We start from the raw sequence: 72,089 nt of genomic DNA, 5'->3' as shown, positions 1-72,089 counted from the left end.
GTAATATGTTTATTTCCCATTACATTTTTGGGCCTTTTTCTGTGAACTGTTAAACAGTGTTGGTGTATTTACATGAATTAAAAAAAATTCTGGCAATTAGTCTCTGACCACCTGAACATAACCTATGCTCATTTAAGCTGTAGTAGAAGAGCTGGTTATAGCATCACTCTAATATCAAATCATCAATATTGGATATTTTTAAAAAACAAAATATCTCAACAATGTTAACATGATTGCATGTTTTTAAGTGCTACCAAAAAAATTCTTTCAGTGTTACTACTGGTAACATTTTTTAACAGGGGTAACACCATGGCATGCCAGGAATGATGACACACATTTTTCTAGACTGTATTGCACACACTCACACAAATGACAGGAAGTCAACTGCACACAATACTCTTCCTACAGCTTACAGAAATTGAAGCTCACTTTTTCAGTATCTGCTTGACATGGGATAATCCAGGGGCATGTAAGAGTGCAGACATTATGGAAGTGAGGATATCCAAAATGTGTGATAGCAGCATTTAAAAGAAGCTATAAGATGGTTTGTGTTGGTAAAAGTGCAGGGTTAGATTGGTGAAATATGCTGATCTGTCAAAGCCATTAAGGCCACCCACAGATTATTCCAAAAGCAGGTTTAGTAGAATCTGAGCTTTTTAACCCTAAGAGTAGGCAATCTCTATGTTTTTCATTCTAGGTCAGTTGACTCAGTTCTTACCTGGGTAGTGGCATGCTTTCTTAAATAAACCCAGTTTCTTTGACTGGACTTGTTCTAGTGTTAAATATTAAATATTAAAGTCGAATATGATTACAAATTACAAATACTAACAAGTTTAAGTATTTCAAATCACTCAAACATTCATTGGATCTTAGAAGACTATCTTCAATATTCCTTTTTGGGGCAAAAAATTGATTAATTTGTGGAGATCAGCCATCAGAATGAAAAATGTAATGTGTGATGTGTTTGATTTTTATAGTCATAGGTTCATAAAATAATAATAAGAAGAAATGCTTTATTTATCCCATATTCGAAAAATTCTTAATCTGATGGGGGAACATGAATTAACAGTATACTGAAGAGGGAAAAAATGATTAAATGCTTTAACTACCTTCTTCATTAGCATGACTGAATGCAACAGCATTACATAGTAGCTTTAACTGGCAGACTAAGTTGAAATTAACTGAATTTAGTATTTCAGGTTTAGTAATAAATGATTAAAAAAAGAAAATGGATAAAAAACTAAATATATGTTTACTTTCAGCTTTGTTTTTATGCTGATGTTGGAAGTTTTTGTTGGGCTAATAAATACCAGTGCTGCAATTCTACATTCCTGGATGTATTTATTGCCACGGTGTGTTTTGTAAAGTTAAGAAAGTAATATTTAAGCTGAGCCTAATGTTGCCTTAAACCTAAAATAATGATTTCCAATTTGCTATCTGTGATTTCAGCTTTTCATCTATCTTGGACTTTAACTTAACAGAAGACTTCAACTTAAGTTCTATAAAATATACTGAATTAAATGTTTCACAACAGAAAGTCTGTCAAAGGAATCCTCTTAAACTTCATTTGCAAAAGCCTTGAGTGTCTGCCATAATAATGCTTTATATTCTGGTCTGATTTCAGTTATCAGTTTTCATTTTCCACCTCTAAAATGGAAGGTGTGATTGTTGGGACAATGAAATTTGCTGCTTGAATTAAAAGTGGCAAAAGGTGAGCACAGACTCAGCTTTATACCTACAGCTCACATATCCGCTCTCTGATTTGTCCAGTTGACTGTATACGTTAGTGAAGATACATAAGGTGAGCTTGTATCAGCAGATTTAATATTGTTGTCTTGTTCTTCCTTCTTTTATTCTTATTGTATCATACTTTGCTAACCTACTGATTACTAAATAATGTTAGGTATTTCAAATAACTATCGTTAGCCATAGGTTGGCACTAATCAAATACAAATACTTTGTTGTTTTACTGTTAAAGGTGTCTGTTCTTTATTTGAGTATATGTTTTCTGACAAATATTTACTTTTTCTTTTTGCTCCCTATTTATTTACATACATTTATTTACTCTTTACTTTTTCAAAGCAGGCTCGTTAATTTAGGTTACTTTAACACATTTGGGAGAAGTTTTTATTTTCCATCACTGCACACCTTCAAACATCAAATCTGTTTATTGGTGTATTCATCACCAGGTCTTGTTATTATATATGAAGAGATAAAATAAGAAAAAACATGATGAATGGTATATTTATAGCCCTATATTAAGGGGTTAAAGTAATGATCCGGTGCTGTTTTTGGTGCAGATGTAAATAAGTTGTGGCCGCTTTTGTATTTTCCAGGAAGACAAAAGTATAACACATAAATTCCCTCAGAGAAATATGTATGAAAGACACGAGAGAAGAGAAAGAAAACCAGTTATATTTAATAAGAAAGGACTGCTCAATAGCATTTTGGTAAAGTGGAAATTTAAATGTCATATGTAATATCCTTATTTTTATGACATGAAGTTATGTCCTTTCATATTGTGAAATGTCCTGAACAGCAAACTAAGGGACACTAACTTTGTATTATTCAAATACTTGGCAGTTTAGTGCAGGATAAACATGTTAGCTTATCATATTGTGTTGGTTTGGTGTACAGTGGCTGTGGTTTTCATGGTCAGAGTTAGGTAACATCAATTGTAGCAGATGTCAATTTGAATTTGAGATAATGGTGATTAGAATCACGGAATTATACCTTAATATCAACTGTCTAGTACAAAAACAGTATAAATGGTATATTGTCAGTGTAGGGAATGGATGTCAGCCAAGATAGCTTGTGAAACATCTGCTTGCAAATTGTTAAAATCAGTTATGTAAATCCACAAAGAGCAAGAAACTGCAGTATTTACACAAAGAAAATCTACTGGAGCTCACAACAGAAATGACTGAAGTGTTATTCTTTTCCCCACACTCAGCTAGTATCTTAGGATGCCCCCACCTGGTAAAGGGGAAAAAAAAGTTTGTATTACCATGTCTACTATTATTTTATTATTATTATATTAACATAGCACAAGGTTCACATAACATTGTCAAGAGTCACATAACAAAATAGGTACATTAGTAGAAACATCTTACTTTTTACTTCCTTACTTTGAGTACATTTCAGAGTATTTGTTAATACGAATATTTATACTTCTATGTAAGTAAAAAGAATCTAACTTTTTTCATCCTATGTTGCTAGCTAGGTTAATCCTGAAATAGCTGAGTATTAATACAACTGTAACTTGACTCCACTCATGCAAGCTGAGATTACTAACACGAATGAAACTTATAAAGTAGCAATTTCTGAAAGACTCTGAAAAGAAGAGAAAATGAGAATGAGAGCGCATAATTCTTAAGGGGAATTTACAACTGGTCTGTGGGCCACTGTTGCTGGTGCTGTTGTTGGTCTTTCAGCCATGCAAAGAGCTGAAGTGAAACTGTAAAAAAAAGAAGTAGAAAGGTGTCCACTGTCTGTGCTTTTCATGCTGGTTTTTTTTTTTTTTTGCCAAAGAGAAATGAAATTCATAAAGTCCTTATTAAAAATGTTTTTAAAGCTCAGCAGGCTGAAACAAATTACAATAATTCAAAGACAGAGTATATATGAAAGAGATTCAAGTGACTGCCCAATCAAGATACCTCCAGATAATCATCAGGCATCCAAAGAATGTGGAGGCTTGTTTCACATTGTCTATTTTCAATGCTCCTGAGTCCACTCTCAGCAGAACACTTCACACCAATGGCATGTGTGGTGGTCCTTCAAGGAGAAAACTATCCAAGGTAACACAAAGGCCTGTTAAGGAGTACTTCATCAAGCCAGAGGGAACAATATCTGGTGAAAGAAAGAAAGAAAGAAAGAAAGAAAGAAAGAAAGAAAGAAAAGAAAGAAAGAAAGAAAGAAAGAAAGAAAGAAAGAAAGAAAGAAAGAAAGAAAGAAAGAAAGAAAGAAAGAAAGAAAGAAAGAAAGAAAGAAAGAAAGAAAGAAAGCAATCAAGCTTTGGACAACAAGAAAACTGCATTTCAGCATAGGAACTTTGTAAAATATTATGCTGTTATTATGAAAACTCAGGCCTTTTTTTTTGCTAGATTTGGGAAAAGCATCTATCTTTCACTGATAACACAGGATAACATTAGTTCTACCAATGTTGTTAAAAAAGTAAAAAAAAAAAAAAAAATTAAGAGAATACTGTCCTCAATTCAACTGAAATATGGCGGGCTGAAGCAATGCACTGAAACTCGCCAGTATAGGCTCAACTTTCTTCAAGCTGAGATTCAAGACTGATTTGCAGTTATTGAACAAATAACAGCATATCATGTTCCCCTCACAAATATTCAGTTTATTTATTTATTTATTTAACTGGATTCTCGTTTGCTACTTGTAGGACTTTTGTCAAAACTGGATGTTTCTTTAGGTCAGGGGTGTCAAACTCAAATTCACAGTGGGCCAAAATTCAAAACTGGAACAAGGTCGCGGGCTAACATTAATATTTATTGGAAAAAAATCTTCCTCCAGATTTAAGAATGAATCTCTTCTTATGGACTCAAACAAGTTTTGCTGGAAAACTGAATATGGAACAAGCGAAGCTTAATACTAAACAATATATATATTAGCTGTATAATACCAGTAGGCCAGCTCTAATAATAATTTGGTATGGCTTCGCGGGCCAAATGTAATTAGGCTGCGGGCCAAATTTGGCCCGCGGGCCAGAGTTTGACACCTATGCTTTAGGTTATAATTATTCAGTAGTATTATGGTTGTACAGCTATCTCAGTAGCTCATTTAAAACTATATTTATTAACTCATAAATCTATTAATCACACATTTGGAAAATTATCTTGTTGTGGCCAGAAATGAGAAGCTAAGAGAACAGTAAGGTGGTGTTGTCTTTTATTTTAAGGCAAGAGGGTTATTTTATTTGGAGCTTTGGAAGACAGTGGTGGTCTATGACTATGAAATTTAACACAAAGAATACATTTTTCTTGTGACAAATGTAAAAGTGAGTGTAGACCTTTTGTGGAGTAAAACATTGTGATAAAAATCTATAGAATAAAGTATAATCTACAATGCAATGTGAACAGAAATATTTGAATAAAGTTTAGATTTTGACAATTTTAACACCACATGTATTGGTAGATATATTCTTAATTTCAAATGAAACATTTTTTTTTCATCTGAAAAAAAAGTGTTTACTTACTTCTAAGTAATATGGATAGGCTTTATTCATAATTTATAAAGGCTACTGCTCTTTTCTCTCAACAGTAAGTTTGTTTTGATTTATCATTTTAATACACTTTGTATTACATTTTAAAAGTACTTGAAATATTTTGAGGCTAACTGTTGGCTATATGCTGAAAAATTAATCTAAGATGGAAATAGCAAAAACTGCAGCTCTGTAGTTCCTATAGTGGTCACTTAGTAACACTAAGCACGATGAACATATAGAAACAAGACTTTCAAAATAAAACCGGAAACATGATGAGACGCGGACATGACACGAATGTGATAATATGAACCACGCAGACATGAAACACATGAAGAGGGTGGGGGACTTTAACACAGGGGATGAAGACACAAGGGAAAGCTGATAGATAATAAACTATAACAAGGCAATGTAGGCAAAACTAGAAATGAGCTTGGAATACTAAATGAGACCTAAATATAAACAATGAATATCAAAATATAAGAAAACTCAAAAACACTGGGTCCAACGAGCCAGGACCGATACTAGGGATGGGTACCAGACCGAAAAGCAGCGCACATTTCGGTGCTAATTTTCGGTGCTTTTTTTTTCCTGAGATGTCATACACTTTGGATTCTAGCCAATCATTTTACCTTTCCAAGGATAGAAGGCAGGCCCAAGTTCATACGTTATTTTAGAGCAGAGCAACAGATTAAAAATGCCCAAGGCAAAGCGATCAAAAGTCTGGCTGTACTTCACAGCAAAAGGTGCAAACTCAGCAGTCTCCAACAAGTGCTTTAAGGTGATACTGTGCAAAGGAGGTAAGACCTCGAATCTGATGAAACACCTGGAGACGCATAGCGTTTTTTTAAAAGCCGAGAAATGCACCGTATTTGATAGCTCGCTGCGAGACCTCACACAGAGCACATCTACTGCGGGTGTGGTAAATCTCCATTAGCAAGTTAGAGCGGATCGCCCCGTGCGTGGGGCTGGACGGTACTTATCATTTTGCAGAAAAAAAGAGACTGCTAAAAATAAAAACATAAGAGGTTTTTGGACAAAGTTTGTGCTCTCCATTCCTTAAGCACTGGTTTGAGCACCGACACAGTTTCAAAAGTACCGATTTGACACCGGTATCGGATAAAACCTAAACGATACCCATCCCTAACCGAGACATGGCTATAAAAAATTCTCTGAATATGGGAAAAGTATGTATCACTTCTCTCTCATAATGAAGACTGGACGTGGCTCAGGTGATATTTAGCACTAATTATCAGATATATTCCATATGTCTGATCTCCTCATAAGGTTTATGGAGAGAGCTTGCTATCCAGATTTCCTTGTTTAAGTTGATATTCTCTAGTCAGATTAAAAAATGGCAACTTTTGGATCCAAAAAATACAAAACAGCAAAAAAATTAAGGCACAAATTGGCACTAATCCTTGTAAATACTTTCCAGTAATTATTTGGAAAACATATACATCTTCTGTGTTACTTTTTTTCTGGGTATTTATTGAAATATTTTGGAGACACTTAAACTGCAATAAGACCACTTGGACTTAACTTCACCATAAACTTACCACAGTTGAGTTGCTGGATTGCTCCCTGGGTTTAAGAATGGATGCAGTGGATTTTGGAAAGGATTGACCCCCTAAGGTGATGAGGTGGTTGCTGATCCTATTGGTGCTCTGTCACACAGCTCAGTGCCTCTGTTAGTGCTGTAACTGCTCCAACCTGTTGTTTTACTGTCTCAAATACCTGCAGAGGTGGGATGTGTAGTCACATTTTTTCAGGATCTTCATTGTCATTTGTTCATCAGATCATAACAAATTACTTTTTTAATTTTTAAAAAAAAATTAGTGTAATTAGACCTGCTGTTTTCAACTGTTTTTATAGTGTTGAATAGATTTAAATAGAGAAATTGTGTGGGAAGTACATTTCCTTAACTGATTAATCTCAAATGTATGTCAAAAATATAGATCACTGTCAGATACACAGTGTATGAGATTGATGGGATGCTGATGAATACATGCATTTTATTGGTGTTGTGATGTTCTTTTTAAAGATAGTATTTTTTTTTTTTGTGTTAATGGAGTTTTTGTTAATGTTTTTCCTATATAAGACATTATATGGCAACTAACAAGAATAATAAAGTAACCTATAGGTCATCACCAGCTTTCACACTCTCATGCACGCCCTCCTACACAAGCAGCAACACTTAAACTAATTATACAAAAGCAACAGTGCTTGTAGTAGGCGGTGAAAAAAGATCTTGTGTATGCAATCAAACCACCTTTGCATCCTTACAAAGAGCTCTATGCATTCCCAAAAGATTTATCAATGTCATAAATATTGGTTCTGACAAAGAAATTACTCTCTTACTCTATGAGTATGTCAGCACTACTGGCAGTGATGGTGGCCATTTGCATGAAGTTGACTGACTGGCTGAACAGAGCTTCTGTTAATAGTTCAGGTTAAAACAAAAGCTTCACCACCTTTTTCAGATTGCAGTATATCTTTTCATAATGAAATAACGTTAAATAGAGTTGCTTGTTAGCACAGTGTTAATGTACATATACTAGACATGCACTGTATACCTTACTTCATGTCTTTAGGGCTTTAACAGTGTCCAAAACAGCACGTTGCTGTCTTACTCGCTCCTCACCAATATCTGGCAATCTGAGGCCTATGTGACACTCACCTTGAGTGCTGAATCACATATCCCTGGGGCTGGCTGACTCTGCCTGATGAATTTTCTTGGGAAAGAAAGGAGGGGTTATCTCAGAGGTCACCCTAATGTGAGCGACATTCATCAAACCTCGCTCCAGAGGAAGCGCCTGAAATTGGAAAACGGAAAAGGCAGTGATTCTTGGACGGTTGCAGGCAAGCAGGGGCACAGAACAGGGGAGAAGGGAACAAAACAAACAAAAGGCTTTAATGCAGAGCTGGATGATAGCTAATGGATTGGCGATATGGAAACTGGGCAGTGCATGTTTACATGTTGTAATCTGGAGTCAACACATTCATCACAGTTGTCTGACTATTTTCTTCTACCCCACTATGTTTTCATTTAAGTTGGCCTCCCATACGCCTAAATATTAGGAACACTTAACCTGAGTGAGTTAATGTGCTGCCTCATAATTTAGAAAGTTTCCCCCAGGTATGAATCTAAGTGTGAATAATGAGGAGATCTATCAGATCATCAGAAGAATGACGTTCAGATTTTAGAAAGTTTCCGTCTCAAGTTACTGAATATACCACAAGACCCTGTCAAAAAAGATAAATCAAACCAAAAAAAATCTTGTACAGTGGGGCAAAAAAGTATTTAGTCAGCCACCGATTGTGCAAGTTCCCCCACTTAAAATGATGACAGAGGTCAGTAATTTGCCCCAGAGGTACACTTCAACTGTGAGAGACAGAATGTGAAAAAAAAATCCATGAATCCACATGGTAGGATTTGTAAAGAATTTATTCGTAAATCAGGGTGGAAAATAAGTATTTGGTCACCTCAAACAAGGAAAATCTCTGGCTCTCACAGACCTGTAACGTCTTCTGTAAGAAGCTTTTCTGTCCCCCACTCGTTACCTGTATGAATGGCACCTGTTTGAACTCATCATCTATAATAATAATGGATTGGATTTATATAGCGCTTTTCAAGGCACCCAAAGCGCTTTGCAATTCCACTATTCATTCACTCTCACATTCACACACTGGTGGAGGCAGCTACAGTTGTAGCCAGAGCTGCCCTGGGGTAGACTGACAGAAGCGAGGCTGCCATATCGCGCCATCAGCCCCTCTGGCCATCACCAGTAGGCAAGTAGGGTAAAGTGTCTTGCCCAAGGACACAACGACCAGGACAGAGAGCCCAGGGATCGAACCGGCGACCTTCCGGTTACAAATGCCATTCCCAACCCCCTGAGCCACGGTCATCTGTATAAAAGACACCTATCCACAGCCTCAAACAGTCAGACTCCAAACTCCGCCATGGCCAAGACCAAAGAGCTTTCGAAGGACACCAGGAAAAGTATTGTAGACCTGCACCAGACTGGGAAGAGTGAATCTACAATAGGCAAGCAGCTTGGTGTGAAAAAATCAACTGTGGGAGCAATCATCAGAAAATGGAAGACATACAAGACCACTGATAATCTCCCTCGATCTGGGGCTCCACGCAAGATCTCATCCCGTGGGGTCAAAATGATCATGAGAACGGTGAGCAAAGATCCCAGAACCACACGGGGGACCTGGTGAATGACCTGCAGAGAGCTGGGACCAGAGTAACAAAGGTCACCATCAGTAACACACTACAACGGCAGGGAATCAAATCCCGCAGTGCCAGTGCATGTCCAGGCCCGTCTGAAGTTTGCCAGAGAGCACATGGATGATACAGCAGAGGATTGGGAGAATGTCATGTGGTCAGATGAAACCAAAGTAGAACTTTTTGGTATAAACTCAACTCGTCGTGTTTGGAGGAAGAAGAATACTGAGTTGCATCCCAAGAACACCATACCTACTGTGAAGCATGGGGGTGGAAACATCACGCTATGGGGCTGTTTTTCTGCCAAGGGGACAGGACGACTGATCCGTGTTAAGGACAGAATGAATGGGGCCATGTATCGTGAGATTTTGAGCCAAAACCTCCTTCCATCAGTGAGAACTTTGAAAATGAAACGAGGCTGGGTCTTCCAACATGACAATGATCCAAAACACACCGCCCGGGCAACAAAGGAGTGGCTCCGTAAGAAGCATTTGAAAGTCCTGGAGTGGCCTAGCCAGTCTCCAGACCTCAACCCCATAGAAAATCTGTGGCGGGAGTTGAAAGTCCGTGTTGCTCGGCGACAGCCCCAAAGCATCACTGCTCTCGAGAAGATCTGCATGGAGGAATGGGCCAAAATACCAGCTACTGTGTGTGCAAACCTGGTAAAGACCTATAGTAAACGTTTGACCTCTGTTATTGCCAACAAAGGTTATGTTACAAAGTATTGAGTTGTATTTTTGTTATTGACCAAATACTTATTTTTCACCCTGATTTACGAATAAATTCTTTACAAATCCTACCATGTGGATTCATGGATTTTTTTTTTCACATTCTGTCTCTCACAGTTGAAGTGTACCTCTGGTGCAAATTACTGACCTCTGTCATCATTTTAAGTGGGGGAACTTGCACAATCGGTGGCTGACTAAATACTTTTTTGCCCCACTGTATATAGCACCAAATCACAATAATAGCTGCGTTAAGGCAGTCTATATTGTAAGTTAATAGAATTCAATAACTGAGAGAAAACCCCAACCATCAGACGGCCCCTTATCAGTGACAGTAGGAAGGCATAATCTCCTTTTAACAGGAACATTTTTCAAGCAAAACCAGGCCAAGACTGGGCAGCTACCTGCCAGTCTAACCAGTGGCCAATGAATTCTTATATCTATGCAGACTGAAAATAGAAAAAAAAGGGATATGTACAGTAGAATCTAGGAAGAGATATACAATACACAACAGTGACATAGTATTGCAGAAAAACTGTGAAAAATACAAATCAAGTTCAAGAGTTGAAAGATGATGTTTAAGGTGTATTCCACGCCACCAAAGTCTTACAAAGGAGGGTTATGCTTTCTCCTTGTTTTATATGATCAATTCTTTATCTTCGCCAGATTCACTACTTGGAAAGTATGAAAGAAATTCGGGCATTATACCTTTGTAAAACAGGTGGCTTTGACAAGTCAGCCGTGGGCAAGTCAGAAGCAGCAACAGTGCGTTAGGGTCTGTGTTCACCAACAGCTGTTTTCATTTTCTATATGAATACTATGTAGTTTTGCACTGACAGGTCTCAAACTCTATAACATAAATAAAAAAAACACCCTTAGCGGAAGCTTTTTTTAACATATAAGACAAAAGTACAGCAACCTAGTAAATTCAGAGCACCCTGAAAATAACTTCACAGTCTTGTATTTTCAACAAAAAGTGACGCAAAACATAAAATCTTTATAAGGGAGTAAAGTATTTCTGGCTCCATGAACATATTAAGGTGATTTTTTTCAACTGGACATAGGTCAACATAAATGTTCCTGATGGATTGCTTGAGATAAAAACAAAAGAGCAAATGTGTTTATAGGCACTCTAGGCGATGTTGCAAAAAAAGAGATGAAAGGTTTCCACATTGTCTACCAACTATTGCCTGTGGAAGATTCCACCGATCAATATGTAGCTTCTCTCTAAATGTCTTAAGGTTTAAATGATTTCTTGGACAGTGTGCATATCTTTTCTTCATTTTTATGTAACTATGACAGTGATAAAGTCAAGATAAGTCTGCAATCCTTGCCATATATGCAAGTCTGGACAGCATGGTTGCATGTGGCATGGGTAGTAGTTAGGCACTCATACTGTGTCCATGTTACCATCTCATTGGTGTCAAGAGATGCTGTTCAATACTGGAGCTGGCCTCCTGCATCTCCCTGCTTTTACGTGACCAGTGTTTAGCTCTCATACTCCTTTTACTCACAGCAAAACCTGCTCTCACATTTCCACTACCAGTAGATGTGAAGCATCTTTTTCTGGTTAAAGTCTTTGTCCATGTAGGCTGAAACCCAATGGCATTCATTATAAATCCACAGATGCATCTTCTTTCTCAGTTATTTTATTTCAGAAGATGGTTTTAAACTCATATGTGTGTGCTGTTGGGACTGTATGCAAATAAAGTTGTTCACAAGTGTTTCTTAGTCTGACCTAGGTGTTGCTAAGTATTCATTCTGTCATAGTGCCATCAGATAAGTGGAAAGCAATCCATGTCTCAGAAGGAATTATGTTACATTTAACAAAAGAGCAAGATCCAAGAGAAAAAGATGTATTTTAGGCAATTTTTGCAGACGATATGGTTCTTTTTGCCAAATGGAGTAATGACCATCTTGCCTCAGGGAAGGAAGTGCTCAGTGCCCAAAAGCACAACAGCGGAGACTTGAGTTTAGGGCTGAGACATAGCCTGCAGGAATTTAGGTGAAATTTCATCTGTGCTCACATTGCATCTTTTAATGCAGCATCAGAACAGTGGATGTGAAAAGCTAGAAGCTCAGCATTTTGCTCTAAATGTAATATTCAATGTAGTTAGCTTAAAAGTTTAGGAATAAAAATAATGGTTCATTTGGATTATGTTGCTTATGTGTGATAAAAGCTGTGAATTCATAGGAACTGGTGATTCAGTCAGCATTAAAATTAATGGCCAAAAAATGAATATTCAGGTGTTTAATTTAATGATATAATTCCTTTAACACGGCAAAGATCAAATCTATACATTATAGTATTTGTTTACTTGTTTTTGTCACTGTATAGCCTCTTTCTATTATTCTATATATCTATATAGAATAGAATAGAATAGAATAGAATTCAACTTTATTGTCATTGCACATGCACAGGTACAGGGCAACGAAATGCAGTTTGCATCCATCCAGAAGTGCTTTAGTGATATAGATATATTACAATATATATTAGCAATAATATAGATATGTGAGTATATTACAGAAATGGGTCTATTATGGTATGTTATAATGTACACGGTATGAAGTATGTTGTGAATATTCTATAACTATAAGTATGTACAGGCTGTAGTGAGTACAAGCTATGTACAGGATATGAACAGGATATAAATATGAAAAACTATACAGAATATGAAATAAATAACTTTACAGAATCTGGGATATACAGCTATACAGAAATGGGAACTATGCAAGTTGTAAACAGTTGTAGGATTAAAGATTATCGAATGTACAGAATGATTATTTACACAGAGCTATACAGTAGTGCAGTTAAGATAAGTGAGATATAATTCCTACAGATTCCTACATATATAACAATAATTCATAGATATTAATATATTTTTCGGTTCTGTGTATGTTAATCTTGTTTTTGTTATTTTCATAAACCCTTTCTCATCTTCTTTAGTCTTCAACATCTATTGATACTGTTATATAAAAATAAAATTTTTGACAACATATTTGAAGGCTATGTACAATGCCATTAGCTTGTTATGTTTGAAGTGACAATGTTTTTTTTTTTTTTTTTGGACTTTGGCATACAAGGCTGAAGAAAAAAAATGATAGAGAACAGGGGTGAGATTAAAAACCATGTTCAGCTGAGGCTTAAAAGAGCAGCCCTGTTGGCCAAACATCCCTCTCTCATGTTTTTCCAAAGATGGTTCCTTTGGGGCTAAATGTGGGAAGTAGGTCATCCTTTTTTGGAGCAGCCATTTTCTGTTGGTACAACATTAATATTTGATGTACATAATGTCCCGTATGGATAGAGGGAATTTTCAACTGGAGGGATGGGTTTATAAAAGTCAGTGTAAACACAGTAATGAGTGAGTACTAGTGTACCAAATGTATTCTTTTTTTTTCCAATATGAAGCAATATATAAAATACTGAAACCAAGAGTTGTGATCATTTTTAGAAAATGTAAACCCATCCTGAATTTATACACACACACACACACACACACACACACGCACGCACGCATTACCAGTCAAAAGTTTGGACAAACCTTCTCATTTAATGTTTTTTCTTTATTTTCATGACCACTTACATTGTAGATTCTCACTGAAGGCATCAGAACTATGAGCGAACACATATGGACTTACGTAGTTAAAAAAAAGAAAGTGTGAAATAACTCAAAACATATGTTAGATTCTTCAAAATAGCCACTCTTTGCTTTGATTACTGCTTTACACACTCTTAGCATTCTCTCTATGAGCTACATGAGGTAGTCACTTGAAATGTTTTTCCAACAGTCTTGAAGGAGTTCCCAGAGATGCTGAGCACTTGTTGGCCATTTTGCATTCACTCTGTGGTCCATCTCATCCCAAACCATCTCGACTGGGTTTAGGTCAGGTGACTGCAGAGGCCAGCCCATCCGGCACAGCACTCCATCACTCTTCTTCTTAGTCAAATAGCCCTTACATAGCCTGGGGACATTGTCATGTCAAAAAATAAATGATGGTCCAACTAAATGCAAACCCCCACACCATCACACCTCCTCCTCCATGCTTCACTCTGAGTACCATACATGTAGAGATCATCCATTCACCTTTTTTGCATTGCATGAATACACAATTGGTGGAAGCAAAGATCTTAAATTTGGACTCATGAGACCTAAGCACACTTTTCCACTGCTCTAATGTCCATTCAACTGACCGTCAGTTCTTAAAGTAATGATGGTGTGTCGTTTGTCTTTACTTAGCTAATTCATTCTTACCATAACATGAATTCTAACAGTTGTCAAATAGGGCTGTCAGCTGTGTACCAACCTAACTTATGCACAACACAACTGATGGTCCCAACCCAATTAGGAAGGCAAGAAATTCCACAAATGAACCCTGACAAGGCACACCTGTGAAGAGAAAACCACTTCAGGTGACTACATCATGAAACTCATTGAGAGAAGGCCAAGGGTTTGCAGTGCTACTTCCTACTTTGAAGAATCTAAAATATAAGACATATTTAGAGTTATTCATCAGGTTTTTTTCTTAGCTACATAATTCCATATATCTTGCTTCATATATCTGATGTCTTCAGTTTGTATCTACAATGTAGAAAGTAGTAAAAATAAAGACAAACCATTAAGTGAGGAGGTGTGTCCAAACTAGTGACTGATAGTGTACATATATTTATGCATATTGTGTCTCGACACAGGAGAGACAGAGAGCTTGCTCTGTCTCCTCTAGGGATAAATCCAGTCATCGCCCTTTTTCAGCCACTATCCGGCCCTTGCACAAGATCACATATAGCTGTTGATTTAGTTAGTGGACTCACTGCAGCTGAAGGGAACACAGTCATTCTCGCCATTGGAGATAGATTTTCAAAGCTAAAAGATTCTCAACGGGTAATCTCTAAGTATCATGTTTTCGTGCCTGATGATATTGTTTTAGATTGCAGCCCACAATTCATCTCCCAGGTCTAGGGAACCTTTTGTAAGGCTTTAGGTGCTGAAGTTAATCTCACATCAGGTTATCACGCTCAAAGCAGTGGGCAGACAGTTCATGCTAATGAGTAGCTTCAAGCTGTTGTGTTTCAGCTACAAATCAGAGCACCTGGAGTTTACAGCTATTCTGGATTGAGCATTCTCACAATGCCATGACCTCCTCAGCTTCTGCCTTAACCCTTTTCAAGCCATCCCTGGAGTATCAGCCTCCTGTTCTGCTCACAGGAAGAGGAGATAATTTCCTCATGAATCTACACCACTGTGGCCAAGATCTCCAATATCTTGTTTACTGTGAGGTTTATGGTCCTGAAACACATTTTTAATCACTTACCTAGTAATTCTGGACTCTAATCTGGTGGGAGAACTCCACCTGAATCCCAGGTACAGTAGATCATGGGATCTTGTGCCTTCTTTCTCTGTCTGTCCTTCAGTTACATAAAAAGCTAGACAAAATTTCTTTTTGCCACCAAATTTTTAGAATGTACTTCCTGGTAACTAGTCTAGGCTCAGTCAAAAACAAAATTGTTAGTGAGCCATTTCTCTGAAATATTTTGCATCTTGTCTACCTGCCCCCAGTACCCAGTTTGTATGTCTGTTCTGGTTCCGGCCTGCTGCTCACTTACTGTTCTTTGGAGTTTCCCCCTCCTAGCATACACCCTTGGTTATATCTTTACCCTGACTGCCCACTTTCTACTGTTCTCCTGAGGAAGAAGAATATCAAAATCATATCCTAATATCTGTTTATCCTCCATGGCGACTGTGTACCTCCACAGCTGCCTATACCATAGACTACCTGTCTGTATATCTGCTTAAGTTAGGATATTATTTGCTTAAATAAACAGTTTTGTGTTTACTTTTGGGTCTTGTGATCTAGATCTTGTCAGAGACAAAGTTAAATTTAAAAAAAATGTACAGCTGCTGTAGCACATACTCCCTCTTTTCTCTTCCTACTATCTTTTTTTTCTGAAATTGTAATGTTTTTCACTAGTGGTAAATGTAATTTTAGCTGAATGCTATAAACCTTATTTGGCTGTCTGAAATGTTGTAATAGCAATATTTGAAAAGAAAGAAAAAAAGAAAAGAAAAAGGAAGTCTAGCAAGAGTAATCTAGAATATAAGATCTCTTAATACAATACTGTGATCATTTTGTAATAAGCTGACTGGGTAATATTAAAATGCGATCATCAAGAGCAGCTTGTGCATCTTCAATAGAGTTTCAATGTACAATGCTGTGTAAAGTTGTGTATAATGAGACAGCAGTTGCATCAAAGCATCTTCCACAGAAAAATGTCTGGGTCTTGCAAGCTTAAACTACAGCAAAACCGGTTTACATTCATATCACTCTCCCCCCACCTGCTAAGCTGACTCTCAGCAATGTTTCACTGAATATTCATTAAGTCCTGAGCATGTCTCCACTCTGCTACCCCTCTTTTCCCCACCACTCCTGTCCCTTTCGGCAGAAAGCCTAAAGGGACATTTCTGGATATATGTTCAAAAAAATCTTTGGTTATGTTGTAAATGTTGATTCAAATGTAATTGCTGATGTTATCACATCGACCTATCATATCTTTAAAATACCAACTTCCTGAGAGTTAATTTTGACAATATGTTTATTGCCAAGAATAAGTAAAGCTCTATTCAGATTTGCAATGCTGACAAATAATTTTAAAACCTTTATTTGGAGGAGGAAATAACATGACAGTAAACAATTTCTGTTGTTTCACAATTTCTGTTGTTTCACATTCACTTTCTCAGGTTTAGACTGCAGAGTTGATGTTACAGAGGAATATGTTTGGTTAGCATATTCACTTTTAAATAATCTCATCCAGATTTGAAGGAAATTTCCCCACAACGAGTCTATTCTTCCTTCCACAGATATTCTTCGCAGCCAGCTGGTGCCTATTTAATTAACAGGTGTTTTACAGTTTTTCTCAATCACTTTTGTGCAATTTGCACATCAGATATGTCATTCTCACTACTCTTAATGCAGTTCTCAAATCAGTAACACATTTCTTCACCTGCATTAGGGTTTTCTCATTGTTTTTTTGTTTTTTTTTGTTCTTTTGCACATTGTTGTTTTTGTCAGTCGCAATTCTAGATCTCTCACTTTCCTTCAATTAAATTACTTTACAATTTTTTTTCAAATATGTATGAAACAGCGAGGCAGTAACAAACTATCAGCCTTAGAAATGAAACTGTCCTTCAATGGAAAGCTGTCACAATTCTTTTTAGAATAGATTCAACAAGGTGCCGGAAACATTTGTCAAGCATTTTGCTTCATATTGACTTGATAGCATCATGCAGTTGCTGCAGATTTGCCAGCTGCTCATCCAAATTTCCCTTTCAACCACATTTGAAACATGCTCTAGATCTGGTGACTGTGGAGGCTGTTTTAGAAATGTGAAATGAAGTGTCGGTTTCCTGTTCTTTGCAGACAGCACTGGCCCCCGGTCTCAGGCTGCTGTACCCCATCTTCTTCAAGGTCAGATGTGTTGTGCTTTCAGAGATGCTCTTCTGCATACTTTTTTGAGAACGGCATACCTAATAAATTGGCTGCTGAATGTATGAAGCATGACTTTGCCGGACTATGCAACAAGTGTTGAAGTTCTCAGATTGTATATAATTTCTTTGTATCTTTTCCAGTTTATATAGTTTCACAAGTATCTTTTTTTCCTCTCAATTTTAGCAATTTTGTCAAGTTTCAAATGAATCCCTCACATTTGATTTTTGTGTGAGAATACCTACATGTTTATTGTACTCTTTACAAAGTGAGTAAGGTTTCAATAAAAGTATTTTTTTTTAAACTATTTAAGTTTTAAAACAGTAGTGAAAGTGTTTTTTTATTCATTGGTCACAAAGTTGAAGCAATTAACTAACTTCTCATGTTTTGACATATCTGAAAAAGGTTTCTTGTTTTAGTGTCTTTTACTCAGAGAAGTGTCTGTTATCAAAATGTCTTAACTGTTTTGAGAACTGCATTACGAATAATGAGAATGGCATTCTTGCTGTGAGAATTGTGCCAAAGTGATTGACAAAAACTGTAAGAGTGGTAAATGCGTGTTTATTGGACTATACAGTGCTATGTTCTGATTGTATATATTTTCATACATTAAGTCTACTCCTTCTGAACCAACTTGCAATCTAAGTTTTAGCATTTTGTTCTTAAAAATGGTAAATAGTAAATGGCCTGTATTTATATAGTGCTTTACTAGTCCCCAAGGACCCCAAAGCGCTTTACACATCCAGTCATCCACCCATTCACACACACATTCACACTGAAGCATGTCAGCAGATCAAAGAATGGGGTTAACATCCTGTGTTTGGTCTGTGGTTATATTTAGGAAGAAAACTTGATTTATGAACATCAATTTTGCATTTCAATTTTTTTTTGTTAGTTTGTTTTTTTGTGATTTGCAAAATATGTAAGAGAACAACCTTTGCATCCGTGGCACCCAGACTCTGGAATAACCTCCCCGTTCATATTCGCACTGCCGAGTCTATCCAGTCTTTTAAATTACGTCTTAAAACTTATTTTTTTACTTTGGCTTTTGATTCTGTCTAGTTGGCTGTTTTAGCTTGTTGCGTTGTTACCTATTGTTTGTTGTCCTCTTTTATTGTTTGTTTTAACTGTCTCATGTTTTTATTGACTGTGAAGCACTATGGTCAACACTGTTGTTTTAATATGTGCTATATAAATAAATCTTAATTGATTGATTGATTGAACAACATTTCTTTACTAACAAAGAAAAGTCAGATAAACAAAACATTTGCTGCAAATTATTTACATATTAAACATTTCTAGGCTTTCTTAAGCAAAAATAATTTTTCATGTTAGTTACCAAATAAATAAATAGGATATTGTTCCCATTCGTGTGTTTATTTTATTGAAAGTACTTTAGAAGGCTCAGAGTGCACCGGGAGTAGTGTGGTTTGTCAAAAAGAAACAATGCAATATGTGGACTACAGTTTTGTCCTCACCAGTTTTATTCACATGTGAGAACTAAAACTTGTGAACCTAACACCATGAGACAGAGAGCAGCTGCTGGATGGAGATAGACTGACCCCAGGTTCAGAGCCATGGCATAAATTCTGACCTCTACTCAAACAGCATAGAAAGAGGGTCATGGCGAGCCGGGGTCATCATCACAGGAAGATATCAAAGGCCAAGAGTGACACTTAACCTAATGCCCTCACACTCCCCTTCTGCGGTCTAGGTGCTCTTCAAATTGATTTTACCTTGGAAGAAAAAGCAATGTGATCCGTTCAGCTCCAATCCACTTCTGACAGGCTGGCTGTAGAAAACATATGCCAAGTCCGATTCTCATGCATTTCCCTGGTTTAATGATATACAAAACATTCAATTTTTTAATATTTTAGGTTGGATTAGTGTGTTTCACATGAAAATTAAACCACAGATTTTGTGCAGGTGATCATGAGCTTTATTATCTGATTTAGACAACCTATTCAATGTTCATTAAAAGGGTTTTTTCATTCTGTCAGGAAGCGATTCCTTTGTTTAATTGACATTGAAATTAAGTCATTTTGCAAGAGCAGTAGGGCAGAATTGAAAATTTGAAATCATTACATGAACTGTGGTTTGACTGTTAATATCAGTATGCACAGATTTTTAACACTTGTACTTTAGTGTGCCAGACATGTGGAGCTACCTGTTGTGGTGACTCCTTGAGCTCTCAGAAAGCAGCTGAAAGTTGTTTTGTAGGTGCTAAAAGGTAATGTATACAAGACCATTCAGGGGCCTAATATGTGCCTGTGTAACAAGTTTGGTTATCACACAGATTAAGTGTAATAAGTTGCAGACATGTCATAAAACATTAAAGCATCACTTTTGTAATACTAACACTGGAATTTCGTTCCTTTAATCAGCTCCTGGAGCTGTAATTTAATTCAGCTGATTTAACCACCTTTTGCCCTCCTTTGCATTCCTTTCTAGTGAACTTAAGACTTTTTGCTGACATGTAACACCATAGGTGAGCTAAAGATTTCCTGAATTACCCAAGAGAATGACCTCCACCTGTGACAGTTTAATTGCGACTCTTATCACTGTAGTGAAATGATAGTCATCTAGTCCTTTCTCTTGATCACATTCAGCTCCGTTCAGTCTGGATGTTTAACTTTAGCCTTTTTGTAGCCTGCTGGGACCTTTGCATAATTCTTCTAACTCCCTGTGTTGTAAGTATAAAGAAATCTCCTCCGTGTTGCAACCAATTGACAGACTGTAATGTGCAACTGACAATTCTGAAAATACACTACATATTGTCACAGAAGGTCAAGAAATACAGTTAAAATAACCTCAGAGATTTTGTGAACAATTTCTGAAAGAACATTGATTGTGTTGACATTAAAATAAAAAGCACAGAATGAAAATGTTTGTACTTTGTTGACTTTAGATGCTCTTCACTGTGAGTATTGACAGTTTGCCTAACTGCAGTTTTGACTCTTGTGCAAAGTTTTAGTCTGTCAGTCTTTTATTCCGCTCACACAGCCCAATGAGGCTTATGCATAAGTTCAATAAGGAAGATCTGTATTCCCTCATCCGCCTGCATTCCTGGGTGTTCAGGCTACTAGTCTGTTCTTTACATCACTTCCACTTTCCCACGTGTCAGGGACCAAGCAGTAAAGCATAAAGGACACAGGTGGTTTTAATTCAAAAAAGGGGTTTTATTGACCCAAAAATATGAAAACATATTTAACAAAGCCAAAACTTAAACAGGCAGACCAATAAAAGAGGTCAACTCAATAGACTAAACTCAAGATAATAATTAACAAAACCGCAAACAAACATATGATAAACTGACCTGCTGAAATGACACACAGGGAGGAAAACAAGATGGCTGCCATATAACCAACTAATACAAACAATGAAACAAACATGAAACACCCCCCAGGCAATGAAGCATGTGGTGCAATCCAATTAGGCTGTCAGTGGTACTTCAGGTCTCGCAGCCCTTTGCTACACCTTTTGCCAGACAGGAGAGGCCAACCCCGAGGTAACTCAAACAAAGAAAAATGTATTAATATAACATAAAACAGAACTTTGACCTTGCAAGGTTAATATGTGTGCACGCCATATAAACATTGGAAGGATGGAAAAATAAATACATTTAATAAAGAAACAATATTGAACAATAAATAGAATATTTTAAAGTAGTGACTGTAAATTAAACTAAAGTGAATCAACGGGTGGTGAGGTGTGGAGCTTACCATGTGTGGCATGCCATCACACCACGCTATCAAAATTAACTGTGTCATCATCACTCCAGTCCAATCATTTTCTTCTCATCTTCTGCCTCTGTCCCATGTGCTTTAAATTTTCTGTCATTCTGCCTTTTAGACTTTCAGTGAGTGACTCCCCTTCTCCATGTCTCCACATCATCCTGGCTAGATAGAGATCCTCACCCAAATCTCCACTCGCTTCATCTGTGCAATCAGCAACCTCCAGACTCCAGGAAGTCCTGTCCTACATCTCACCACTGTTGGATTCTGCTGTGCTACTGTATGTAGCTTCATTGGATTCTAACTTTCAAATAGGTCATTACTCTTTACTTAAAAAAAATCATGTCTAGTTACATAAAATTATTTTTATTTATTGAACTAGCATTCTGACTTTTGACACTCGGTATGATGGTAGATAACTTCTATTTCTTTAACCTTGTTTTTTTTCTCCAATGGAAATACTTTCTCAATGAGCTTTGACCCTGAGGAGTGTGCAGTTTTTATTGCTGATGAAAAATAAATAATAGTTTCCAAATTAGGTATTTTTAGTTTTCCATATGTTGAGTTAACTGCTAAAATACCACTGATTCATAAGATAAAGCTTCATATTCAACTGTTTATTTGCAGTTCCATGAGTAAAATTCATTCAGTAATATTATTTATTAAATACAATCACTGATACAGAGTATTTTCTTGATTTTAATGTTCAGCCTGTCTTTAATAATTCAGTCTAAGAGCTGTTCCAGGTGTTTTCAACCCAGTAACTCTAAATAAATGTCTTGACTATACATCCCTTAATCAGTTACTGTGGAGCTTTTCAGGGAACCTAACAGTAACCTCTAATAACTGTACTCATCCATAAGAATCTGTATTACCAGTTTAGAACAGTGACACTGCTGCTTTAGTTCTTTGAATTCTATAAGAGCTATTTTAGCTACACTGAGCTACAGTGAGGAAATGTAAATGTAAGTTCATATCTATATCTATCTATATATATATATATATATATATATATATATAATATTTACATTACTTACATTTTCCAAGAAAGAGCCCCCAATGCACACAACGCTGTTACACAAGCAGGCAAAGCCATAATAAGGCGGATGTGACTATTTACAAGTAATTTTCATTTACATGCTTTAAAATATTAATAATGAAAAAGTTTTATATTAATCTATTGACTCTCAGAGAGCTAACTTCTTAACAGAACAGAATTTACCAGATGAGGGGAAACATTAAATATATTTTAATGAATAAAGAATTAGCATGTTTGGTAAATGGCTAAAGAACAAAGGAAGAAAAGCCAAAATGTCATTCTGCATTGATAGCAACAATTTCCCTGAGTGTATTTCTAGTGTGTTAACAACTTCTCAGTGGCGCTTGAAATTCAATTTAAGCAAAAATCAAGCACAGGAACTCAGCAGTTGGACAAAATGGTCATTTGTCATTTCCATCCATTTGTGTGGGTGTAAATGGCTTGTAAACCAAATGTTGTGTCAGTGTTTCCAATGAAAGAAGGTTATAAAGAGTCATAGCAGTATTCCTCAAAGTTTCAAACTATGAGTTAGTTTGAAACACATGCATAATTCTGTGCACCTCTGGTGGGGGACAGAGAGAGTAGACTGGAAAAACTGAGCTTTCTATTTTCAAATTCTAAACTTCTTTAAGCAAACAAAGCAGACATTTCAACATATAAAGTTGAAATTTATAAGACATTAAGTTTTTTGTGGGCTGGCTTGCACAATGTATTTGTAGAAGTGACATTATTGACTACTTAATCCTTTCTTTAGGCATACAATATAACAAAAGCTGTTTGGAGGTGTGACCTTCTCACATGGTGGAGGACAGTCCAAGATTTATGTCACAGTTGAGAGCTTCTGTTGGGAGCCCTGACAGATGGATAATCCTGTGGTTTAAACTTGGCAAATATTGATCCTGGGGCCCTTAGTGGCAAGCCTCAAGACCTGAAATTGAGGGAAATGGATTACTCTGCGGAGCCAAAAAAGAAGACAGATGAGGAAGAGTGTAATATACTATCTTTACAATCAAGCTAGATAACACATTAAGGGAAAACATGGACATTAATTCTTAGCCATACTATTCTGAAATATTACCTGCTCGTCTTTCAGAAAAGGAGTTTTTCAACATTCATAGTTTAAATGCCAGTGTTCCTCATTCATCAAAACAAACATCCTTCTATATATTATTATTATTAACCTTAATAACATTGTCACACACAAAGGTTTTGTAGAGAGTGATGCAGAGGAGAAGCGTTATTGGTAGTGGCGTTTTTTTGTTGGATTTTCTCCATCCTAAGTCGTAAAACACCTTATTCTACAGCAATCAGATATGGTGTGTAATTTTCAGGTCACTATTCTCATCATTTATTGTGACGCTACCCTGCCATGTAGCACTCCTTTGAACAGTACTGCCTTTGCAATTACTTTACTAGTACATACCTCAACCAGTCAACAAGTTGCAGCCATTTCGAACCATATTCTTTTTTTTAATTATCGTTATATATGTACTGGAGGTTTTGAGAAATTTAATACACAGATGCCAAATTTAGCATTTGACATAAACCAGAAGGGCACAAGGCTTGGTAGTTAGACAAGGTCATTTTTACACTATTCTATTCTATTCAATTCTATTCAATTCTATTCAAATACAGCCAAACAGCATGATGGATGGATGGTAATCTCAAAAATACTGAAAAAAAAAATACATTTTTGTTTCACTTCACAAACATTACCTTCAAATAACTCATTATGAGAGCTTAAATTATGTGAATGCAGTAAAGCTCTTATGCAATTTTAAATAAGTAGTGTTTTAACTGTAAATGTATGGTAGAAGATGCTGAGTGTTATTGTATCTTTAATAATTTTTGAAGCATAAAAACATTCAAGGTAACGCAACCTTCAGTTTATTTAAAAAGCTGCAGCAAGACTATTAACAGACCATTAACATTTCTCCCACACTAGCTTCTCTTCATTGGCTCCCTGTTAAATTCAGAATCTACTTTAAAATCCTTCTCCTCAGTTATCTTAAATACATCATAGTATCATATCACCCCAATAGACTTTGCTCTCAACCTGCTGACTTACCTGTGGTTCAAGTAGAATGGGAGGCAGAGCCTTCAGCTTTCAGGTCTCTTCCACATTGTATTTTTTGTCCTGCCTTCCTTCTTATACCTGGTTCTGTCTGAAGTTTCTTCCGGTTAACTAGGATATTTTCTTCCGACTGTAGCCAAGTACTTGCTCATAGGGGGTCACTGGGTTGCTTGGGTTTTCTCTGCATTGTGCAGTCTTTACCTTACACCTTGAGGTGACTGGTGTTGTGACTATATAAGTAAAACTGAATTGAACGGAACACTTAGACACACTATAGATATAATACTGTGTATTTATTAAAGATTTTTAAATGCTATTTGCAACTTTACAAAGATAATCAAGATAATTTTCAACAGTTATCAACAATTTTATTGAAAAGTGCTGCCAAATTCAACATCATCTTCCTTTGTTGTAATTACACAGCCAGATATACATCATATTTCTTCAAACATTAGGATCATCAATAAAGCACAGGGTTGGAATCAGTTCCTTGTTGACGGGAGCTTCTAAGTGTTGGTGGAAACCATACTGCAATACTTGTTTTTTATGAGTGGATGTACTTTGAACTCTAAATAGATGTAGAGAATAACTAAAATGGTAAATGGCCTGCATTTGTATAGCGCTTTCCTAGTCCCTAAGGACCCCAAAGCGCTTTATACTACATTCAGTCATTCACCCATTCACACACACATTCACACACTGAAACTAGTTTTCTATTGATTGGGTACTTAAGCTAGCCAATGTAAGTTTGCTAAGACAACCAGGGGAACTGTCTTTTGGCTAAATTAAAATTGAATTAAAATTTAAAAAATATGATTGTTTGATTTCTTTAGATTCCTGTTAAAAAAAATCCAATAGCATAAATGATACAGTGGGTAATGCATGTTATCACAATCACTGGTCCGCATACATAAAGTAAGTAAAGTTATCTACCTTTGAGATTCAGAGGAAAATGGTTTATTTCTTTGTTTGACTGTTTGTTTTAGCAAATATATTTATATAAATTACTGTATATTACAGTTTTTTCTGATTGCTTAAGCACATTTTTTGTAACTATTGGCTAATTTTGCAAAACTCTTCACACAAATAAGAAAACCTGTCACCCAATCATCAAAACATTGTAGTTCTCTTGCAAAAGCAAACACAGCTAGATTAACTCTTCACACCTTCGTAAAAATGGTGTTTCCGTATCAAACAGTACACACAAGCCATCATCTACTAAGCACACAATGCGCCAACTGCACACTGATGGTATGAATACAAAACACATCTGGCTTTTGCTTTCTCTGTGCACAAGGTAGGCTATGTCAGTTTGAGCTCATACTTCTGTCATAGATCCATAAGCATAGAGGGATCCAAACTTCAAGTACTGGTGTTTATTCAAACACATCAAAACAAACACAAGTGTTCATTTCCAAGTATAGGATTATTTGCAATCGCCATAATGACTATATGGGTTACTTGGTCTGCAGTGAACATGCTTCCTCTGCCCCCAGCATCTGGTCATCTAGCAATTCTGTAAAGTAACAATTTCAGTATTTTTACATCAATGGTATTGGTGTGTTTCTCATTGGCATATGGCAGTGCTACAAATCTTTGTGCGAAGTGACTGTACTAACCGATTCTCATTTCAAGATGTCCTTATGGTGCTTGCTACAGTGTAGCGGCTCAAGTTAGGCTGGACCCGTTGGCCAGCTACCCTCAGGGTCATTCCACGGTTGATTACATGGTCCACTATTGTAGCTCTGATGTCATCAGCAATTCTATTTCTTACTCTTCCTACCCTTCCTCTCCCCCCTCCTCATCTTCCTCTCCCCCCTCCTCGTCTTCCTCTTGCTCCTCCTTGTCCTTGTCGTCCTCTTCATCCTACTTCTTCACCTCCACGTCCTCTTCCTCGGCCTCCTCTACTTCTCACTCTTTCTGCTCCCTCCATTGTACTCCGCACACACAGCTTACCTGTATTATAGTGCTTAGGCTGATTGCAAAGTGAACTAATTATCTAAAAAAGTTTTCACATGTGAAAGTGTGCCAGACAGTTGGCAAGTTAGTGTTAATGATAGCCATACATGTGTATACTTTTGCTAGGAGTGTGTTGGAAATTTGGTAATTGAGTGTTGTGCAGTGAATTGTGCCTACAGTTTTGCAAAGTGTGTGTTACAAAATTGCAAACTGAGTGCAAAGCAGTTTTTGTGCTTTTAGTTTTGCAAACTCAGTGAGTGGTTTTGCTATAAGTCTGACTAGTTTTAGAGATTGTGCTACAGGATTCACAGTTAGTGTTTAGGCATTCGGTAAAAACTGTAAGTATCCCATTAAAAAATTCTCTTTTTGCCAAGAAAACAAAATATCCATTTTCCAGTCAACTGACATTAAATAGGGAATACATTTCATCAGTGATGGGCCAGAGAAGAGCCTTAATGTAGCTATGAGTTTCTGTAAGACTGTATAGTGTGGATTTTTCACTAGACCAGACTCCCTGGTAAGAATGATAACAGACTGGGGCTCGCCTCAGCTCTTCCCAGGAGGGTGGCACGGTTGCCCCTTTGGTGGTCCTCCTTGGGTCCTCGTTAGAGGTGGGTAGTAACGAGTTACATTTCCTCCGTTCTTTTAAAGTACCTATTTTGCACAACACTTTTTACTTTTACTTGAGTACATTTGTGAAGAAGAAAAGGTATTTTTAATCTGCTACATTTGCAAAATTCGACTCGTTACTTTTTAAAAAATAAATTTGTTTTTCTACAAGAGTTAGTAAAAACATCTCCAGTGTGATCAAATCTTCTTGCCAAACATCCACAGCTGCAGTGTATTCAGCACTATAATGACCAGACCTAATTCTTTTGAAAACCATACATCTTTCCACAGGTCTCAACTTCATCAGACATCACCTAGACTCAGAGCTGGATGAGGCCAGCACAAACAGCAGCCTAACTGACTAAGATGATGGACCCATGGGGTCAGGAAAGCCAGAAGCAGGGGAACTGGAGAGGTACCTTTCATGTCCATTCACTGGAGGTGTGGATCTATTGCATGGCCTTCCTCGCATCAAGAAGCTGTCGATCAAAATCAATACAGCTCTTCCTACATCTGGAGCTTGTGAAGGACTTCTCAGTCATGCAGGACTCCTCTTCACTGCTAAACAGTTACAGCTTCTCAGAAAGAACCTTGAGAGCAAACTGCTGCTGAAGCTTAACCATCACTTCACTGAGTGAAGAAATGGCACATTTTTGCAGTGGCATTTCAAGCAAAAATGAATATAAAGTTTACAGCATATCTTGTCACTGGAAATTGTTTGCACTGTTTATATATTTATATTATTTACTGTAGCATATATTCCTGTTGAAAATACTAAAATCTGTATATTTATTTTTGTTTGTCTGATAGCATTTATTTAAAAAATAAATCAGACATTTCAAACAGTTACTCGCTACTTGAGTAGTCTTTTCACCAAGTACTTTTTTACTCTTACTTGAGTAACTTTTTTGAAGACTACTTTTCACTTTTACTTGAGTAATAATATTTTAAAGTAATGCTACTCTTACTTGAGTACAATTTTTGGATACTCGACCCACCTCTGGTCCTCGTACTCTGGGCCCTCTGGATGTCTGGGGCCTGGATCTCCTCCATACCTGCTTCATGCCCTGGGGGACGGGGCTATGGCTCCCCACACTCCCTAGCAGATCGTTGCACACAGGTGTACACACGGGTGTTCACAGACACAAACTACACCTTTCTTGGGTGCTACCTCAAAGCACACTGTGCGCTGTCAATCTTGCGTGCTGCACAATAACATTTAATATTTACTTTTACCTACTGTTAGCTAGTTTATTGTGATGGTGTTGTATTTATTGTGTTGCTCTTTTTTGTTTGTTTTCTCTTCTGTTTTTTTTTCTTCTCTCGACAGGTGATCCAGGTGGTTTTTGTTAGTTTGTTTGTTTTTTCTTTTTTGTTTGTTTGCTTTTCTTTTTTTCTCTCCCCTCTATTTTGTCTTTCTCTCCCTCTCTTTCTTTCATTCTTTTTTTTCTCCCTGTCCTATCCCCAAGTCATGTCTGTCCCATTTGTAACAACTGAAAATAAAATAAATACATAATTATAATAAAGGTCAATCACATGGACCAATATGGCAAGGCCATGATGATCCACTTGGCAAAGTAAACACGCTAGGCATCTTTTTTGGCTTTCAGACAACAATTCTGATGGCTAAAAATCCAAACGGGACTGACCTAAAAAAAAAAACTAAAAAAAACAGGCAGGTGCTGGGTGAATGGCAGGTAAAGCACCCTATACCACATGAAATAAAACATTACTCATGATAAACAGAAAATTGTATTCAGAGCATCAGTCACACATTTGGGCCCACGTGAGGCAAGGAGACTTTAGAAGGAATGAACCCCCCTTAAAGGAAAGCTTTCATGGGTTCAAGTCATTTTTTGCAGATATATTATGCATTTTGTAATGAAGTGTTATGAGATGATGATGAGATGAGATAGCCTTTATTCGTCAGTTGCAGGTCTTTTGCCCACAACCGAGATGACAGACCTTGCCGACCGTACATACAATACACAAACATCACATTGGGGAGACAGGTCAGGCTAGGTAGCGAGGAAAAAAACATCGAAATGTGTAACACAAAAGGATAATACAGGAATGCACAGATATCAACACACCATAGCACAATAAACACAGACAAGCAACATGGGAAAGAGTTCCAGTGTGTACATCTGATCTGGGACCGTTGCAATCTTTCGACTGCGCCTCCAACTGACCCGATGTCCAATATATCTTTTAAAAGATATATTGTTGTATATCTTTTAAAATACATTATGTCACAATCCTTAAAGCTGTAATGCTAAGAATTAATTAAAAATATATACATATAGAATCTTTTACCATGCCTCAAATCACACATTGTTTTGTTCAAAGCCAGTATCATTTCACAAATACAGACAAGGTACAAACACATAGCAATAGTAAGATGGGTCTGTCACTCTAAATTCATCACATGTAGACCAATGGTATCATACATATATGAACTAGGAAAACAGAATTTTTAATGTGTTTTTAATCAATGACGTGCCATATTTTAACCTAAAGCACAATATTTTCTTGAAACTAACCTAAACAGTTGTAGTGCATACAGCTAGCCAATGTAAATTTGCTAAGCAAGTAAAATGAATGAAGACAAAATGAGTGGGCAAATAAAATGCCGAAAGTTTTAAACACCTCCATCTACCCATCCAGTCACTGCGGTGCGTCCTCAGCAAATTCTATACATATGGTTTTCCTTCCCCTCTGAAATTCTGACTTATATTCCATTGTTTGAACATGCATCACATATACAGTCTTCTTTCATAGTGACCATGAATTTTTTGTTTTTCTTCCTGTTTTGTTATGAGGAGTCGCTTTTTTTTCTTCTTTTTTTAGAACTTTCAATATAACTTTCTAGATGAATGTTATATACTGCCACCACACCATCAGTTTTTCATTACATTTGGAACAGGTTACTAAGCCAGCAGGAACACTGCCCAGTGTTGCTTTGTATTTACCCTGGCTTTGTCACGATGAGCTTGGCTTCAAACTGTGAATGGATTACTGTGAGTTTCTAGAATACAAGTCTTTATTAAGTCTTTTTCATTTGTGTTTCAGCTAAATAAACAAAAAAAACCAAACAAATAAAGTAAAATCCTCACAGGGAATAATACATTTCCAGTTGTTCTTCAAAGGTTTATATTATATTTCAGTGTCATCAGTAACTTTTGTAAAATGTTAATGAACAAATCCTCAAACAATACACAGAAGCAGTTTCATGACTAATCAAGGAATCTTCCCTTCTCATGCCACATCAGTTTAAGATGATAAACTATCTGAGTATTTTTAACACAAGGATCTGTACTTCTACTTAAGAATGTCCTTACTTTTGCCACCTCTGCCATCTCACCTTATATCTATCACTGTTCTTTGTCACACCAACCCTATGCATATCCTCCTCCACTGCATTCATGAACCTTTTTCTCTGGTCTTCTATGTCTTTTCCCTGGTCCTAATCAAAACCCTTTGTCCACTGTCTCTCCACTGCACGTCCATACAATATCTGCCTCAACTTTGTCTCCAAACTGCTCAGCCTGAACTTTAGCTCTATTTTCTATTTAATCGTGTTCAATCTTGTCCATTCTGCCTACTTGCAGTGAAAATCTTAACATCTTCAACTTTGTCACATTTAGCTCAGCCTTTTGCCTTTTTGTTAGTGCCACCATCTGTGACTATTTAACGAACTGTCCAAAGACCAGCTTGGCCAAACCATTTATCACAGCACGTAGAGGTTTTACCTTTTAAACCTTCCTTCACTCTTGCTGCCTGTTACTTTTGGGTTATTCACTTAGCCTAATTTATTCATTGAATGTTTGTGCTTTTCAGTTACAACTTTAAGTATGAAGGATTAACAGTTAGTCCTTGCTGTGGAAACAAAATTTTATGCCTATAATTGCAAGTTTTGTAGCTGCTCACTAGTATGGGGATTTATGTAAAAACAAAAGAGAGAGAGAGAGAGATACCAGAAAATGCAACCCAGTCACAGAATGACTTACCACACATCCCAGTACTAATTGAACAGTCTAGTCTGAGGTGAGGTTAAAAGACCCCTAAAATGTTATTTGTGATGTAAGTAGAATTTCAAAGGATGGAGGAACTCCCTGAGATTTGTTCATTTGATCTGTAAAAATTCACTAACAAGTAACTGTTGCGCCAATTCGTTCTTCTCTATCACTCTTGTGAGCCTTATAATCCTTATTATCTCTACTGCAAGTAGTGTCAAAACCGTGCTTTCACCTCAGCAGGTTGTTGAACTTAGACCCTCTTGCACAGTACAATCCAGCCTTTAATGTTCTGTCCATTAAATTTATATTTTATTGAAATAATAATAACTCGCCTTATAAATGAATATTTTTATGTGTGATTATGGAGAGTTTTTTTTTAATAGAACTGAAGTACTCACAGATTTTTACTTGTAATACATTGCAGTATACATAACATACAAAACTTACACTTTAGCTATAACTTTTAAATGTATTTGTAAAAAAAACAAAACAGTTTGTTATTATACGTTTTTAGACCCATGTGGCAGTGCAGTATACATCTAAACTCTGCAACATTATTATTAAACATTTTTTTACTGTGGAAACTTTAGTACTGAAGCTGGAGGAAATGTGGCACAAATTTGGAATATGCGTTCACAAAAAACACAAATGTTTATTTTAGTTGCGCACACACACACACACACACACACACACACACACACACACACACACACACTCACACACACACACTCACACACACACACACACACACGGAGATGAGTCTTTCACATGGAAACATAAGGTGTATTAGTGACTGTTTATTAAGAATTTTAGAGCCATCATCATTTTTTTTCTTATATGGCAATACAAATGGCAACCATATAGTAAAGCAGGCACTGTGGCAGACCTTTACTATACAAAAGCAGGGCAAGCAGCATGTTCAGTGTGTTGTAGTCCATGTTTGTTTGATCTTGACTCACATTTGTGTACTTAGAAGTATAGCATGCACACCCTACACACTGACTGTGCAACCAAAAATGAATAAATCATATTTTGGAATATTCTTGTCAAACTAAGTGTCTGCAAAATAATGTCAATTGCAAGTACTAGACACTTGCCTCTGGGGATTAAACTGAATAGATAAGAGTGAATGTGTTTTTATCTCACTGTGAAAAGAACAGGTGTAAATACAGTAAACACACTCATCCACTCATCACCCACATTCCATTTCCTTACATTATTTTGCCATATAGATGGGGGCTCAAGAGAAGCAGAGAGTTACTTTAGGTTTCATCACTTTTTATTCATATTTCATAGGTTTCACAGCAATGAAAATAACCACATCAGCATTCAAGCATTTTTTTATTTTTTATTTTTTTTTACTGATTTCAAGTACGCATACAAACACTTTGTGCTTTGTCAAGCATTTGGAGTTTTTTACAAAACTAGGATGGGAGATTTCAATGAAGCTTAACCTCTCTAGTTCTTACCATTTCATATTAAGAGTACAAGTCATTTGTTATAAAGGCAGTAGAAACTTTTCCACGTCTTTGCTGTCTTCGAGAACAGCACAGATGGTTGACTAGTTCTTTAACTTTAGTTTATTTCTTTAAATATCCCCTCATCGCCTTGTTTGTGACTTGTAATTGTAATTGATTGTTTCTGATTGTTTCAAAAATCAGTTTATAGTATGCTTAGATGAAGATGTTTTGGGTTTTACTTTTTTTTGTTTCATTTTTAAAGGACTTCATATACAGTCAGAGCAGAACTATTAACTACAAGCACAACCACTGTAAAAAAAATACTTGATGTAAAATTCATGACATATTCATGATATATTCTTGCCTTCTGTCTAAAAATAGCATGCTTTGCCTGTACTCTTTTAATCTTGTAAGCAATTGCTATTTTTCAAAGGAGTTAATTTGAAGTCCAAAACAAACTGTAAATAATGGATTACTGGAACTTTCTCCTTCTTAACTTACATGGTGTAATAACCTGTCAAGATTTTCCCAATTTATTTATTTATCCACTTGGTGACTGGGAGCTTTCCAGCATTTGTTTGGGTCTCAAAGCAAGTGTAAATAATCTCAAGTGTAAAAAATTAAGCAGACAACAACCAGTGATGCTGCTAGCCAAGGGCAAAGCATGTTGGCATATGCTGGATATAACTAATGCTTACATTACGTTGCTTAGATGGCTTCTTTCTTTGCTTATTTGTCGGTTTTATTGTATAAAAGCTTTGAAATGTCTCTTGCCGATTTCCACTAAGTTTTCTAATAAGTTGATAAGACTTCAGCATTCAACTTGCTGCTTCGGGCAAGCAATAAACACCAGTGATCCAGTGCCATACATCACCCAGGGGCATGCACAGTGTCTCAGCTGTATTTTAAAGCGAACCTTCTACAGATTATGAGTCCGAGACTCATCCACCTTGTATTTAAGTCTGACAATTAGTTTGTATCGTCCTGTCATTGCACCTTAATCATTTCCACTGATATAATATTAAGAGTACACATAAGCAAGAAAGTTTATATCTCCTTGAGAGTGTTTTGCACTCAGCTTTTTGAATGAGCTGCAATGCAATATCTTTGATCAGTCGCTTGAATTATTCAAAGAATGTTTAATTAATATTAAGAGGGATATTAAGTGTGTCAGTAAAACATCCTCTACATCATTACACCATCAACACCTTCCAAAACCTTTGATACAAGGCAGAACAGATCCATGCTTTAATGTTTAAGCTAAATTCTGACCCTATCATCTAAATGTTGAGCAGAAATAAAGACTCATTAGACCAGGAAATGTTTTACCAATATTTTACTTCCAAATTTGGGGAGCCAGTGCAAACTGCTGACTTCCTGTTCTTACCACTAACAGGAGTGGTACTTGGTGTCTTCTTCTGCTGATGTAACTTACTTGCTTCAGGGTTCGATGTATTACAAGTTGACATCCTCTTCTACATACCTTGGGTGTAATGAGTGGTTATTTGACTTCCTGTTGCCTTCGCATTAGCTCAAAGCAGTCTGATCATCCTCCTCTGACCTTTGGCATCTATAAGGCATTTTTCCCTCCAAGAGAAGTACCAGCTTATCTGAACTGGCACTCACTGGTTATTTTCTCTTTTTCTGACAATGATGGTTGTATGGGAAAATCTCAGTACATCAGAAGTTACTCAATAACAAACATGTCACAAGTTACTTAAATCACCTTGCTGCCATGTGATGATTGTTTGAACTTCAGCAGGTCATTTTGATAATACCTGCAACCCTAAATGCACTGAGTTGCTGCAATGTGATTGGCTGTTTATGTCAAGTCAACAGACTCAAGCGCAGACTATGGGATTAAGTTAAACAGTTTTTTATTTACAACACCAAGTCAGCTATATACAAAGTGAGAGGAATGGTCGGGGGCTCCAGGGATCCACGGGAAGAAAGGGGGATAGGTGCTCCACACTAGCTCGCTGATCCACGCTCCACTCATTCCAATATCCACACATTTGCTTTGATCTTGTGATCCAATTTGCTCTGCACTAACACGCCACGCCACACTGCCAAACACTCATGCTCAGGAATCAGGGATGAGGGTTACACGACGTGTCTACGAAATCTATGTACAAACAAACAAAGGATGAACAGAAACATAAAAACATTAGGAAAAGCACAAGAGATGCCGAGAGCTGCGCTACAACAGTCGTGGATCCAAACAACAGTCCAGCAACGAGAAGCCACCGCCTTAAGTAGTGGCCAAGGAAGGCTGGATAATATGCCACAGGTGCGTCACTACTGCAGGTGTGTGGGCTGCAATGAGCTCCGCCCAGGCAGAGCAAAGACAGGAGAGAGTGAGAGAGCGAGACCAGAAATCAAAACAAAAACACATGTTGCCTCACTGGGCAAGCCAGGCAGACGCAGGGACCGTGACAGTGTAGATGTTTGCATTGTGTAAAGCTAAAATGCTGTTCTTGAATCAAATGCATTATGTGGTTTTACATTTTCTTGCTAAGTTGTCAAGTTCACAGTCATTTGAGATTCGTTTTAAGCGTCCTCCTGTCTGTAGAATTTATGTTGTCATCTGCTATGTATACCAGATGATTCAATTCTAAAAGTATTAGTAATTGACTTAAGCTGTTACTCACTGAATGGTCTTTTAACTTTATTTGAAATAAATAACTCTCTTCAAAGTTCATTTTAATCCCATTTTTATCACATTATTCACCTGTCGTCAATTAAGCTAATTAACCTAATTACATATATGGTAATGTGCTAAATTTTTAACATATTTTTCCAGTCTTTTGTTGTCTCTCAGTTCCTTGAAAGCTAAATTGAAATTAAAATATTAAAATATTTTTCAAAAACAAAATAATTTGATATCAGTTAATGTGCTATCCTTGTGCTAAATTCAGTTAAATGTCAGAGGAAATTATTCAATTTTGGTTTTATTGATATGTTACACACAATTTTAACAAAAAAGAAAAATCTGTGGGTTTGCTTTCATACAAATTTTATCAAAGTAATAGAGTGTATTTATGAGTCATTTTCAGTTTTGATAATCAGGCTATTTTTTCAATTGCTTTTCCAATTCAGGGCTTCCTGGCTCCTCCTTGAATCGCTACCTTATCGTGGTGGAGGGGTTTGTGTGTCCCAGGGATCCCAAGGGCTATGTTGTCTGGGGGCTTTTGCCCCCTGGTAGGGTCTCCCATGGCAAATTGGCCCTGGGCGAGGGACCAGACAAAGAGCGATTCAGAAGACCCTTATGAAAAGGATACCCAGGGAACAGTTTACCCTGCCTGGGATAGGGTTACCGGGGCCCCGCCCTGGAGCCAGGCCCGGGGAGGGTGCCCGAGGGCGAGTGTCTGGTGGCCGGGCCTTAGTCCATGGGGCCCGGCCGGGCACAGCCCGAAGAAGAGACATGGGCCCATCCTCCTGCAGGCCCACCACCTGCAGGAGGCGCCATAGGGGTCGGGTGCATTGTGTGCTGGGTGGCGGCCAGGAGCGGAGGCCCTGGCGGACTGACTGCCAATAGGGACATGGAATGTCACCTCTCTGGTGGGGAAGGAGCCTGAGTTAGTGCGTGAGGCTGAGAGGTACCGGCTAGATATAGTCGGGCTCACCTCTACGCATGGCTTGGGCTCTGGAACCAGTCTCCTGGAGAGGGGCTGGACTCTGTCTCAGTCTGGAGTTGCCCCTGGTGAGAGGCGGCGGGCTGGGGTGGGTATTCTAATATCCCCTCGCCTTGCTGCCGGTACGTTGGGGTTTTTCCCGGTGGACGAGAGGGTTTGTTCCCTGCGCCTTAGGGTCGGGGAACGGGTCCTGACTGTCATCTGCGCTTATGCGCCGAGTGGCAGTTCAGAGTACCCAGCCTTCTTAGAGTCCCTGGGGGGGGGGGGGGGGGGGGGGGGGGGGTGCTGGAGGGTGCTCCACCTGGAGACTCTGTTGTCCTGCTGGGAGACTTCAATGCTCACGTGGGTAACGACAGCGAGACCTGGAGGGGCGTGATTGGGAGGAACGGCCTTCCCTGATCTGAACCCGAGCGGTGCTTTGTTATTGGACTTCTGTGCTAATCACAGTTTGGCCATAACGAACACCCTGTTCGAACATAAGAGTGTCCATAAGTGCACGTGGCACCAGGACGCTCTAGGCCGTAGGTCGATGATCGATTTTGTAATCGTATCACCAGACCTGCGACCATATGTTCTGGACACTCGGGTAAAGAGAGGGCCTGAGCTGTCAACTGATCACCACCTGGTGGTGAGTTGGATCAGGTGGCGGGGGAGGACGCTGGACAGACCTGGTGCACCTAAACGCATAGTGAGGGTGTGCTGGGAACGTCTAGCAGAGGCCCCAGTCCGCGAGATCTTCAACGCACACCTCCGGCAGAGCTTCAACAGCATTTCGAGGGAGACTGGGGACATTGAGTCCGAATGGACCATGTTCAGCGTCTCCATTGCCGAAGCTGCTGCATTGAGCTGCGGCCGCAAGGTGGTTGGTGCCTGCCGTGGTGGTAATCCCCGAACCAAATGGTGGACACCAGAGGTGAAGGGAGCCACCAGGCTGAAGAAGGCGGATACAGGAGGAATAATGCGGTTTTCATCCTGGTCGCGGAACACTGGACCAGCTCTTTATCCTCTCGAGGATACTTGAGGGTGCATGGGAGTTTGCCCAACCAGTCTACATGTGTTTTGTGGACTTGGAGAAGGCATTCGACCGTGTTCCTCGGGGTGTCCTGTGGGAGGTGTTGCGGGAGTATGGGGTGTCTGGCCCATTGCTACGGGCCATTCAATCCCTATACAACCGTTGCAAGAGCTTGGTTCGCATTGCCGGCAATAAGTCGGACTCGTTCCCGGTGGGTGATGGGCTCCGCCAGGGCTGCCCTTTGTCTCCGATTCTGTTCATAATTTTTATGGACAGGATTTCTAGGCGCAGCCAAGTGGCGGAGGGCTTTCGCTTTGGTGGCCTCAGAATCTCATCTCTGATTTTTGCAGATGATGTGGTTCTGTTGGCTTCATCGGGTGAGGGCCTCCAGCTCGCACTGGAACGGTTCGCAGCCGAGTGTGAAGCAGCGGGAATGAGGATCAGCACCTCCAAATCTGAGGCCATGGTTCTCAGCCGGAAAAGCGTGGAGTGCCCACTCCGGGTCGGGGATGAGTTCCTGCCCCAAGTGGAGGAGTTCAAGTATCTCGGGGTCTTGTTCGCGAGTGATGGGAGAAGGGAGCCGGAGATCGACAGACGGATTGGGGCTGCAGCTGCAGTAATGCAGACGCTGCACCGGTCCGTCATGGTGAAGAGGGAGCTGAGTGTAAAAGCGAAGCTCTCAATTTACCGGTCGATCTACGTCCCTACCCTCACCTATGGCCACAAGCTGTGGGTAGTGACCGAAAGAACGAGATCGCAGATACAAGCGGCAGAAATGAGCTTCCTCCGAAGGGTGGCTGGCCTCTCCCTTAGAGATAGGGTGAGAAGTTCGGCCATCCGGGAGGGGCTCAGAGTAGAGCCGCTGCTGCTCCACATCAAAAGGAGCCAGCTGAGGTGGTTCGGGCATCTGACAAGGATGCCCCCTGGGCGCCTCCTGGGTGAGGTGTTCCAGGCATGTCCCACCGGGAGGAGGCCCCGGGGCAGACCCAAGACACGCTGGAGAGATTATATCTCTTGGCTGGCCTGGGAACGCCTTGGTATTCCCCCGGATAAGCTGGAGGAGGTGGCTGGGGAGAGGGAGGTCTGGGCCTCTTTGCTTAGGCTGCTGCCCCCGCGACCCGGCCCCGGATAAAGCGGATGAAGATGGACGGATGGATGGATGGATGGCTTCCTGGCATAGATGAAAGGGCTGGGTCAAACCTGGATAGGTTGCAACTTTAATCCAGACCTAACATAAAGAGAAAGACAATTACTCACACGTGGCCAACTTAGAATCACCAGTTCAATTCAATTAAATTCAATTCAATTCAATTCAATTTTATTTATATAGCGCCAAATCACAACATAAGTCGCCTCAAGGCGCTTCATAGATACAGAGAAAAACCCAACAATCATATGACCCCCTATGAGCAAGCACTTTGGCAACAGTGGGAAGGAAAAACTCCCTTTTAACAGGAAGAAACCTCCGGCAGAACCAGGCTCAGGGAGGGGCGGCCATCTGCTGCGACCGGTTGGGGTGAGAGAAGGAAGACAGGATAAAAGACATGCTGTGGAAGAGAGACAGAGGTTAATAACAGATATGATTCAATGCAGAGAGGTCTGTTAATACATAGTGAGCGAGAAAGGTGACTGGAAAGGAAAAACTCAATGCATCATGGGAATCCCCCGGCAGCCTATGTCTATTGCAGCATAACTAAGGGAGGATTCAGGGTCACCTGGTCCAGCCCTAACTATATGCTTTAGCAAAAAGGAAAGTTTTAAGCCTAATCTTGAAAGTAGAGATATTGTCTGTCTCCTGAATCCAAACTGGAAGCTGGTTCCACAGAAGAGGGGCCTGAAAACTGAAGGCTCTCCCTCCCATTCTACTTTTAAAAACTCTAGGAACAACAAGTAGGCCTGCAGAGCGAGAGCGAAGTGCTCTAATAGGGTAATATGGTACTACAAGGTCATTAAGATAAGATGGGGCCTGATTATTTAAGACCTTGTATGTGAGGAGCAGGATTTTGAATTCAATTCTGGATTTAACAGGAAGCCAATGAAGGGAAGGCAAAACAGGAGAAATATGCTCTCTCTTTCTAGTCCCTGTCAGGACTCTTGCTGCAGCATTTTGGATTAGCTGAAGGCTTTTCAGTGAGTTTTTTGGACATCCTGATAATAATGAATTACAGTAGTCCAGCCTGGAAGTAATAAATGCATGAACTAGTTTTTCAGCGTCACTCTGAGACAGGATATTTCTAATTTTAGAGATGTTGCGCAAATGGAAGAACGCAGTCTTACATATTTGTTTAATTTGTGCATTGAAGGACATGTCCTGGTCAAAAATGACTCCAAGGTTCCTCACAGCGTTACTGGAGGCCAAGGTAATGCCATCCAGAGTAAGAATCTGGTTAGATACCATATTTCTAGGCTTTTCAGGGCCGAGTACAATAACCTCAGTTTTATCTGAATTAAGAAGCAGAAAGTTAGCGGCCATCCAGGTCTTTATGTCTTTAAGACATTCCTGCAGTTTAACTAATTGGTGTGTGTTATCTGGCTTCATGGACAGATAGAGCTGGGTGTCATCTGCATAGCAGTGAAAATGTATGCTATGTCTTCTAATGATACTGCCTAAGGGAAGCATGTATAATGTAAACAGAATTGGTCCTAGCACTGAACCCTGTGGAACTCCATAATTAACCTCAGTGTGTGAAGAGGACTCTCCATTTACATGAACAAATTGGAGTCTATTAGATAGATATGATACAAACCACTGCATACCTACAGCATATTCTAATCGCTCTAATAGGATATTATGGTCGACAGTATCGAATGCTGCACTAAGGTCTAGCAGGACAAGCACAGAGATGAGTCCACTGTCAGAGGCCATAAGAAGATCATTTGTAACCTTCACTAAAGCTGTTTCTGTGCTGTGATGAGCTCTGAAACCTGACCGAAACTCTTCAAATAAACCATTCCTCTGCAGATGATCTGTTAGCTGTTTGACAACTACTCTTTCAAGGATTTTTGATATGAAAGGAAGGTTGGAGATTGGCCTATAATTAGCTAAGACTGCTGGGTCTAGAGATGGCTTTTTGAGTAAAGGTTTAACTACAGCTAGCTTGAAGGCCTGTGGTACATAGCCGATTATTAGAGATAGGTTGATCATATTTAAGATCGAAGAATTAATTAATGGCAGGACTTCTTTGAGCAATTTTGTAGGAATGGGGTCTAAAAGACACGTTGATGGTTTGGAGGAAGTAATTATTGAAGTTAACTCAGAAAGATCACTTAGAGAAAAAGAGTCTAACTTAACATCAATGGTACTAAGAGTAGCTGTAGATAATATTACATCTGTGGGATGATTACTGGTAATTTTTTCTCTAATGATAAAAATTTTATTTGTGAAGAAGTTCATGAAGTCATTACTAGTTAATGTTAATGGGATTGTTGGCTCAAAATAGCTCTGACTTTTTGTCAGCCTGGCTACAGTGCTGAAGAGAAACCTGGGGTTGTTCTTATTTTCTTCAATCAGTGATGAATAGTAAGATGTTCTGGCTTTGCGGAGGGCTTTCTTATAAAGCAGCAAACTATTTCTCCAGGCTAAATGATGATCCTCTAAATTTGTGACACGCCATTTCCTCTCCAGATTACGAGTCATCTGCTTTAGGGTACGTGTTTGAGAATTATACCACGGAGTCAGGTACTTCTGATTAGAGACCTTAGTTTTCACAGGAGCTACAGTATCCAGAGTCGTACGTAGTGAGGAGGTGAAATTATTAACAAGATAATCGACCTCTGTTGGGGTAGCGTTCAGATAGCTGCTCTGCTCTGTGTTGGTACAGGGCATTGAAGATGATAACAGTGGGTGGATTATATTCTTAAACTTAGTTACAGCACTTTCAGAAAGACATCTACTTGATAAAGTCTACTCTCCACCGCTGTGTAATCAATTATTGTAAATGTAAATGTTATCAGGAAATGATCAGACAGGAGAGGGTTTTCAGGAAACACTGTTAAATGTTCAGTTTCTATGCCATATGTTAAAACAAGATCTAGAGTGTGATTAAAGTGGTGGGTGGGTTCTTTTACATTTTGAGAGAAACCAATTGAGTCTAATAACAGATTAAATGCCATGTTGAGGCTGTCATTTTTAGCATCTACATGGATGTTAAAATCACCCACAATAATTATTTTATCTGAGCTCAGAACTAAATTACATATAAAGTCTGAGAAATCAGACAGAAACTCTGTGTAAGGCCCAGGTGGACGATAGATGATAACAAGTAAGACTGGTTTCTGAGTTTTACAGCTGGGGTGGACGAGGCTAAGCATCAGGCTTTCAAATGAATTAAAAGTCTGTCTTGGTCTTTCATTAATTAATAGGCTGGTGTGAAAAATTGCTGCCACACCGCCCCCTCGGCCTGTGCTTCGAGATTTCTGGTAGTTAGAATGACTCGGGGGTGTTGATTCATTTAAACTAACATAATCATCCTGCTGCAACCAGGTTTCTGTAAGGCAGAGTAAATCAATTTGTTGATCAATTATTAAGTCATGTACTAACAGAGACTTGGAGGAGAGAGACCTAATATTTAATAATCCACATTTCACTGTTTTACTCTTTGGTTCAGATGTGGATACTTTATTGTTCTTTCTTTGTAATTGTTTATGTTTAAGTTGTTTGTTGCTGGTTTTTAGTTTGTTTTTTGTCTGTTTGGGAGATGACACAGTCTCTATGGAGATGGGTTTTTGGGGGGGTAGCAGGAGGAGAGAAGCTGCAGAGAGGCGTGTAAGACTGCAACTCTGCTTCCTGGTCCCAACTCTGGATAGTCATATTTTGGGGGGTTTAATAAATTTGTCCATATTTCTAGAAATGAGAGCTGCTCCATCCAAAGTGGGATGGATGCCGTCTCTCCTAACAAAACCAGGTTTCCTCCAGAAGGTTTGCCAATTATCTATGAAGCCCACATAGTTTCTGGGACACCACTCAGACAGCCAGCAATTTAAGGAGAACATGCGGCTAAACATGTCACTCCTGGTCTGATTGGGGAGGGGACCAGAGAAAGTCCGACATTGTTTTGGCAAAGTTGCACACCAATTCAATATTGATTTTAGTGACCTCCGATTGGCGTAACCGGGTGTCATTACTGCCGACGTGAATAATGATCTTACTGAATTTACGTTTACCCTTAGCCAGCAGTTTTAAATTTCCTTCAATGTCGCCTGCTCTGGCCCCTGGAAGACAATTGACTAGGGTTGCCGGTGTCTCTAGCTTCACATGTCTGAGAACAGAATCACCAATTACCAGAGTTTGACCCCCGGCGGGTGTGTCGCCGAGTGGGGAAAAACGGTTAGACACATGAACGGGTTGGTGGTGTACCTGGGGCTTCTGTTTAGGACTATGCTTCCTCCTCACCGTGACCCAGCCGCCCTCTTTCCCCAGCTGCTTGGGGTCTGCCGGGGAACAGCTAGGGGGGCCTACGCTATCTTCGGCTGCACCAGCTACAGGGGCCTGGCTACCTATGGGTGAATGAAGGGTGCGAAGCCGAGTCTCCAATTCAGTAATCCTGGCCTCCAGAGCTGCAAATATGCTACATTTGTTACAGATATCATTACTGCTAAAGGAGGCGAGGAGTAACTAAACATCTGACACAATGAGCAAGAAAGTGCAGGAGGGACAGGTGAAGTAGCCATGGTGCTAACGAGTCGGCTACGAGCTAAGCTAAGCTAAGCTAAGCTAGCGAAACAGTACAGAGACAGTGAGTGAATACTTTGGCTATAAATTAGGTAGTGAGTACACAGAAAGTGTGCTTCGGATGAAGCACGTGAAGATTATACTATGAAGAAGAATGTATTTAAAAGTTGTTAATTAAATTTCTAAGCAAATAAGCTACTCAGAAACACCACTGTGTTTGAGCAGGAACAGGAAGTGATACTCTACCGCAGAGCGAGCGAACACCAAGTGATAGCGCCACCAGTTAACTTCATGCCTTTAGCCCGTGGGAAGCCAGAATCCCGAGAAAATATGTAGGCACAGAAAAAAGGTGTTAACCACTGGATAATCACTGCCACTGTCCAATTATCACCGCTATAAGAATAGCACTGACTACACTTAATTCAATTGTTCCTCTGTTCTATTTTTTCATTAAAGGACTTTTAACTATACTTTATTTTTTATCTGCTTCTATTTTAGGTGATGATTTAAATATTCTTACTTTTCTTCTACACCTGACATGTGAACTCAAATACAGAACAAACATTTATATCAAATATTTAAAAGACTACTCTTCTATATTTATTTTTTATATTAAAAATTAATCAGATTTAGTTGTGTTTATACAGCAGAGATCTGCACCCAGTGTTATTCAGTTGAACAAGCCTGATCATGTGATAGAAGTAGTACATTTGATTGAATCTTAACTCCAGTCGAGATATTGCTTTAGCTATTCATTATTACTGTGTCTAGTAAAAGTTCTCTATACACTTAACAAGTTCAGCCAGATGCAGTGGTCTCCATGGTGACTAATAAATGATACATTATAAGATATAGATAGCTGCAGACAAATATAAAGTGGGTTTCTGCTAACTGCCAGGGTTGAGGAGAGTTGAAACAATGGGGAGATCACACCTTCTTGCTCAGAATGCAATCACTCACAATGAAGGGCCTGACAAGACCACCCTCATTTAGAAAACGATCAAAGCTCCTCTTTGAGTGAGCTGGCATTTTAGTTCCTCTGTGTTGTTTTCAATTTCCCCAGTATGCAAATTGTTTCCACATTTCCTTGGGAAGTAATGAGGAAAATAAAAAAGCTCTAACCCCAGATGAAAAGAAAATGACTTTTGAAATGACATACATACACTATATTGTGGTACCCAAACAAAAACAAACAGAAACACACACCGTCAAAAAATACAGACAATTAATGAAACGAACGTAATACAATATTTTAGTTGCCTCCTTTTGCAACCGTAATAAATTGAATAATAGATTTCAGTATTATTTTTCTAATTAAATGTTCTACTTTAGTAGTCCTTAACCAATGTTTTATAAAAAGGAAAAGGGTTGAGAATTTGTGTCATTATGTCATTTACTTGTTAAAAATAGGTCATTAGAAATTCACTTAATACTCTGGATAAAGAAAATGGAGTCTAGACTGGTTTAACTTCTTAAACAGCTGAAAAAAAATATTGATATCATCAATAAGAATGAGTGGCACAGAGCATCTATAATTAATGCTACCATTAATGGCAGAGAAGGGACGCGAGTGCAAATTGAATTTCAAAATCCAATATAAAAGCATATATAGTCATATACTGGAAGTCAGCAAACAAGAACAACCAAAGGCAAGGAAATTGGCAGGCAATGGTCAAGTTCAGAAAATAAACCAAAATAAGTATCCAAAAAAAAAGAGGAAAAGAAAAAAGCAACACAGAAAACCACTTCAAAGAGTTATTTCGATGAGTACAAAGAATATGCCTAAAGAGTGGTGACCTCCAAGATTTACACACCAGTTTAAGTAACCGTGGAAAGGTGGTGAAAAAATTTGTTGGGAAACTCCAACTAAAAGTAAAATTAACCAGTGCAAATATAAACAATAGCTTTCAAAACAAAACAGATACTAGATCATCAAAATCTTGAAAAATACAGTGCTGGTCTATCACTTGTGAAAATGAAGCAAAAACATTTTTTTTTGTGTGTGTGCGTGTTTTTTTTTAATTGATGTGTCAATTTTGCTATCTTACTGTGTGACACTGCCTCTGCTGAGAATGAGCTTAGTTTGAAATCATCTAAAAAGAATTAATCTCATTCTCTTCGTCTCACACCTGTCTCCATCTGCTGCCTAGAGACTTGTTTAATTGTTTTGCTTCACCTTTATCTTGTGCAAATGTGTTTGAGCCAAAACATACATGAGCCCGGCTGTTGGATGCCATTCTGGGAAAATAACCACTGGCACAGATAAAGTGAATAATTGTCTTCACCCTTTAGAAAACCTTTGAAATACTCACAAATATAATCAGATAAATATTAGATAATTCACAGTAGGGTTTTTTGAATTTGTTTGTTTTAGTTTTCAGTTGGACCAGAGGGTGATACAGTGCAGATTTATCCTAATATCAGACACATCCATGACCTTACATTTACGCTATCTTTAGTGTTACATTGTCTTCAATTGATTTTCCCAAACCAGTCAATAGAGAACAACACATCCACTTAAATCTAACAACATTACCAATAGTGAGACATAACAATACTAGTATCATGATGCAGGAGCTGATTGGCTAACCATCATTTCTCCTTCTGTGCTCATTTTTTGTAATCAAGGGACCTTTCATAGCACTATTCCGAAAAGTCAGACACATTTGTGTAAGGAAAAGAAATATTAATTACAGTTAATAAACATTACAGATGTGTGATTTGTAATGCATTTTAACTTTTAATAAATAAATAACAGACAAAAATTGCTATCAGTTATCATAGTACGTCTCTAATTTTCATTGTCAAGTCAAATAAACGAGTGTATTCATCTTCACAGAGCTTTAAAATGCAGCCTGTCGTATGAGTGATTATGGATCCATTCATTCGAGTTCATTTATATCTCTGGTGGTAGGAATGAAGTATGTGTTTCTTTTTTTCTTTAAATATCTTCATGAGTGATGTCTTTGTAATGGCATTAAATCAAGTTGTCTTGCGTCTTTGGGTTTATTCTGTCCATCTTGAATGTTGCTTTTGCTCATCAAAAGCTAAAATTGTTTGCAATTTGCTAAAATCCTCTAATGATGACATATTCTAAACTTGGGTATTTTGAATATCACTTTGCAATTATCTGTTATTTTAATAAATCACTACAGAAGTCTGGAGGCAAAACCTTTAGATGGAAAATGAAATACCAAAATATCAAAATACCAATAGCTTTTCACACTTTCATATATAAATTATGCTGTTGAAGCAGAGCGTCAAGTGTATTCATTTTATGACAGCAGAGAAACAGAACATCCAGGGCCATCTTCAAGCTCTGAAATCAAGTATTTATCAGAAGCAGCTCACAACACAGCAAGAGGGGTAAAACTCTTTCCTTGTCATGTTGCACCTTCTGTGATGAGTTCTTGGTTCTCCTGGTTGGTCATTTTCGCTCTCACTCTCTCTCCCTTTCCTCTGACTGTGTGGGTGGGTGTTTCAGAGGCGGAGTTTTGCCCTGGTATCCATCCTCTGAAACACCCACCCATGAAGGATTCCTGATTACACACCTGTTCCAGTTCAAGATAATTATAGCTGACTTATTTAATATGAAGGTTTTCCGTCATTCAGTGCTCAATCTTTATGCCACAAGCGGTAACCTGCTCTGCTTTTTGTTAGTGGGAGTAACTCAGGAAATTGTGTTTGCGGACTTGACCTTTTTTATATCTTTAGCTCTGTACACTATCAAAGTTGATTTTAAATCAAACCTGTTATTAAAAAAAAGAAACACTGTCAGGTTTAATTTAAGAGGTTTAATAAAAGTATTACATGATATTGATCTGCTAGCTGTTAGCTGGGAGAAGTTTCCTCTATTATTGTTGCTGCTGCTATGTTGTTGCAAATACCACCACAGCATTTTAGTGCTTTTGAGGCTAATAACAGTGATATTAATTGCATTTCACTGCATATAACATTACAAACATTTAAACCTGCTGTTAGTTAATGCTACTAATGTATAATGAACTAATGTATAATGAACTGTGCCGTCTTCATTCCTGTTCACCTTGTACAACTCAGACTTTCAATACAACTCGTGCTCATCAAACTGACTCTGCAATGGTTGGATCTATTAGTGATAGGCAAGAGAAGTACAGTCTGAGTGGATGATTTTGTGGAATTGTCTGAACAGATCGAAAGAGGACAACTGCAAGGCCTCTGTCTATCCTGGGACAAGTTGTTGATATAAGCTGTGTCCCAATTCCGGGGCTGCATACTTCGAAGGCCACATTCGTATGCCAGTTACGTAACAGGAAGGCAATGAGGGTGATTTCATTTGGTTTCCAAGACTCATCCAAATGTGTCCCACAGATGTGTCCTGATTTTAAAGAATACATTAAGTGTATTCTTTTCAGCCCACACTATCTGAAGATTGCACACCGGTGGCAAATAATTACATTTTCCGTGCAATAAACTTTTAATGGTAAGTCTCAGATTTCACCTCATGAAGGTATCTAGAGGTACACATGTTAAAATAACAAAAAACCTTAACACCTCAAATTTGGCTAAATTTGAGCTAAGTCACATGACATTAATGATGACAGTTGCTACTTAATGGGCTCAGGTCCCACATGCTTTTAAAGGCATTGCTTTAAAATGTCAGTGGTTCAAAAGTTGACTGTAATTTTACAGAGTCTGTGACAATTTTATGGAGTAGCAATAATATATCCTGGTTTTCACAGTTAAATATCACTTTCAAAGTCCCATCAAGATTATTATTTTGTTGCTGATGCTGGGTTTATTTGGTGGTGTCCAGTTTGGTGTGTTTTCATGTTTGTTTTAGGGAGAAACGAGCAGACAGTTCACTTGTTAAGCTAAACAAGACAGATCTGTAGGATAATGTCTTTTTTCCTTATAGATATGTTTCCTGTGTGATATTAAAAAACACAAAATATATATAAGGGAGAGGTTATGGGACAGAGAAAAAGAAAGAGGAGCCAGCCAGTGGCAGCTGATGAGAAGAGGGGAGAAATATATGAGTAGTTTTCTCTAGTTTTGACCAGTTTATGATAGCTATTCAAAATCCATCTTTTTAGTTAATGTTAAAATAATGTTGTCATCAAAGTGGGATTGTGGATGTTTTCAGTGGTGGAAAAAGTACTCGAGTAAAATATAAAAAGATCAGATCAGTATGTAAATATCACGAAAAGTAACTCCTGTCAGTATTTTATCTCAGTTGTTTGAAATACATTGCATTTTGAAAGGATATTACTGCTATATTCATCTGTCTGTTCCATATTACAGCTGTAGACCTTATGTTATGCTTTACAAATTTTGAGGGAACTTAAATTGCAGCTATTAAATAATATTTTATAAGGATTTATCTGTATCATCTCTGTCCTGTTAGACATTTATCAGCCAGATACCTTTTCCATTGTGATTTAGGACACAGCTCAAGTGTGTGGGTAAATTACAGGGGTCCACATCAACAGACCGAAGAAAAACCAGAACGGAGGCTGTGTACAAAAAAGAGAAGAGCAGGCTATATTTCCTTAGCAAGCTGAGATCCTGAGTTTTTATCACATAGTTGGGACAAATGCACACAAACGTATGTGTGTGTGTGTGTGTGTGTGTGTGTGGGGGGGGGGGGTTAATAGGGAGGGGTAGTTCGTGACACAAGCAGACTCAATACCGCTATCGGGAAGGGCCAGCTCTTAGACTGGCTGTAAACTGGGCACATTTGAAGCTGCCAAAAAGAAACTTTGATCCATCGTATATTCCTGACCACCTCCTACACCATTTACTGAAAAGGCAGAAAAGACTAATTCACTTCTCTTTCATTTTAATGGAGAGACCAAATATCAACCAAAAATCCAGGAAAAGCACATTACATGAACATTACACACTGACTTGCATGTCATTGAGTGAAATAATTATTTGACCCCAAGCAAAGTAGGACTTAGTACATGGTGGAGAATACCTCGGCACAGTTGTAAGACAATTGTTATAGTTGGTCACCCGGTTTGCATAGATCTTAAGAGGGATTTTGGCCCACTCATCTGTACAGAAGCTGTCAAACTTCATTGTGTTCCTTGGCTGCTGCTCGGTCACTCAAAGTTTCAGATTTTTCTATACGACTGAGGTCTGGAAACTGGCTGGGCACTATATTACCTTAATGGGCTTCTTCTTTATCCACTCCTTTGTTTTTGTTGTCTTTTTTGACTCAATGTCATGCTGGAAAACCCAGCATCAGTGTTATATTCAAATTGTTTTAGCTTGTTTATGGTTAACATTTTGTGGACAAAAGTCCTGGGCCAACTACACACCCTCATAAACTGCTCGACCATGGAAACCGATTCCATAAAGGTCCTAGTGTAAAGTTTTTTTTGTTGATGTCAGTGCGAGAGGAGATTTGTAATTTTACAGTTATTGCAGCAAAGTACTGGCCACTTATACACACCTTAGCTGTAACTTAGTGACCATGGTCTGCCACTTTATGAAAATGCTACTGCCATATCTAGTTTTTATTACTTTATATACTTTTATATATCATTATAATACTAATGATATATAAGAGTATAACACCAATCATTATTTACTATTTATTGAACTAAATGAGAACTGGACATTGGGGTTTATGCTCATTGTTTGTCTTTTTCTTTGTTAATGTACATACATGCTGTATTGCATCTTGGGGTATACCTGGTCAGAACAGAATACAGTTAGACAGTTAGAGAAGACTATACTCACAGCGACCAAAATGACCAGTTGCTTTCTTTCCCGGGATCTAGAATATTCTGACCCCTCAAACACAATCTGTTCTTTTCATCCTGAAAGGCTGAGTGCTATCAGGATGAGGACTTCTTCCATCACAGCACCCACACACTGAGACAGAATGACGGTTATTTTGAAACTTTACACTTTTTGCACTTTCTAAGTGCTGTGGTACCAGCTGGCTTCCATCCCTCTACCCCATCTCCATGATTTGTGTATTCATTACTATACTTTCTGTGTTTGCAGTTGTTTTGTGTTTAATGGTTACATTCTTCTCATTTCTTAGACTGTCTTTGCTTATTTAAACCTGGAAACACATGACAACTAAGACAGTTTTCTTCTAAACCTTTGTCGTTAACCCTCAACTTTAAATTACAGCTCTACTGTTTTTAAAAAATGGTACTGCGCTAATCATTAAAACAATTTGTGTTATTTATATTTATATTTTTGCCACACTTGAAGCCATTTCATATGATCATTGCAATATGTTTGTGTGACACTCCAGTGTGCCTCTGTGTATTTCAAACTTACATAACTCTTGTTACTAAAACTTGTCTTTTCTGAAATGTTGTGTTTATGTGTATAGCGATGGCATGATAGGTATGAACTTGCCACTATAATTGCCACAGTCAGAATGTTGTTCACTCCATAAACTGAGAGACTAATTGCATAAAGGCTACACTTAATAAAAAATCGTTCACGTTGAACAGCACATGCATGGCTGTTTTTATAGTATGATTATCATGCAGCTAATTATTGTTTTTAATGACTACCATAATCACTTTTCATTACAGCACATTGTTACTCCTGTACACAATCAAGAACCAAAGCAAAATCAAAATGAAAGCAGAGATAAGGAATTATCTTTTCACATCTACTTAATGGCAGAATAGGAATTTTTTTAGACAATGAATGAGAAATTAAATTCCTAAAAAATACTTTTTAAAGTGGATTCTATGCTTTTCACAGATTTATTTGCACACTGCTTGGAGGTTTCACAAAAAAAAAAAAAAAACCCAAAGAAAATTATGTGCATGCTATCACATTTGTGCATTGCTACCACTTCAGTGGTGAGTCTTCAAATGTGTGAAGCTTCAAGTTTTGGGGCCTATCATCTCCCTCCAGGTACCTGCATGTTTCCTCAGGCACCCAAAGCTGTGGACTTCTCCAGACACGAGGTGATAAGCGGTATTTGTGCTGCAGCCAAACCTGTCTGAGCTTCACAGTAGCTGAAACTGAAATGTGAATACATTCTTCTACCCTGTCCCCTCCCTGGCTTATAACATAATTAGATCTGCTCTTTCTTCCTCTTTGCCTACACTTTTCTTCAAATTTGTCTCAGATTAAAACAGAAATATCTCGTTGTGCTGCCAAGGAGTCTGGCTGGGGATGTGACAATCTCATGTTTGAACATCCCATTTTGTCATGTGCTGTTGCTGAAAACACTCTGTGTTGATCCAAGTTGTGTCTCACTTCTGCTCACAGTGCTTCCATTTTACGTACCTTTTAAATCAATGGTTATATTCAAGGTGCTAAAAACCATACAATCTACAGATGATGGCAAAACACAATATTGCCAAGTGAATTTGTTTTCTGATTTTGTTCCCCATGTTATTTCTGCAAGTGTCTGTGTGGTATGTGAACAATTTAAGAAATAGTATTATGATAAATAGTACCACCGATCAGTTAGAAATTGCTCTGTTTTTTAGGGGCCCCTAGTGGGGAAAAAAAATACAATGGGTAATTTGGTAAAAGAAACCCCATATTTACTTGCAAATGTAACTTGCTTGTAGGGTAGAATACTTCTTATTAGGGAGAAGTATGGGCTGACAAATAGAAATCATATTGTCATTTTCAGCTTTGCTGAAATAGTTTAGTCACTTTTAGGTACCACTTTACAATAAGGCTCCCCTTATAGATGCTAATAAATAGTTTATAGCTATATTATTAATTAATCTGTAAATGCTTTATAAACCATTATTAATGGTTTATTATGCATTAGTTAAGGGTGAGAAAGAGGAAAAAAACTGACCGGTTTCTTGCCAAATAGTGAGCCAAATGTGTTCACCTATATATTTCATCTAGAGTTGCTATATTAAACATTTCAGACTAAGTTACTATCCTGTAAGCACAATCAGCATTTGTAAACATATTTTTTATCACATAAAATTGTACTTCAGAAATGCATTATAAATATCCACAACTATCAATTGGAGCTTTGTTGTAAAGTGTAAAGCATAAAACCATTTATTAATGAATAATAAATATTTATAAATGCCAAATGGGAGCCTTATTGTAAAGTGTAAAGCATGACACCATTTATTTATGACTAATAAACATTTATAAATGCCAAATGGGAGCCTTATTGTAAAGTGTAAAACATAACACCATTTATTAATGACTACTAAACATAAATGACAAAAGAGAGTTTTGTTGTAAAGTTTAAAACATGTCAACATTTATTAAGGACTAATAAACATTTATAAATGCCAAATGGGAGCCTTATTGTAAAGTGTAAAGCATAACACCATTTATTAATCACTAATAAACATTTATAAATGACAAAAGATAGCTTTGTCGTAAAGTTTAAAACATGTCAACATTTATTAATCACTAATAAACATTTATAAATGACAAAAGTGAGTCTTAAATGTATAATGTCACCATTTATAACACTTAGACCTAAATTACAATCAGTGCTTGAAATAACATTTAACTACTGTCAAAAATGGCAATGTATTGTAAGAGTAACACATGTAAAATTAAATGTGTTTTTTAAAACACCAAACAGTCACCCACTCCAAAAAAAGTTCATGCCAGACTGGTTCAAACTGGAAATATTTTTTGTATGTCCTTAAATAAGCGTCCCAGTGGTCCATCAGGGTGTCGCGAACCAAGCCAAGATGACCACTCAAGAACCATCAGGTGTTCCTCCAGCAACTTCTCAGTGCGATTTCCTCTTAGTCTACGGACATGTCCTTTGATGGTCATCCAAGCCCTTTCGATATGCTGTGTATGACTGCCAGATTGAGGATCTACAAACCACCTGCTGTGATTTACAGTGTAATGTCTGTACCCTATGTTTGTCAAAACATTCTTGTAGGCTCTCCACTCATCACTGATAATGGCACTACCCAACTTAACATGCTGTCTGATCAGAGGAACAAGGTGGCGCCTTGATCATTTTTCAACAAGTTTTAACACGAGCCTTCGCCTTTTGTCTTTAATTCCCATCATTCCAAATACCCATTTCTTCCTTTTCCATGCATTTCCAAAGCGTCCACGTGCATACTGAAAACAAAAAGAATAAATTTTAACAGAATATCTACAAAGAAACATTCAAAAAGATGGTTGCTTCTACTAATTTGTTTTACTTATGGTAAAGGTTTCCATGTTTAGAGGACACATTCAGATCTGCATTGATTCTAACAAACCTGTCTGAGAGTTTACCAACCTTTCGCTGATGACGGAGACAGCTTTCATCTATAACCACAAATTCTCTGTCACCACCAAGACGGTGTCCATTGTTTATTCTGTGTCTTTTAATTGCACGTATACAAACATGTCGAATGTGTCTTGCCATCCCAGATAGCAAGGAGACATTGAACAGATGTTGATTTTCCATCTGAACCATCAGAATCGTCAGGATTGAAATGTCAACACAAAACCAATGTTGAAACAACATTGAAATACTGATGAAACCTGACACTGACATTGAAATAACATTGATTCACTGTTGTTCTGTCATCGTTGATTGTTGATCTATTTATAGTTGACAAGGTGACAACAATCACGTTGAAAAACCATCGATTTATGGTTGAGCGGGAAATTAAAGCTGCTACCACTTGGACTATTCCGCAGCACCCCTCTCAGTGGTACATCCCTCCAGGTAACCATTGTCTTGTACAGTAGAGCGGGACATTAGATTTACTCTCAGCGGAATTGACCGGAGAAGGCATCAGTTCATGCACTGCACTGGCCTGCACCACGATTAGTATAAGGTAAGAATGAATGACTTTTGTTCTATTCGTTATTTCCACGGTTGCATTTGAATAACAGTAAAAAAAAAAAACAACAACTTGTTAATGTAAAGTTTCGGATAAAATGTGGGAGCCCGAAATTGTGTCTACTTTCATCTTACAATCCGGCAACAAATAAATTGCACTGCAAACAAAGTCTATCAACAAAGAAAACATTTTCGTTTCATACTTTTCCGTTATATTCCCTTACAAAGCTAGCTTTAACGCTTCGAGGGTTCCTTTGTTCTTGCTGTCGCCTCGGCGCTTGACCCAGACTTTCGCTCTGTAGTTGCTTTTTAGCATAGTACTACAAAAAATTGTAAATCTGTGATATATGATTGATAAACGTAAAGGTAACTGTATAAATGTGTTCAATGACTTTGTTACTTTTAATGATTGGAGAGCACCCGCTTCGATTCGCACTCAATTCAAACTTTACGTTGCACGCTCACCTAACTTTACGCTGCACGCTCACCTAACTTGCGTTTGCACCTTTTGTCCACACGTAAACTGCGTTTAGCATTTACGTGTGGACGAGGAAGACGGAGAAAACGCAGCGTCAAAGGTGTGCGCCTATTTTGACACCACACTGTGCGCCAAGTTTTTGTCTCGGTGCCATGAATTCCTACAATGGCAGACTTAGACAAAATACTGTTAATTTTATTATCTTCAGTGTTTAAATGCTTACATATACGGGTTTGCTTGTAATTGTTGCCTATATACATTTTAAGCTATTATTTATTATTTAGTTCAATCAATAGATCAAGTTTTGTAGTGACTATGAAATATATTGTAATTATCTGTTTCCTGTTTATCCTAGACAGGGCAAAAAAGGACTCCAAATTAAAAAAAAGATAAAAATGAAAGACTGGTGCATTGTGCAGTTCAGCACTGGTGGTACAGAAATAGTCCCTAGATCATGGATAAATGGGGAGAAATTGTCATGGCCTCCATATCCTCCGTGAGACACATTCAGGATCCACGACGCAGTAAAGAGGAGAGTTCATCCTGGTGCAACATGGCTCACCTATGCACCAGTCCGACTTCTAATAAGCCATGGTGGGTATCATCTGGATTGGTGTTGTATAAATGTAACAATAACAAGTTTTTCGTGTCCTAATTTATGTCTGGCCATACATTGTGTTTGTACTTCCAGACACATTGCATGAAGCAGAATGCAGTCTTCAGAAATATCTAAGTGAACACTGTGATACGTCTGACCTTCAGTCCGAAGCTGAAACTCAGACCAGTCATAAAAGAAAGCACAAGTAAAACTTTTTTTATTTCACAAACATATCTTTGATTGCTAAGAATTTATGATCTTGTCTTTTATACATATCTGTGGTGCTTGCATACTGCAATATCACCACATAATATAGTCCAAAAAGTGGAAGCTTGTAAACTTTTTATAAATGCAAAGCCGTATACACTTGTGCACTTCAAAAATTCCTTGTATACTGTACCTTCTTGCACATCTCCGTTTCCTGTGTGTGTTGTTATAAATCAAACTGTAACTTTAGGAAAAAATATTCCAAAAGCACATTTGTAATTACTTATGACCGTTTTCAACTTTTTTTCTTTAGACCAAATCCCCTGTACACATATAGTGACTCAGAGGATGAGCAGCCCACAAAAAAAATGGTTTCCCCAGGCCCCTCGAGTGAAAATACCAGGTAATAAAATACTGTCTAGTGTCTTTGTACATGTCTGTGTGTGACACAAGGAAACGTTTGACAAGTTGTCTGTATTCTTAAATACTTAAAAAAAAAGCATCTTTTTCTGTCAGACCTGACGAGAGCTGTTAACGAACTCCGTGAGGAGGTCAGAGCCATCCGCAATACCGGCTGCAATGAATCGGTAGATGCTGGGGTACTGCCTCTGGATTTGCCCTTGCACAACATTGAGGAGCTAAACAATGCAGAGCGAGCTCTTCAATCACAAGAGGCAAATAAGGCAATGGTAAGTATATAAAGGTTATGTACACTTTGTAACTATAAAGTGTAATAGCTGTCAGATGTGATTTAAATACATAACAACGGCCTGTTGATTAAACACACAAGCACTTGCATACACATTTAAGACATGAGACACGCTAATTCCATCTCTTAAAATGTGTCTATAGGTGAGACGCTTTGCCTTGATTGGAGCCTGACGCAGCAGTTAGGGGCAAACTCTATGTCCGAGTTAGTCTTTGCACAAGCAGTGCAGAAATGGCTCCGATACGCCCCAGATCGTTTGGGTGGTGCAGGACGCACATCATGCAAAAAATTACAAACTTCTGTGAATCATATAAACGTAAATCGGAAACTGTCTTTTAATAAAGTATTTAGCAAACGAAACATGCCTATTGACCCTTTTTTTGTTTATTTTTTTTCTCTGTTACATCACATGCAATGCTTTCTTATTTTAGGATAATAATATTGACATGATACATTGTGAGACATTTGGGGTTTTTTTTATAAAGGGTGTCCAATTTAAGGAATAAGTACAATTATGTGTTTAGGTGGTTGAAGTATTGATGGAAACATGCAGTAGTTTAGTATTGGTTAAAATACCTATAAAGAAAGGTAGGTTTCCAGTCATGATTTAACTGTTTTAATAAAAAGCAACTGTGCGAAAGAGGCGGAAAATCAACACCATAGCTCAACAGTGTTTCAATATCAGAATCTGACATTGTTTCAATGTCAGCAGTATTAGAAAATATAACGTTGAATCAACGTCAGGTTTCAACATTGATTCAACATCAAAACCTGACGTTGTTTCAACATTAAAAAAGGGTGCAAGAGTGACGTTAGGTCAACGTCACACTTCAACGTTGGTTCAATGACACAGCCTGATATTGACTCAACATTGTTTCAATGTTTCCTTGCTATCTGGGATGCTACCTAGTGTTCTGGAGCTGCCAGCCACTTCATCATCGATCATATCTATTTGTCTGAGCCTGAGCCCTTGTGAAAATCTGTGATAGAAATTGAGGCAATTATTACTTACTGAGGCCCTAATTTTATTTCACAAGTCTCGTATTGGTGTTCAATTATGAAAGGTGCATTGCTATTAATGTCTACATCTACATATACCTGTAAATGAACTTCATCCAACTGAAAAGAGATGTTTTTGATTTCTCAAAGAGGGAGCCAGTTCTAATTGTTCTGGAAACTTTCCTATGACTTGCTCTTTTGCAGCACCTGAGAACATATCAATGAGTTAAGTAAAGAAATGGACCCTTAAACAAGAGCATTAATTGAAAAGATAATCACAAAATTAAGTATGAAGAAAATAATAATGAAAAGAGGTTAATGCTCCCTCTTGCATTGATAACCGAAATATTTTGTTATATTTACTACATGCACTACATTATCATACATTATACATACCACATATATTGGTCTTTCTTCACCACGGAAATCCTTTTCATCTTATGGTGACAAACAGGACATCTAAGCTTCTTTTTTAGCAGGTGTTTCTTCTGCAGCCATTTAATGAGCCTTAGTGCCTTATATTTAGTTTGCGCGCCAGAATAGAAGGAAAACAATCTCATTCCCAAAGACATTCTGGTGGAAAAAAATGAGTAATTTATTTTATTATCACCTCGAAACACCGTAAAATACTCTATGGGAGTCTAGTGCAAATCGGTTCAGAGTTAAAGAACTTCACATGCTATATAAAACAAGCCCTATAATCAAAAATAGCCCCACGCAAAAAAGAGGATTGTCTCACCTGTTATAATGTATCTCCGACTTTGTTATGTAGATCTAACCCGCTGGATTCATGCTAAAAAAATATGTTCTGCTGCCAAAGGGAGGGAAAACAAATTTAATTTAAACGCAGAGGAGCTTATACAACCATCCAATCACAGTTAACTTTATTAAGGAAAGCCCCTCCTCTCAGAGCGCGACAGGCAGTGGAGCGCTCTGGAAGGTCAAGCCAAAGGGGCACGAACAGACACACTGAAGGCGCTCGTTCAAGTTGCTGCGCCATGGATGGAGCAGAAGATAAAAATTTGTGTGCGTCTGCAACTTACACAGTTAGCACACGTTCGAAGAGATACAAAAAGCAGAGACTGGATGATCTAGATTGCACTAAGCCAACGACGTCAGTAGTTAGACATGAAGGTGAGTATAATGCTAGCTAGCTAGCTACCGAGCCATTTGGCTGCTAGCTACAGTGGCTAACTAACATCACATAACATGTGAATAGCTCTATTACTATTGGTTATTCCAAACGATTGATATCACTTAGTTGTATATTTTTAGTTTTGTTTATGTGCATCATTAAATTTATATTAAACACCCTGGTAAGGCAGTACACATAAGAATTATTTGCCTTGTTTTAGAAATGTCTGAACCACCACATGTGTATATAACATAATTTTTACAAAGTGGCTTTTTATAAACTAATGCATAATAAACCATTAATAATGGTTTATAAAGCATTTACAGATTAATTAATAATGTAGCTATAAACTATTTATTAGCATCTATAAGGGGAGCCTTATTGTAAAGTGGTACCCACTTTTATTTTATTTGAAACATTGTGACTCTCTTTACAGTTTAAACAAGTTTTTATATCACAAGTTCTGTGCAGGCTTTTGTAAAAAGGCTACTAATAAACCTAATAGTATGATAGAAGGACCCAGAACACACCGCGTTTGCAGGGAAAATGAGTGTTTGTTTACAGTGCACACACACTTCTAGGTCCCAGTATCCCTGAAATAAGGAGAGCATGATTACCACATAGGACTCAGTTGTCCTGCCAAACTCTGTGGCACTACCATCTTTACTCACTGCACCACCCCTCCTCTGCAGCAAAACTGCAGACCACACCTTCACCACAAATAGATACTGACAGATACAGTAATTCACAGTTAGTCAAACTCAGAAAAAGTTTCCTCCAAGTGTCAAGTGTTGCTTCAAAACATATGCAGATGCAACAGAGGTTCAAATGGCCTATTTGTTTTGATTATGACAAAATATCGCAAGTGCACCTAAGATCTGACCTGTATGCAGTTTTTTTCTATTTGAAATGCGAGATATCACATAAACACGATAATTCTCAAGCCCCGCAGAAGCTACAGCTGTGGCCAATGCCCTGGCACAGATTAATGCACATGAAAGTGTCACCTGTGCAAGAAGCCAAGATTATGCAGATTTTCTGCAAATCAAAGTGTGCTGTATCTGATGGTGCAGTGTGCCCCTGGTCAGTACTGTAATGCTAATCCAATTTAAATTACATTTATCCAAAAAACTTCCTGCTCAGTGTCCAACACCTTCTCTATCAACAGCCGGAACAGAACTTTAACTTGTAGATTTTTGCTAACACGAGAAAAATGGCAATGTTGCACCCAAATCCAAGATTTGACTAACAGGCAGACTCTTTTGTCTAGTACCTTGGCATGGACCTTCACAGGAATTAAAGATGGAACACATTCCCCATTATGACAATCCAAAAGGCTATGCCTGTGCAATGTTGCACATAATGGATGGCATTGAGATTTGGAAGATCATTAAAGTACTCCTTCCATCACCCAACTATATCAATTGTTAAACTAAAAGCTCCTCCTCTCTTCAAAGCATATGGGCACAGAACTGAAGATACAATTACATGATCGATAATCAACCTAAAGCCAAGGGTGTCCTTGTACGAAGTGCACTTATGAACATCAATATGCTCAAACATGCTGTTCACTATATGGGCAAACTGTGGTTAGTCCAAAATACCAAAAAGTGCCCTGCTGGCCACTTCAGTGAGTTATTAAGGTACTCTTATTGTATTATCTCACCCTAACATAATCTTCCATATCTGCCCCACCAAAACCACATATGGAAGACACACAGCAACACACATATAATAACAAAGCCTAACTTTTAACATTATATTTTACACAAGGTTGTACAAATAGTTGGCTCTATTTTCTCTATTCTCTATTCTGTTCTCTATTCTCAGTTCAAACTGAATTAACATAAACTAAAAACAGAAACAAGGGGCATTTAGTTGAACTTCATCCCTGTCATTCATATTTGACAGGAACGGTGCCTTAGCAAGACCATCTGTTTAGAAATTATATTCAGGTTTTTATAATGTAGACACATTCTCATAAAATGCTATTTTATGATACCAGGGCCATTATCTTTCTATCAATTTTAGATGAAATTGTTACAATTTTTAATGACATCCATGGCAATGGATTATCATCTAACTAATGTGAGCATGAAGAAAATTTACTAATTATTCTAATGCATTTTTGATTCTAATCCTGAGTTTATTTTGCAGTACTGAGAATTAATTAATAAATAGTATTAAGAAAACAATGCTTAAAAGAACAAAATTGTCCTGCACTTATTATTGACAGTGTTTTTCATTTGACATAAATATTTCACTATTTTTTACAATTCACAAATGAGTGCATGGAATGTGTCTACTGTCCTCATTTTTCTCATTTATACATCAGATCTGCCCACAGTGTCAGGATGTCAGACTCATAGTCTGATAATAGATTACCCTTTTGTAACATGCTCAAATAAACCCTGTCTCCTCTTCATTTTCATGCTGTGGAGATGCCTCTTTTTTGTTCTTGTCCATGGACAAAACTGTAGGTGCTTTTGCCATGAATGAATATGGTGGACCATTAAAAGGTTACAATCATCAATTGTGGTTAAGAGAAGGGTGGTACATGGGAGGATGGAGTGTGAAATTCTGTTTTAAAGGGAAAGACTATACAGCAGGAGATGTCGAGGATTTAGGTCACCCCAGATTAAGACAAATGGTTGCCTCAGAGAAACACATCAGTTTCTCAGTTCCAGCCAGAATGCCATTACAACATCTGAACACACACGCACGCACATACTGTACACACACAGACACATTCACATGGAATGTAGTCAAAAAACATGTTTTGCACTCATAATGTCACAATTAATCTCTTAATTTTGTCTAGCCATTAAAAAAAGGGCGAGAGAGAGAGGGGAAGACAGGGAGAGAGAGAGAAAAGAAAAACAACAACAGTTGTGTGTCTCTGCAGTTACTGGAGTGTCTTAGCAGCTTGACGCCTCACTTGAAGGAATTAGAGTTAGATCTTTCCATATTTAACCCATGCTCCATTTCCAGCATAATCAGTATTTTACTGTACTGATTAGCAAGTAATCACTTAATCATGTATTACTAATAAGCCTCTTAGTTTACTGTCACACATATGATGATGCATGGTTCTTTGGAGAGATGTTCTAAAGGTTTTCAAAGCTATACTGTACAGTGACTGAACTGACCCTCTGTGAACTAAAGGACTGTCAACAAGGCCCTCTGAGGCCCATTAAAAGCATGCAAACATGGATCACTCTCTGTGGTATATTTGTTGGAGGACTGCGGATGAAGGTCAGCAGATCAAAGGCTTTTGGCTGACATTCCTCGGTGCCTGATGAGCCCTCTTGGGTTTCATTGATTAGCCAATGAGAGACTGGGGCAACGACATTGAACTGATAAAAACAAAGTGACTTGTCTTAGTTCAGATGGAGAAAAGTTATTTTCTCTTTCAGGTGTCTCATGAGACATGAACAATCTTGGATTCTCTTCAGGAACAAGACACTTAATCTGACTTAGAAGACAGTCAGTGATCCTCACAGTCTAAAATGTGGTGACAGCCTCTTTGACACGCACAGGGTACTGCAATTGTATACTAATTAATTGAGTATTTTCAAAAAATTCCATTCGTGTCATCAGCTGAAAAATAATAAAAAACATAAGGTCCTTGAAAAACTGCATAAATCAGCAAATGTGATTACATTACATATACTATTGGCTGAATGTGTTCCTTTAAGTATTATATTGCTTCCTCTGCTCTCTGAGGCACCCAAATAGAATGTATTTGATTAAATAGGGACAAAAATGACCCCTTTCATAATCCCACAAGTGTTTTTAATTAAGTCATTAATTAGAGAGACGTACTCCCGAGGAGCAGCTGGGAGTGGATTTCTGATAATTGTGGATGAAATTAGTGGGTTTTTGGTGTGTGACAAAGTAAGAACAGTCAAGTTTAGCTTTAAAAGATTACAAAAAAATTTAACTGTCCTCCATTGTATTAGCATGTGGCTTTAGCTAACTCATGTTGCCAGTTTTATTTTTGCTTTTTTTTTTTTGTTATTAGAAAAATGTAGGCTGTCACCATTATCCTGCCATAATTGAAGAAAATCTGTGAGTTGTGTTGGTAACATTTTTGCCTATTGATTTTGCCACTGACGTCAATCATGTCTAATAATAAAAACTGAAAACAACACGTATTAAAATGTTATATGCTCTTATGACAGGACAGGAAGACACAGAAAGTAAAGTAGTACCAAAAAGAAGGCAGCAGAGACTAGTTGAAGCAGGCAAAGATTCAATGAATGGAAACATTGCATTATAACTGAGCAGCATGTTAATGACTATGTGTTCCCAAGACTGCTGGCTTCTCAACTGAAACATGAAAATAAGCACTGACTTTGACATCTGGGTATCACTGTATTCAGAATATATATCAAATCCTCAAGTGACATTAGCATCAAGGAAGAGATGCAAAATTTTTGCAATTTGAATGTGTGCATACCTACAGTGTGTTTTGGGACACCGTTCACATCAACAATGGTCAAAATGAGGCTCTTGGGCATTGTCTGAGAGACATAATGAGTATGAGGCACAACACATTACCAGAATATGAAGCCTGTCTTCCAAGTTTTCCATATTTTAAGTTCTATAGAGGAAGCTGTAGAAGTTTTCATACATTTCAGTTGTCCTCCAAAGTAAAATGCAGAAAAAATTATAAAAAAAGACATCCAGGGAAAACTTGGAGAAAATTGACTTCAAGTCAAGTCTCCAAATTCCTTTCCAATATACTGCAGATGTGAAGAGTAATTACTTTTTTTAGTGCATTCTTATATTCTGTTTTGAATCTTCAAAGCCAGGAAGGGGTAATTGTAATTATGACTGTAATTCATATGAAATGAGAAGAAATTGTGCCTCCAGATCACTCTGTATTACAAACATTGGTATAGGTGCACAACAAGCCTAAATGTGAAAGTTTTATTGCTTTGTTACTGACATCGGAATGGTATAAATATGTAGCTTCTTCCACTGCATTTGGATAACATTTGGGCCGGCAACAACTAAATTCCGTCCATAGGTGAAGCGAATAATACCTTTTTTTTTTATCTCTCTACCAGGGCACCTGTTAGAGGTTGGGATATATTTGGGAGCAAGTTTACACTAAAATGTCTAAGAATCAGGTAAACTGGGCAAGCATAAGTATTTAAATGATTTTTTAAAACTGCAGCTCTTGTAGTTGTTCCCAGTCTGTAGTGGTCTATCAAAAGTGGTCCAAAGGAGGAATAGTGGAGGCTGGCCCATGTGATCTGACGAGCTACTGTATCTCAAATTGCTGAAAAAGTGAATGCATTGCATTGCATTCTATGTTCTGATACCTTGTGACACCTTACAACAGTCTGTTGTGTATGGGGCTGCATAGCCACAGACCAATCATGGTGCCCATGTCCATTGCTAAAACCACCAACAATGAGCACAATCAGAACTTGATTGTGGTGCATGATTTTTTTTTTTTCAGATAATTCAAGGTTATATATTCTCAGCAAAATAAGTCTTGGTCTTCCTAATAGTTATTTCTGAAAATGTCCAAGCACTGATTTTTAGACAAGTTATTGATTGTTGAAGACTATCTGTTAGCCTGTAGTACAAGTGAAAGGAAGAAGCTGACACTCAAATGAAAGTGACAAATAATCAATTAATCTCACATAATCTCAGTTTGCTGCTCAACTTCAAAAATGGAATGAGGGTCAATTTAATGGGTGAAGCAGTCACAGCTTGTCAACTCTTAAAAGTAACTGCCATATTTGTGATGGCAGAGCTGCAAGAACTCCCCCAGCAGTATTGTCTAAGGAAACAAGAACCTGCCAAGCTGGTCATATTTACTGGTGCGCACTGAAACATGGACCAACCTCAGGAGGGACAGAGCTGAGGTGCTTTGTACCCTTGGCCAACAAGATTGATATTTAGGTTCTTTCTCAGAATATATGTAAGGGATGCAAATATATATATATATATATATATATATATATATATATATATATATATATATATATATATATATATATATATATATATATATTAATGAATGAATGAATAAAAATATTTGTATCTACCAAAATAGTGCAATAAGTAGTTTCTCGGATCCTGCAGGTCTAACAGACCATATGTGAATCTAAAAGTCTTTTTTTAACACGTTCATATTTATGTATTCAGATATGCATCACTTCCGTGCAACTTTAATAGATTTCAATTGATCTTTAATTAACACGAGGTAAGTTAGTTTAGGTTTGAAATAAGATATGCTGTAGTAAAACTGGAGATTGGAAACTCCAAAGTGCAAGGTTGCTACTGTCAAGAAGCAATGCAGAAAGTCCCGGACATATTTTTATTTCAGTTATTTAATCTTTTACCCTACTGAAAGAAATCAGTTTCCTTTACTTATTTCCATTAAATAATAATACAATAAAATTACATGGCTATATTTAATAACAGTTAAAAATAAATTCACCAATTGCTTCTGTTGTAGCTGATTGTGTTTACAGAAATCACATGTTTTCTACGCCTGAAAAAGACAGAGAACTGCTGAATTCTGGAGAGTTTCTTTATACACTTTACACACAATTATGTGATAATATCTCGTAAGTTTTGTTATTGTATTTGCAACAGAAACTGAAAATGAGAAAGAAAAATGCACAGAGATATATGAGCTTGCCGCAGCAAGTTTTGAATGAATGAAAATTGAATGAAAACCTAAGCCAAGGCAGTTTAATTAGATAGAACCTTTAATATAAAGTACACATGTGCCATGACACACCTGAGATACCCTGGCTGACTGGTTATTTGAGATGTTCTAATTAGGTGTTACTTTCTAGCTGACATAAGTGACTAAGCTTTATATTTGCTGCTCAGTCAAGCATTTGAAGTGAAATGTCTGCTGTTTTATTTTGTTTTTTTAACATAGAGCAATTATTCATCACTTTTGTGTTGATGTTTTTCGATTTCCACCAAAACCTTGGCCTAACTTTTCAGTATTGTACAAATAATTTCATAGGTAGAAGAATGCAATAAAATAATAACAATAATAATAACAACAACAACAACAAACAAATAAAAACTAATGCAGTGTCTTTCCACCGTTTTAGGAATCTGTTGTTCTTTGCAAAAAAACAACACAAAGTCAAAACTCTATTGCATTCCAGTCTTGACTTGACAGTATATTTTCTATTATAACATTTGGAGAACAGACACAGTGAAATAGAATATCAAAAACAGTAATACATTGGAACCCCGACTTACGAAATTAATTCGTTCCCGAGGGTCTTTCGTAAGTCGAAAATTTTTGTAAGTCGAAGCACCCATCGCGCGTTTTGTGTGAGGCGATGTTGAACGATATGCTATAGGCTAATTGCTAACTAGAACAACAATACGTTGTTCAAGTGGAACAACGAAGCGCAAGTACGGAAGCCAAGGGGTTGTCACATGATTCGGAAGGCATTGTGGGCATTGTAGGCTCAGCCAATCAGAGCCAGCGGATTTCGTTACTCGGGCATTTTGCCGTAACACGGACAGAAATATTGCCGTTCAGTGCCTTCGTAGCTTGAATTTTTTTGTGAAACGGGGTATTCGTAAGTCGGGGTTCCACTGTAGTTTTATTGGTCAGATGTGTGATGGTAACAGGTTCTATAGTCATGGTGCAGAGGAGCTGAAAGCCCATACACTCAAAGCACTGAGAATAGCATTCCAGTAATCAGCAGGAGAATTGACTGTAGTTTGAACAGGGACTTGAGTGCTGTGCTAAGAGAGAAAAGACGGGTAGTCTGAAAATACTGCTTAGGTGAAAATAGGCAGATGAAGGAACTGTTAATGTGGGGCTAAAAGAAAAATATTGTTGAGGCGATGCCAAGATTTATAAATAAAAGACAGAAGAGATGGGTTTGGGGGTTTTTTTTAATCAAAACTGATGAGTTGAGAATCTTTCTCTGCTGACTTTGAGAGTCGTTTGGCATCTGCATCTTGGTGATCCAAAGACACGCCGTGAGGTCAGACCAGGCAAAGCAATGTTTGGCTTTGTGGCAATAAAAAGCTGTCTGTCACGAGGGTGGAAGTGAAAATCTATTTAATAATGGCAGAATATTTGGGTGGGAAAAGAGACTGACAGTATAATAAATTTGAATTACTACCTCGTGCCTTGTGTGCCTTTACTAATCAGTAAAGCTGTGATTTATATCCATATTCCCACTTTGGTCATTAATGACACCCTCAACTTCATTCCAGTTGAGGAGGATGTCATTTGAAGTGCAGACTGTAAAGTCCCTTGGGGTCAATTTTGAATTTATAATATAGGGTTATATAACTTGCTGCAAAAATATGCATTCTTGAATATGGAAAATATGGATGCCTCATCACCAACCTAACAGCTCAGATGATCTACAGTCACCGCAATTTTAAGCTGCAGTGACTGTAGATCACAATATTGCCTTCTGTTCTTAAGTTACGATGTTGAAAACTGACCAGAGTGATGTAAGTGATTCTGGCCTATGGAAATATGCAGAACTATTATAATTATTATTATAAGTATTCAAATCACAGATAATTATGTAAAGCCACAACAAAGAGTGATATTTATACTAGAGATGGCACGATACCACTTTTTTATGTCCGATACTGATACCGATATCATAAATTTGGATATCTGCCGATACCGATATGAATCCGATATAGTGTTTTTTAATCAACAAAACTGTTTTTTTAAATATCTTGCTGCATTTTGTATAAGTTCATACTCAAGTTTAAAACAACAACTACACTAAAGCTATTCTGTTATACCTGTATGCAAAAAAAAAAAATTCATAGTTCAGCAATACTGATCAATCTAATAAACTTAAACCTACACCATCCTCCCTATTCTGGTATTTTAAAGAGTACTTAGCGTAAATATTAAGCAACCTAACTAATAGGGTTCCAACTCCCAGCAACAAAAATAAATAAATAAAAAATAGGGAACCACCCCTCACGCTCCACCTCATGATGCTTAATCGACGTAATCAACCTTAATTTGATGCAGTGTGAAAAAAAATGCACAGAAATCAATTATTTTTCAAGAAATATTAAATAGATTCAACATCTTTCTTCAACAAAATTGCAGACTGCACAGATGGTACCTTCCCAAAGGAAAAAGTACTATAGCTTACTAGGGTATATTAGACTTAATAGTTACTATATACAGTAATTGACTTCTATTCATTTTACATCAAATTAAAACTTTGGGTGTCAGATAATTATTTATTAAAAGCTCGACATTTTAAATGAGAATAAGAAAGAAAAGTATGTCTTTGTGCCCCCTTCTCCCTGTTAATGCCCTATCGGCCCCCCTGGCTAAACTTTGCTAGATCCGCCCCTGCACAGTTACCAGCTGTCAGCTACGTAGAAAAAGATCCTCGAGTAGAAAGTAAATAAATTCTAACAACAGCTTATCAAGCTTAAACGTGCTGCTGTTGTTCAGCCGCTGGTTTCGTCTTTCTGGTGCAAAGTGGGCCAAAAGCAAACAAGAGAGACGGACTCGCGACAGAAAAGCCGATCAGCTGATATTTAAGCAGTTTCATGATTGAAGTAGCAGCAAGAAGAGGCAGTCGCTTGTTAAGCTTAACGCAGGAATGCTTTACAAACATTCAGAGATGGATTTACACACTTGCTTTACTTCTCTCCGGGATAACTTTGTCGGAGATGAAATGCCGGGTTGCTAGCGAAGCTCCAAATGCTATCCAGACCACCGACAGGTCCCACATGCCACAGCCGCTGTATCACGTGATGCATACTGCTCCGACGTGCTAACGTTCTGAGGTGAGTTACGGTGTGTTGCAAGTTTTGTGAGGTTATTTCGTGATATTTAATGGATCGGATTACATTTTTTATTTATATCCGATATCCGATCCAGTAATTTAGGTCAGTATCGGACCGATACCGATACGTAATATCGGATCGGTCCATCTCTAATTTATACTACTGAAACAATAAAGGGAATATGAGAAGCTGTCAGTGTGTAAAAATTAGGCTTATCAAATTGTGTATTTTAGTAGTAATTACAAAGTGATCATTCTTCATTTTCAGGTAAAAATTAAGGCAAGTGTTGAAATACCTGTGATCAAGCCTCACTGTGAGAATCAAATCATTGCAGTAATACTAGTGGACAAGGGAAATATTTTGGCTCAGTCTAAACTACGAGACCAAAGACTTCCAGCATCATCACCATATTTAAAGACTTGGATGGATTCATGCTGTGCTCATGTCTCTGTCATTGTTTATCGTACAGCAAAGGTTCTCTCAATGACAACTTATTATTGTTTGGACTCTCTTGTCACTGTCTTCCTCACCTGCTTCATGGTTTTCCTTCATCTTTTGCAGTTACCCTACAGTCCATCCTGCAAGTCCCAGCGAACTGTGGCTGGTCCTAAAAATACCCACCCCTTGACAATGTTCTGAGACACATCCTTCTGCCAGCTACCTGATACATTTGAGTCGACTTTCTAGCTCATCTTTGCCAGTCCCATTTCTTTCTCCTTGAGCTATGTCATACTAACCTGGCTGTGCCAAAACCTAATATGACACTTAGGACCCATAGCTCCTTTCTCAAAGTCATACATTAGAGTCACAGTCAGTGCGGCTTTAATCTACAAGCTCTACTGATGTGAATCAAACAAAATTGTCTTTTTTTTTCCTTTCTCCTTCTCTCACAACCTGTGTCAAACTCGACTTAATTTCTTTTTTAAATCTTTCCAGAAAAAAGTCTTACTTGGATGTTGCAGGAATATTAACGTCTTAAAAGTCAACTTGAAAACTTAACAAATCAGGAGACCTGAAAATGGAGACAATTTCCTCTTAAACAAATGGCATTGGCAGGATATTCCTGTCTTGATACGGTCCCAGGTTTCACGACACATGTAATTTCCTGGATCGACAAATAGCATTGATTTGAGTTGAATTGAAGTCACCATTCAATTGTACTTCTTACAGAATGCAATCAAGCATCACTGGCACTATTGATTTAAAAGAGGTCTTAGTTTGGATGAAAACAATCAGACACTTGTTTCTAAATTCAGTGGGTATATATTTCCTTCCTTGCATGATATTTGGTTTAATAGAGGTTTTGGATATGACTTGTTACAAAAGTATAAAATTTACTGTTGCCACTGAAACTGTTGATGCACTTTCTTTCCAGTCATCCCAGCTTCACTACTCTGTAAGGTTTGATCAGCATAGACTGACCTGGAGTGAGAAAAGGGAAGAAATACAGTAAGTTAAAAAAAATTAATGTGTTTCTATTTTTGCTAATTGAAAAAAAAAACACATCTATTAATGTCATCAGTTCAGACCTACATAGCTTGAAAACGTACAATGTGTGTACATGTGTAGCGGTGTTGTGGGTGTCTGCGTAAAGAGAATGGGATCTAAGGGAAACAATGGTCTTCACTGCTCTTCAGAGGGCTTCTTAATGAACCAAGGCAATCAATGCTAAAGGAGATGGCTTTGATGGATGCCTTTGAGAAAACAATGTGTCGTAGTGACCTCAATCTAAAAGTACCACAAAGAAGAGACCTTCAGGAGTTTGCGACTAGCGTGCAGTTGACCCTTTAGATGAATAAAGGGGAAAAAGTGTGTGGATTTATTCTCATCTCCCTTATAAAAAAGGTAGATTAGTTGACATTTATGTTTTGGAACATATTTATTAATTAACCCAGCTGTGGGATGACAACTGCAATACTAAGATGTGTATCTTTAACAAACATGTTAAGAAAAGTAACAAGGCTTGTTAGTTTCTGTGAAGTAATATCTAATTCACAGTTGTAACTGACACAATTGCACACACACTCACACACACACACACAGACACACACACACACACACACACTCATGGAGTGCATTGTTGGGAGATGTGTTGGCCATCTCCCTTAAAGTCTGGCATTTCACCCTTAGTACTGATATATTACATAAAGTCATTTTATATCCGGCAGTGAAGAGAAGCCTACATTAGATTTCTTGTCATGCTACCCATCTACCATTATGCAACTTTAATGTGAGGCTTACCACAAGTTAATGGACTGCACGCTGTGTCTTGGCAGTTATTTTAGAGTGAACAATACATGTATAATAGGCAGAATTTGACAAGAAACCCAGCTGAAAAATAGAAACATATATAATCACTGGAATTTAGACAAATTTCTTTTGAGGAGTTTTACACTGCAGAAGAGATATAAAAAACTATATGTGATGTATTGCTGAAAAATTGTCAGTTACAACAATTACAATTAACAAATTGTAAAGTGAGAATTTATGGGCAGACACTGCTCAAGCTTTCTTCAGTTCTCCCCTCAAAATAGAAAAAAAAAGTTTTCATGATATTTGTAATCTGGGTTTTCTTCATATGTGTAAGGTTCCACTTGGACCTTAATCGTAATGTTTCACTCAGTCAGATTATAAAATAGTCTGAGTGGATTGTTTAATGTCATATACAGATATGAGTGACTCACTCACTTCCACGAGTACTGTATATATACAGCTTCGAGGGTTCAAAACTGTTCTTTGACTGCAGTGAAGGTAGCAGACCCAAACACAGGACTATACACTATACACTACAGTTAACTCATTCACTGCCAGCCATTGGCAGTGAATGAGTTAAACCCATTGACTCATTCACTGCCATTGACGGCTATAGACGTCAATGGCAGTGAATGAGTTAATTATACAAATCAAACTTTTCATAAGAGTTGTGTGAAGTATAATGTAAAAAAAAAATGGACTAAATAAAATCAGAATCAGACAGAGAGCACAGAAGGAGGAAGACAGTTTGACGATGAACAAAGGAACACAGAACTTTATTTTACATACTCTTACACACACTGGGAATAATTAGGTTATGTGGACACAGTTGGGAAAAATGAGCACAGGTAAACAGAACCAGACATCATGGGCTGGAAATTACACACACACACACAAAAAAAAAAATCAAAATAAAACAGGAAGTAACACACTCAGGCAGAGACGAACACTGGGGAAGAAAAATAAACCAAAACAGGGACTAATTGAAAACAGCAGAACTCTGTTAAGACTAAGCAAATCAGGAACTCAAAAGCATATTAGAGTAATAAGGAAAAAAAAACTCAATCAAGCAATAATGACAATAAAACTAACGGAACTCAAAGACTTTATTCATAGCAGTAGGATTAGTTTGCTGAGTTTGGCTAGCTGTCTTAGCAGCGGATCTTTGGTTTCTTCCATGCTATCACATGGTGCAGAATATGGTTACACAACTTAAATTTGTCAGCCACATTCAAGGCCAACATACGGTCACTTATTTTTTACATCAGTTTATCCATCAAAGCATTGCACAACTGTGCCAGTTAGCACAACTGTCTGTACAATTTACCAGACTGAGAGAGAAGAGGGTGCTGCCACCTGCCAGGACTGCATCTTTTGGCAGGACTGCATTTTAACTGGTAACGTCCGCTGTACATTACTAAAACACTATATTTAATAAGGTGATATTTTTAGTGCACAACCAGCATAGGCAGTACTGCTTAACATCTACTTGAGTACTCCTACACTTTTCTAATTGTAAACAGTGTACTTTCAGGAAGTGTGTTCTTGTTATTGTTTTTTATCAATACGAAAATAAATTAATAATTAAAAATATAAAAATATTAATTTTTAAATTTAGAATTGTTATATTTTTATTATAAATATTACAAATATAAAAAAATTATCTAAATCACTGCTACAGATTTTTTTAAATTTAAAAAAAACATTTAAATCTGTTTCTTTTTTACACTCATAGAAACCTTTGATAAAATGTAGGAGTAAATGTTAAAATAACACATGCTCAGTCATGCTTTAAGTGAACTGGCTGGTTGGTTCTCTCAGGAATCTTCTGACAATTTTGATGAACTCATCCGGGGTTTTGTTTTTCTTGGATTGCTAAAAGATCGAATAAAAGTCAAGCTTTTATGTGAGGGAAAATTGACAGTGAGGACTAACAAAAAGCCAAAACACTGAGATGATACTTGAAAAAGGCAAATTTATTTAACAGAAATTATTATTTCCTTATTCCTGGTTCATCTGTGTGATATTCATGCAATAATTCCTTTTTAATCCTAAAAAGTTTTATATGATATATAATATGATACGATTTTTACAATTATACATTTTACCACTCCCCAAACACTTGCTGTGCTGTGTCAGTACCCTGACCTCTCTGTAACATCTATATCAGTCTTATGTAGGCACGCTCCGTAGTTTAATAGCAGAGATGTCAGAATGACTAAATTGCTAAAGAGCTGGGTGGAAAACCACTGCCAAGGGTTTTTAAATATGAAATATCTTGACAATAT

At 37.7% G+C, this 72,089-nt stretch overlaps 1 long non-coding RNA gene and 1 pseudogene across 1 annotated transcript; one reads left to right on the top strand and one right to left on the bottom strand.

Annotated features, from left to right (window-relative positions):
* Positions 1 to 52,272: 52,272 nt before the first annotated feature.
* On the bottom strand, positions 52,273 to 57,190 carry LOC146583480 (uncharacterized; annotated as a pseudogene).
* On the top strand, positions 54,536 to 56,315 carry LOC146583481 (uncharacterized). Its single transcript, XR_014892281.1, has 3 exons — positions 54,536 to 54,908; positions 55,224 to 55,313; positions 55,427 to 56,315. It is a non-coding gene; the product is annotated as an uncharacterized LOC146583481 (long non-coding RNA).
* Positions 57,191 to 72,089: the final 14,899 nt, after the last annotated feature.

The sequence above is a fragment of the Mchenga conophoros genome, linkage group LG1, assembly GCF_057382185.1.
Source record: "Mchenga conophoros isolate Kocher_MC1m ecotype Shallow Benthic linkage group LG1, M_conophoros_male_GT1.1, whole genome shotgun sequence".
Taxonomy (NCBI): Eukaryota; Metazoa; Chordata; class Actinopteri; order Cichliformes; family Cichlidae; genus Mchenga; species Mchenga conophoros.
The sequence above is the reverse complement of the archived record's forward strand: the minus strand, read 5'-3'. Positions and strand labels throughout refer to the sequence as shown.